We start from the raw sequence: 72,089 nt of genomic DNA, 5'->3' as shown, positions 1-72,089 counted from the left end.
TATATATATATCTGTTATTGATGTATTATTATTATTTACTACAAGTTACAATATTGAAATATACTTATAAATTATACTCCGGGCTACCGATCGGGCCATGGTGTGTCGTGGGTGCCGATGTCCAAATGTGGGTTGAGCTGGTCGTCCGCAGGTCCTCTTCAGGTCGTTGTCAGCCCTCGAGTTCCACTATCGACCACCAACCATGACTCTTCATTCTTGACCATCCAACTATCAACTGCCGACTCTATTCTATCGACTACTCACTGTCGACTCTATCATAACTGACTCCCGCCAGGCGTCCAGGTCGGTTATTTACACGATGTGAGCTAAACATCGCGTCAGCATAATATATATTTCATACATATATACACATTTGTCATTACTAACACTCAGCATATTAGCCGTGCTCAACGTAGGGAGTAATGTACGATGTCGATGACGAATATCGTTACAATATTAACAATTTCATTGTTGGGGTACATCATTTCAAATTAAAAAAAAACATAAGTTGTTGTTGAATAAGACTTTAGACAATTGCAAATACATTAGTCACCTATAGATAGATTAGTTGAACCCAAAACTAGAATTTAAAATCAATAATTACGTTAATATTAACGTTATTCATTGTTGGGGTACATCATTTCAAATTAAAAAAAAAAATATAATTCGTTGATGAATAAGACTTTAGACAATTGCAAATACATTTATCCTATATACATAAACTACATGATCAGAAAACTAGAATTTAGAACTCAACATTAACGCTTATATGAACATTTTTTAGTCTCGTGTTACATAATTTCAAATTTATAAAAAACATATTAAGTTGATGAATAAGACTTAAGTCAATTGCAAATACATTACTCACCTATATATAGATTAGTTGTACGCAAAAATAGAATTTAGAAGTCAATAAATACTTTGATATTAACATTTCCTTTGTTGGTGTACATCATTTCAAATTAAAAAAAAACTTAATATGTTGATGAATAAGACTTTAGACAATTGCAAATACATTAGTCACCTATAGATAGATTAGTTGTACGCAAAACTTGAATTTAGAAGTCAATAAATACGTTGATATTAACATTTCCATTGTTGGTGTATATCATTTCAAATTAAAAAAAAACATAATATGTTGATGAATAAGACTTTAGACAATTGCAAATACATAAGTCACCTATAGATAGATTAGTTGAACCCAAAACTAGAATTTAAAATCAATAATTACGTTAATATTAAAGTTATTCATTGTTGGGGTACATCATTTCAAATTAAAAAAAAAAATTTAATTTGTTGATGAATAAGACTTTAGACAATTGCAAATACATTTATCCACAATACATAAACTAGATGATCAGAAAACTAGAATTTAGAAGTCAATAAATACTTTGATATTAACATTTCCTTTGTTGGTGTACATCATTTCAAATTAAAAAAAAACTTAATATGTTGATGAATAAGACTTTAGACAATTGCAAATACATTAGTCACCTATAGATAGATTAGTTGTACGCAAAACATGAATTTAGAAGTCAATAAATACGTTGATATTAACATTTCCATTGTTGGTGTATATCATTTCAAATTAAAAAAAAACATAATATGTTGATGAATAAGACTTTAGACAATTGCAAATACATAAGTCACCTATAGATAGATTAGTTGAACCCAAAACTAGAATTTAAAATCAATAATTACGTTAATATTAAAGTTATTCATTGTTGGGGTACATCATTTCAAATTAAAAAAAAAAATTTAATTTGTTGATGAATAAGACTTTAGACAATTGCAAATACATTTATCCACAATACATAAACTAGATGATCAGAAAACTAGAATTTAGAAGTCAATAAATACTTTGATATTAACATTTCCTTTGTTGGTGTACATCATTTCAAATTAAAAAAAAACTTAATATGTTGATGAATAAGACTTTAGACAATTGCAAATACATTAGTCACCTATAGATAGATTAGTTGTACGCAAAACTTGAATTTAGAAGTCAATAAATACGTTGATATTAACATTTCCATTGTTGGTGTATATCATTTCAAATTAAAAAAAAACATAATATGTTGATGAATAAGACTTTAGACAATTGCAAATACATAAGTCACCTATAGATAGATTAGTTGAACCCAAAACTAGAATTTAAAATCAATAATTACGTTAATATTAAAGTTATTCATTGTTGGGGTACATCATTTCAAATTAAAAAAAAAAATTTAATTTGTTGATGAATAAGACTTTAGACAATTGCAAATACATTTATCCACAATACATAAACTAGATGATCAGAAAACTAGAATTTAGAAGTCAATAAATACTTTGATATTAACATTTCCATTGTTGGTGTACATCATTTCAAATTAAAAAAAAACATAATATTTTGATGAATAAGACTTTAGACAATTGCAAATACATTTATCCACTATAAATTAACTAGATGTTCAGAAAACTAGAATTTAGAAGTCAATAAATACGTTGATATTAACATTTTCATTGTTGGGGTACATCATTTCAAATTAAAATAAAAACATAAGTTGTTGTTGAATAAGACTTCAGACAATTGCAAATACATTAGTCACCTTTAGTTAGATTAGTTGAACCCAAAACTAGAATTGAGAACTCAAAAATTACGTTTTTATTAACATTATTCATTGTTGGGTTACATCATTTCAAATTAAAAAAAAACATAATTTGTCGACGAATAAGACTTCAGACAATTGCATATACATTCATCCACTATTCATAAACTAGATGATCAGAAAACTAGAATTTAGAAGTCAATAAATACTTTGATAATAACATTTCCATTATTGGTGTACATCATTTCAAATTAAAAAAAAACATAATATTTTGATGAATTTAGACTTTAGACAATTGCAAATACATAAGTCACTTATAGATAGATTAGTTGAACCCAAAACTAGAATTTAAAATCAATAATTACGTTAATATTAACGTTATTCATTGTTGGGGTACATCATTTCAAATTAAAAAAATAAATATAATTTGTTGATGAATAAGACTTTAGACAATTGCAAATACATTTATTCGATATACATAAACTAGATGATCTGCGAACTAGAATTTAAAACTCAATAATTACGCTTATATTAACATTTTTCATTATTGGGGAAAAACATATCAAATTAAAAAAAAAAATAAATTGTTGTTGAATAAGACTTCAGACAATTGCAAATACATAAGTCACCTATAGATAGATTAGTTGAACCCAAAACTAGAATTTAAAATCAATAATTACGTTAATATTAAAGTTATTCATTGTTGGGGTACATCATTTCAAATTAAAAAAAAAAATATAATTCGTTGATGAATAAGACTTTAGACAATTGCAAAAACATTTATCCTATATACATAAACTACATGATCAGAAAACCAGAATTTAGAAGTCAATAAATACTTTGATATTAACATTTCCATTGTTGGTGTACATCATTTCAAATTAAAAAAAAACATAATATTTTGATGAATAAGACTTTAGACAATTGCAAATACATTTATCCACTATAAATTAACTAGATGTTCAGAAAACTAGAATTTAGAAGTCAATAAATACGTTGATATTAACATTTTCATTGTTGGGGTACATCATTTCAAATTAAAATAAAAACATAAGTTGTTGTTGAATAAGACTTCAGACAATTGCAAATACATTTATCCACTAAACATAAACTAGATGATCTGTGAACTAGAATTTAAAACTCAATAAATTACGCATATATTAACATATTCATTGTTGGGGTACATCATTTCAAATTAAAAAAAAACATTATTTGTTGACGAATAAGACTTCAGACAATTGCAAATACATTAGTCACCTATAGATAGATTAGTTGAACTCAAAACTAGAATTTAAAATCAATAATTACGTTATATTAACGTTATTCATTGTTGGGGTACATCATTTCAAATTAAAAAAAAAAATATAATTCATTGATGAATAAGACTTTAGACAATTGCAAATACATTTATCCTATATACATAAACTACATGATCAGAAAACTAGAATTTAGAACTCAATATTAACGCTTATATGAACATTTTTTAGTCTCGTGTTACATAATTTCAAATTTATAAAAAACATATTAAGTTGATGAATAAGACTTAAGTCAATTGCAAATACATTACTCACCTATAGATAGATTAGTTGTACGCAAAACTAGAATTTAGAAGTCAATAAATACTTTGATATTAACATTTCCTTTGTTGGTGTACATCATTTCAAATTAAAAAAAAACTTAATATGTTGATGAATAAGACTTTAGACAATTGCAAATACATCTATAGATAGATTAGTTGTACGCAAAACTTGAATTTAGAAGTCAATAAATACGTTGATATTAACATTTCCATTGTTGGTGTATATCATTTCAAATTAAGAAAAAACATAATATGTTGATGAATAAGACTTTAGACAATTGCAAATACATAAGTCACCTATAGATAGATTAGTTGAACCCAAAACTAAAATTTAAAATCAATAATTACGTTAATATTAAAGTTATTCATTGTTGGGGTACATCATTTCAAATTAAAAAAAAAAATTTAATTTGTTGATGAATAAGACTTTAGACAATTGCAAATACATTTATCCACAATACATAAACTAGATGATCAGAAAACTAGAATTTAGAAGTCAATAAATACTTTGATATTAACATTTCCATTGTTGGTGTATATCATTTCAAATTAAAAAAAAACATTATTTATTGACAAATAAGACTTCAGACAATTGCAAATACATTAGTCACCTATAGATAGATTAGTTGAACTCAAAACTAGAATTTAAAAATCAATGATTACGTTAATATTAACGTTAATCATAGTTGGGGTACATCATTTCAAATTAAAAAAAAACATAATTTGTTGATGAATAAGACTTTAGACAATTGCAAATACATTTATTCTATATACATAAACTAGATGATCAGAAAACTAGAATTTAGAACTCAACATTAACGCTTATATGAACATTTTTTAGTCTCGTGTTACATAATTTCAAATTTATAAAAAACATATTAAGTTGATGAATAAGACTTAAGTCAATTGCAAATACATTACTCACCTATAGATAGATTAGTTGTACACAAAACTAGAATTTAGAAGTCAATAAATACGTTGATATTAACAATTTCATTGTTGGGGTACATCATTTCAAATTAAAAAAAAACATAAGTTGTTGTTGAATAAGACTTCAGATAATTGCATATACATTCATCCACTATACATAAACTAGATGATCAGAAAACTAGAATTTAGAAGTCAATAAATACTTTGATATTAACATTTCCATTGTTGGTGTACATCATTTCAAATTGAAAAAAAACATAATATTTTGATGAATAAGACTTTAGACAATTGCAAATACATTAGTCACCTATAGATAGATTAGTTGAACCCAAAACTAGAATTTAAAATCAATAATTACGTTAATATTACGTTATTCATTGTTGGGGTACATCATTTCAAATTAAAAAAAAAAAATATAATTTGTTGATGAATAAGACTTTAGACAATTGCAAATACATTTATACACAATACATAAACTAGATGATCAGAAAACTAGAATTTAGAAGTCAATAAATACGTTGATATTAACATTTTCATTGTTGGGGTACATCAGTTCAAATTAAAATAAAAACATAAGTTGTTGTTGAATAAGACTTCAGACAATTGCAAATACATTAGTCACCTTTAGTTAGATTAGTTGAACCCAAAACTAGAATTGAGAACTCAAAAATTACGTTTATATTAACATTATTCATTGTTGGGTTACATCATTTCAAATTAAAAAAAAACATAATTTGTCGACGAATAAGACTTCAGACAATTGCATATACATTCATCCACTATACATAAACTAGATGATCAGAAAACTAGAATTTAGAAGTCAATAAATACTTTGATAATAACATTCCCATTATTGGTGTACATCATTTCAAATTAAAAAAAAACATAATATTTTGATGAATTTAGACTTTAGACAATTGCAAATACATAAGTCACTTATAGATAGATTAGTTGAACCCAAAACTAGAATTTAAAATCAATAATTACGTTAATATTAACGTTATTCATTGTTGGGGTACATCATTTCAAATTAAAAAAATAAATATAATTTGTTGATGAATAAGACTTTAGACAATTGCAAATACATTTATTCGATATACATAAACTAGATGATCTGCGAACTAGAATTTAAAACTCAATAATTACGCTTTAATTAACATTTTTCATTATTGGGGAAAAACATATCAAATTAAAAAAAAAAATAAATTGTTGTTGAATAAGACTTCAGACAATTGCAAATACATTTATCCACTATACATAAACTACATGATCAGAAAACTAGAATTTAGAACTCAATATTAACGCTTATATGAACATTTTTTAGTCTCGTGTTACATAATTTCAAATTTATAAAAAACATATTAAGTTGATGAATAAGACTTAAGTCAATTGCAAATACATTACTCACCTATAGATAGATTAGTTGTACGCAAAACTAGAATTTAGAAGTCAATAAATACTTTGATATTAACATTTCCTTTGTTGGTGTACATCATTTCAAATTAAAAAAAAACTTAATATGTTGATGAATAAGACTTTAGACAATTGCAAATACATCTATAGATAGATTAGTTGTACGCAAAACTTGAATTTAGAAGTCAATAAATACGTTGATATTAACATTTCCATTGTTGGTGTATATCATTTCAAATTAAGAAAAAACATAATATGTTGATGAATAAGACTTTAGACAATTGCAAATACATAAGTCACCTATAGATAGATTAGTTGTACGCAAAACTAGAATTTAGAAGTCAATAAATACTTTGATATTAACATTTCCTTTGTTGGTGTACATCATTTCAAATTAAAAAAAAACTTAATATGTTGATGAATAAGACTTTAGACAATTGCAAATACATCTATAGATAGATTAGTTGTACGCAAAACTTGAATTTAGAAGTCAATAAATACGTTGATATTAACATTTCCATTGTTGGTGTATATCATTTCAAATTAAGAAAAAACATAATATGTTGATGAATAAGACTTTAGACAATTGCAAATACATAAGTCACCTATAGATAGATTAGTTGAACCCAAAACTAAAATTTAAAATCAATAATTACGTTAATATTAAAGTTATTCATTGTTGGGGTACATCATTTCAAATTAAAAAAAAAAATTTAATTTGTTGATGAATAAGACTTTAGACAATTGCAAATACATTTATCCACAATACATAAACTAGATGATCAGAAAACTAGAATTTAGAAGTCAATAAATACTTTGATATTAACATTTCCATTGTTGGTGTATATCATTTCAAATTAAAAAAAAACATTATTTATTGACGAATAAGACTTCAGACAATTGCAAATACATTAGTCACCTATAGATAGATTAGTTGAACTCAAAACTAGAATTTAAAAATCAATGATTACGTTAATATTAACGTTAATCATAGTTGGGGTACATCATTTCAAATTAAAAAAAAACATAATTTGTTGATGAATAAGACTTCAGATAATTGCATATACATTCATCCACTATACATAAACTAGATGATCAGAAAACTAGAATTTAGAAGTCAATAAATACTTTGATATTAACATTTCCATTGTTGGTGTACATCATTTCAAATTGAAAAAAAAACATAATATTTTGATGAATAAGACTTTAGACAATTGCAAATACATTAGTCACCTATAGATAGATTAGTTGAACCCAAAACTAGAATTTAAAATCAATAATTACGTTAATATTAACGTTATTCATTGTTGGGGTATATCATTTCAAATTAAAAAAAAAAATATAATTCGTTGATGAATAAGACTTTAGACAATTGCAAAAACATTTATCCTATAATCTATATACATAAACTACATGATCAGAAAACTAGAATTTAGAACTCAACATTAACGCTTATATGAACAATTTTTAGTCTCGTGTTACATAATTTCAAATTTATAAAAAACATATTAAGTTGATGAATAAGACTTAAGTCAATTGCAAATACATTACTCACCTAAAGATAGATTAGTTGTACGCAAAACTAGAATTTAGAAGTCAATAAATACTTTGATATTAACATTTCCATTGTTGGTGTACATCATTTCAAATTAAAAAAAAACATAATATTTTGTTGAATAAGACTTTAGACAATTGCAAATACATTAGTCACCTATAGATAGATTAGTTGAACCCAAAACTAGAATTTAAAATCAATAATTACATTAATATTAACGTTATTCATTGTTAGGGTACATCATTTCAAATTAAGAAAAAACATAAATTGTTGTTGAATAAGACTTTAGACAATTGCAAATACATTTATTCGATAAACATAAACTAGATGATCTGCGAACTAGAATTTAAAACTCAATAATTACGCTTATATTAACATTTTTCATTATTGGGGAAAAACATATCAAATTAAAAAAAAAAATAAATTGTTGTTGAATAAGACTTCAGACAATTGCAAATACATTTATCCACTATACATAAACTACATGATCAGAAAACTAGAATTTAGAACTCAACATTAACGCTTATATGAACATTTTTTAGTCTCGTGTTACATAATTTCAAATTTATAAAAAACATATTAAGTTGATGAATAAGACTTAAGTCAATTGCAAATACATTACACACCTATAGATAGATTAGTTGTACGCAAAACTAGAATTTAGAAGTCAATAAATACTTTGATATTAACATTTCCATTGTTGGTGTACATCATTTCAAATTAAAAAAAAACATAATATTTTGATGAATAAGACTTTAGACAATTGCAAATACATTAGTCACCTATAGATAGATTAGTTGAACCCAAAACTAGAATTTAAAATCAATAATTACGTTAATATTAACGTTATTCATTGTTAGGGTACATCATTTCAAATTAAAAAAAAACATTATTTATTGACGAATAAGACTTCAGACAATTGCAAATACATTAGTCACCTATAGATAGATTAGTTGAACTCAAAACTAGAATTTAAAAATCAATGATTACGTTAATATTAACGTTAATCATAGTTGGGGTACATCATTTCAAATTAAAAAAAAACATAATTTGTTGATGAATAAGACTTTAGACAATTGCAAATACATTTATTCTATATACATAAACTAGATGATCAGAAAACTAGAATTTAGAAGTCAATAAATACGTTGATATTAACAATTTCATTGTTGGGGTACATCATTTCAAATTAAAAAAAAACATAAGTTGTTGTTGAATAAGACTTCAGACAATTGCAAATACATTAGTCACCTTTAGTTACATTAGTTGAACCCAAAACTAGAATTTAGAACTCAATAATTACGTTAATATTAAAATTAATCATTGTTGGGGTCTATCATTTCAAATTAAAAAAAAAAAACATAATATGTTGATGAATAAGACTTCAGATAATTGCATATACATTCATCCACTATACATAAACTAGATGATCAGAAAACTAGAATTTAGAAGTCAATAAATACTTTGATATTAACATTTCCATTGTTGGTGTACATCATTTCAAATTGAAAAAAAACATAATATTTTGATGAATAAGACTTTAGACAATTGCAAATACATTAGTCACCTATAGATAGATTAGTTGAACCCAAAACTAGAATTTAAAATCAATAATTACGTTAATATTAACGTTATTCATTGTTGGGGTACATCATTTCAAATTAAAAAAAAAAATATAATTCGTTGATGAATAAGACTTTAGACAATTGCAAAAACATTTATCCTATATACATAAACTACATGATCAGAAAACTAGAATTTAGAACTCAACATTAACGCTTATATGAACAATTTTTAGTCTCGTGTTACATAATTTCAAATTTATAAAAAACATATTAAGTTGATGAATAAGACTTAAGTCAATTGCAAATACATTACTCACCTATAGATAGATTAGTTGTACGCAAAACTAGAATTTAGAAGTCAATAAATACTTTGATATTAACATTTCCATTGTTGGTGTACATCATTTCAAATTAAAAAAAAACATAATATTTTGTTGAATAAGACTTTAGACAATTGCAAATACATTAGTCACCTATAGATGGATTAGTTGAACCCAAAACTAGAATTTAAAATCAATAATTACATTAATATTAAGGTTATTCATTGTTAGGGTACATCATTTCAAATTAAGAAAAAACATAAATTGTTGTTGAATAAGACTTTAGACAATTGCAAATACATTTATTCGATAAACATAAACTAGATGATCTGCGAACTAGAATTTAAAACTCAATAATTACGCTTATATTAACATTTTTCATTATTGGGGAAAAACATATCAAATTAAAAAAAAAAATAAATTGTTGTTGAATGAGACTTCAGACAATTGCAAATACATTTATCCACTATACATAAACTACATGATCAGAAAACTAGAATTTAGAACTCAACATTAACGCTTATATGAACATTTTTTAGTCTCGTGTTACATAATTTCAAATTTATAAAAAACATATTAAGTTGATGAATAAGACTTAAGTCAATTGCAAATACATTACACACCTATAGATAGATTAGTTGTACGCAAAACTAGAATTTAGAAGTCAATAAATACTTTGATATTAACATTTCCATTGTTGGTGAACATCATTTCAAATTAAAAAAAAACATAATATTTTGATGAATAAGACTTTAGACAATTGCAAATACATTAGTCACCTATAGATAGATTAGTTGAACCCAAAACTAGAATTTAAAATCAATAATTACGTTAATATTAACGTTATTCATTGTTAGGGTACATCATTTCAAATTAAAAAAAAACATTATTTATTGACGAATAAGACTTCAGACAATTGCAAATACATTAGTCACCTATAGATAGATTAGTTGAACTCAAAACTAGAATTTAAAAATCAATGATTACGTTAATATTAACGTTAATCATAGTTGGGGTACATCATTTCAAATTAAAAAAAAACATAATTTGTTGATGAATAAGACTTTAGACAATTGCAAATACATTTATTCTATATACATAAACTAGATGATCAGAAAACTAGAATTTAGAAGTCAATAAATACGTTGATATTAACAATTTCATTGTTGGGGTACATCATTTCAAATTAAAAAAAAACATAAGTTGTTGTTGAATAAGACTTCAGACAATTGCAAATACATTAGTCACCTTTAGTTACATTAGTTGAACCCAAAACTAGAATTTAGAACTCAATAATTACGTTAATATTAAAATTAATCATTGTTGGGGTCTATCATTTCAAATTAAAAAAAAAAAACATAATATTTTGATGAATAAGACTTTAGACAATTGCAAATACATTAGTCACCTATAGATAGATTAGTTGAACCCAAAACTAGAATTTAAAATCAATAATTACGTTAATATTAACGTTATTCATTGTTGGGGTACATCATTTCAAATTAAAAAAAAAAATATAATTCGTTGATGAATAAGACTTTAGACAATTGCAAAAACATTTATCCTATATACATAAACTACATGATCAGAAAACTAGAATTTAGAACTCAACATTAACGCTTATATGAACAATTTTTAGTCTCGTGTTACATAATTTCAAATTTATAAAAAACATATTAAGTTGATGAATAAGACTTAAGTCAATTGCAAATACATTACTCACCTATAGATAGATTAGTTGTACGCAAAACTAGAATTTAGAAGTCAATAAATACTTTGATATTAACATTTCCATTGTTGGTGTACATCATTTCAAATTAAAAAAAAACATAATATTTTGTTGAATAAGACTTTAGACAATTGCAAATACATTAGTCACCTATAGATAGATTAGTTGAACCCAAAACTAGAATTTAAAATCAATAATTACATTAATATTAACGTTATTCATTGTTAGGGTACATCATTTCAAATTAAGAAAAAACATAAATTGTTGTTGAATAAGACTTTAGACAATTGCAAATACATTTATTCGATAAACATAAACTAGATGATCTGCGAACTAGAATTTAAAACTCAATAATTACGCTTATATTAACATTTTTCATTATTGGGGAAAAACATATCAAATTAAAAAAAAAAATAAATTGTTGTTGAATAAGACTTCAGACAATTGCAAATACATTTATCCACTATACATAAACTACATGATCAGAAAACTAGAATTTAGAACTCAACATTAACGCTTATATGAACATTTTTTAGTCTCGTGTTACATAATTTCAAATTTATAAAAAACATATTAAGTTGATGAATAAGACTTAAGTCAATTGCAAATACATTACACACCTATAGATAGATTAGTTGTACGCAAAACTAGAATTTAGAAGTCAATAAATACTTTGATATTAACATTTCCATTGTTGGTGTACATCATTTCAAATTAAAAAAAAACATAATATTTTGATGAATAAGACTTTAGACAATTGCAAATACATTAGTCACCTATAGATAGATTAGTTGAACCCAAAACTAGAATTTAAAATCAATAATTACGTTAATATTAACGTTATTCATTGTTAGGGTACATCATTTCAAATTAAAAAAAAACATTATTTATTGACGAATAAGACTTCAGACAATTGCAAATACATTAGTCACCTATAGATAGATTAGTTGAACTCAAAACTAGAATTTAAAAATCAATGATTACGTTAATATTAACGTTAATCATAGTTGGGGTACATCATTTCAAATTAAAAAAAAACATAATTTGTTGATGAATAAGACTTTAGACAATTGCAAATACATTTATTCTATATACATAAACTAGATGATCAGAAAACTAGAATTTAGAAGTCAATAAATACGTTGATATTAACAATTTCATTGTTGGGGTACATCATTTCAAATTAAAAAAAAACATAAGTTGTTGTTGAATAAGACTTCAGACAATTGCAAATACATTAGTCACCTTTAGTTACATTAGTTGAACCCAAAACTAGAATTTAGAACTCAATAATTACGTTAATATTAAAATTAATCATTGTTGGGGTCTATCATTTCAAATTAAAAAAAAAAAACATAATATGTTGATGAATAAGACTTCAGATAATTGCATATACATTCATCCACTATACATAAACTAGATGATCAGAAAACTAGAATTTAGAAGTCAATAAATACTTTGATATTAACATTTCCATTGTTGGTGTACATCATTTCAAATTGAAAAAAAACATAATATTTTGATGAATAAGACTTTAGACAATTGCAAATACATTAGTCACCTATAGATAGATTAGTTGAACCCAAAACTAGAATTTAAAATCAATAATTACGTTAATATTAACGTTATTCATTGTTGGGGTACATCATTTCAAATTAAAAAAAAAAACATAATATGTTGATGAATAAGACTTCAGATAATTGCATATACATTCATCCACTATACATAAACTAGATGATCAGAAAACTAGAATTTAGAAGTCAATAAATACTTTGATATTAACATTTCCATTGTTGGTGTACATCATTTCAAATTGAAAAAAAACATAAAATTTTGATGAATAAGACTTTAGACAATTGCAAATACATTAGTCACCTATAGATAGATTAGTTGAACCCAAAAATAGAATTTAAAATCAATAATTACGTTAATATTAACGTTATTCATTGTTGGGGTACATCATTTCAAATTAAAAAAAAAAACATAATATGTTGATGAATAAGACTTCAGATAATTGCATATACATTCATCCACTATACATAAACTAGATGATCAGAAAACTAGAATTTAGAAGTCAATAAATACTTTGATATTAACATTTCCATTGTTGGTGTACATCATTTCAAATTGAAAAAAAACATAATATTTTGATGAATAAGACTTTAGACAATTGCAAATACATTAGTCACCTATAGATAGATTAGTTGAACCCAAAACTAGAATTTAAAATCAATAATTACGTTAATATTAACGTTATTCATTGTTGGGGTACATCATTTCAAATTAAAAAAAAAAATATAATTCGTTGATGAATAAGACTTTAGACAATTGCAAAAACATTTATCCTATATACATAAACTACATGATCAGAAAACTAGAATTTAGAACTCAACATTAACGCTTATATGAACAATTTTTAGTCTCGTGTTACATAATTTCAAATTTATAAAAAACATATTAAGTTGATGAATAAGACTTAAGTCAATTGCAAATACATTACTCACCTATAGATAGATTAGTTGTACGCAAAACTAGAATTTAGAAGTCAATAAATACTTTGATATTAACATTTCCATTGTTGGTGTACATCATTTCAAATTAAAAAAAAACATAATATTTTGTTGAATAAGACTTTAGACAATTGCAAATACATTAGTCACCTATAGATAGATTAGTTGAACCCAAAACTAGAATTTAAAATCAATAATTACATTAATATTAACGTTATTCATTGTTAGGGTACATCATTTCAAATTAAGAAAAAACATAAATTGTTGTTGAATAAGACTTTAGACAATTGCAAATACATTTATTCGATAAACATAAACTAGATGATCTGCGAACTAGAATTTAAAACTCAATAATTACGCTTATATTAACATTTTTCATTATTGGGGAAAAACATATCAAATTAAAAAAAAAAATAAATTGTTGTTGAATAAGACTTCAGACAATTGCAAATACATTTATCCACTATACATAAACTACATGATCAGAAAACTAGAATTTAGAACTCAACATTAACGCTTATATGAACATTTTTTAGTCTCGTGTTACATAATTTCAAATTTATAAAAAACATATTAAGTTGATGAATAAGACTTAAGTCAATTGCAAATACATTACACACCTATAGATAGATTAGTTGTACGCAAAACTAGAATTTAGAAGTCAATAAATACTTTGATATTAACATTTCCATTGTTGGTGTACATCATTTCAAATTAAAAAAAAACATAATATTTTGATGAATAAGACTTTAGACAATTGCAAATACATTAGTCACCTATAGATAGATTAGTTGAACCCAAAACTAGAATTTAAAATCAATAATTACGTTAATATTAACGTTATTCATTGTTAGGGTACATCATTTCAAATTAAAAAAAAACATTATTTATTGACGAATAAGACTTCAGACAATTGCAAATACATTAGTCACCTATAGATAGATTAGTTGAACTCAAAACTAGAATTTAAAAATCAATGATTACGTTAATATTAACGTTAATCATAGTTGGGGTACATCATTTCAAATTAAAAAAAAACATAATTTGTTGATGAATAAGACTTTAGACAATTGCAAATACATTTATTCTATATACATAAACTAGATGATCAGAAAACTAGAATTTAGAAGTCAATAAATACGTTGATATTAACAATTTCATTGTTGGGGTACATCATTTCAAATTAAAAAAAAACATAAGTTGTTGTTGAATAAGACTTCAGACAATTGCAAATACATTAGTCACCTTTAGTTACATTAGTTGAACCCAAAACTAGAATTTAGAACTCAATAATTACGTTAATATTAAAATTAATCATTGTTGGGGTCTATCATTTCAAATTAAAAAAAAAAAACATAATATGTTGATGAATAAGACTTCAGATAATTGCATATACATTCATCCACTATACATAAACTAGATGATCAGAAAACTAGAATTTAGAAGTCAATAAATACTTTGATATTAACATTTCCATTGTTGGTGTACATCATTTCAAATTGAAAAAAAACATAATATTTTGATGAATAAGACTTTAGACAATTGCAAATACATTAGTCACCTATAGATAGATTAGTTGAACCCAAAACTAGAATTTAAAATCAATAATTACGTTAATATTAACGTTATTCATTGTTGGGGTACATCATTTCAAATTAAAAAAAAAAACATAATATGTTGATGAATAAGACTTCAGATAATTGCATATACATTCATCCACTATACATAAACTAGATGATCAGAAAACTAGAATTTAGAAGTCAATAAATACTTTGATATTAACATTTCCATTGTTGGTGTACATCATTTCAAATTGAAAAAAAACATAAAATTTTGATGAATAAGACTTTAGACAATTGCAAATACATTAGTCACCTATAGATAGATTAGTTGAACCCAAAAATAGAATTTAAAATCAATAATTACGTTAATATTAACGTTATTCATTGTTGGGGTACATCATTTCAAATTAAAAAAAAAAAACATAATATGTTGATGAATAAGACTTCAGATAATTGCATATACATTCATCCACTATACATAAACTAGATGATCAGAAAACTAGAATTTAGAAGTCAATAAATACTTTGATATTAACATTTCCATTGTTGGTGTACATCATTTCAAATTGAAAAAAAACATAATATTTTGATGAATAAGACTTTAGACAATTGCAAATACATTAGTCACCTATAGATAGATTAGTTGAACCCAAAACTAGAATTTAAAATCAATAATTACGTTAATATTAACGTTATTCATTGTTGGGGTACATCATTTCAAATTAAAAAAAAAAATATAATTCGTTGATGAATAAGACTTTAGACAATTGCAAAAACATTTATCCTATATACATAAACTACATGATCAGAAAACTAGAATTTAGAACTCAACATTAACGCTTATATGAACAATTTTTAGTCTCGTGTTACATAATTTCAAATTTATAAAAAACATATTAAGTTGATGAATAAGACTTAAGTCAATTGCAAATACATTACTCACCTATAGATAGATTAGTTGTACGCAAAACTAGAATTTAGAAGTCAATAAATACTTTGATATTAACATTTCCATTGTTGGTGTACATCATTTCAAATTAAAAAAAAACATAATATTTTGTTGAATAAGACTTTAGACAATTGCAAATACATTAGTCACCTATAGATAGATTAGTTGAACCCAAAACTAGAATTTAAAATCAATAATTACATTAATATTAACGTTATTCATTGTTAGGGTACATCATTTCAAATTAAGAAAAAACATAAATTGTTGTTGAATAAGACTTTAGACAATTGCAAATACATTTATTCGATAAACATAAACTAGATGATCTGCGAACTAGAATTTAAAACTCAATAATTACGCTTATATTAACATTTTTCATTATTGGGGAAAAACATATCAAATTAAAAAAAAAAATAAATTGTTGTTGAATAAGACTTCAGACAATTGCAAATACATTTATCCACTATACATAAACTACATGATCAGAAAACTAGAATTTAGAACTCAACATTAACGCTTATATGAACATTTTTTAGTCTCGTGTTACATAATTTCAAATTTATAAAAAACATATTAAGTTGATGAATAAGACTTAAGTCAATTGCAAATACATTACACACCTATAGATAGATTAGTTGTACGCAAAACTAGAATTTAGAAGTCAATAAATACTTTGATATTAACATTTCCATTGTTGGTGTACATCATTTCAAATTAAAAAAAAACATAATATTTTGATGAATAAGACTTTAGACAATTGCAAATACATTAGTCACCTATAGATAGATTAGTTGAACCCAAAACTAGAATTTAAAATCAATAATTACGTTAATATTAACGTTATTCATTGTTAGGGTACATCATTTCAAATTAAAAAAAAACATTATTTATTGACGAATAAGACTTCAGACAATTGCAAATACATTAGTCACCTATAGATAGATTAGTTGAACTCAAAACTAGAATTTAAAAATCAATGATTACGTTAATATTAACGTTAATCATAGTTGGGGTACATCATTTCAAATTAAAAAAAAACATAATTTGTTGATGAATAAGACTTTAGACAATTGCAAATACATTTATTCTATATACATAAACTAGATGATCAGAAAACTAGAATTTAGAAGTCAATAAATACGTTGATATTAACAATTTCATTGTTGGGGTACATCATTTCAAATTAAAAAAAAACATAAGTTGTTGTTGAATAAGACTTCAGACAATTGCAAATACATTAGTCACCTTTAGTTACATTAGTTGAACCCAAAACTAGAATTTAGAACTCAATAATTACGTTAATATTAAAATTAATCATTGTTGGGGTCTATCATTTCAAATTAAAAAAAAAAAACATAATATGTTGATGAATAAGACTTCAGATAATTGCATATACATTCATCCACTATACATAAACTAGATGATCAGAAAACTAGAATTTAGAAGTCAATAAATACTTTGATATTAACATTTCCATTGTTGGTGTACATCATTTCAAATTGAAAAAAAACATAATATTTTGATGAATAAGACTTTAGACAATTGCAAATACATTAGTCACCTATAGATAGATTAGTTGAACCCAAAACTAGAATTTAAAATCAATAATTACGTTAATATTAACGTTATTCATTGTTGGGGTACATCATTTCAAATTAAAAAAAAAAACATAATATGTTGATGAATAAGACTTCAGATAATTGCATATACATTCATCCACTATACATAAACTAGATGATCAGAAAACTAGAATTTAGAAGTCAATAAATACTTTGATATTAACATTTCCATTGTTGGTGTACATCATTTCAAATTGAAAAAAAACATAAAATTTTGATGAATAAGACTTTAGACAATTGCAAGTACATTAGTCACCTATAGATAGATTAGTTGAACCCAAAAATAGAATTTAAAATCAATAATTACGTTAATATTAACGTTATTCATTGTTGGGGTACATCATTTCAAATTAAAAAAAAAAACATAATATGTTGATGAATAAGACTTCAGATAATTGCATATACATTCATCCACTATACATAAACTAGATGATCAGAAAACTAGAATTTAGAAGTCAATAAATACTTTGATATTAACATTTCCATTGTTGGTGTACATCATTTCAAATTGAAAAAAAACATAATATTTTGATGAATAAGACTTTAGACAATTGCAAATACATTAGTCACCTATAGATAGATTAGTTGAACCCAAAACTAGAATTTAAAATCAATAATTACGTTAATATTAACGTTATTCATTGTTGGGGTACATCATTTCAAATTAAAAAAAAAAATATAATTCGTTGATGACTAAGACTTTAGACAATTGCAAAAACATTTTTCCTATATACATAAACTACATGATCAGAAAACTAGAATTTAGAACTCAACATTAACGCTTATATGAACATTTTTTAGTCTCGTGTTACATAATTTCAAATTTATAAAAAACATATTAAGTTGATGAATAAGACTTAAGTCAATTGCAAATACATTACTCACCTATAGATAGATTAGTTGTACACAAAACTAGAATTTAGAAGTCAATAAATACTTTGATATTAACATTTCCATTGTTGGTGTACATCATTTCAAATTAAAAAAAAACATAATATTTTGATGAATAAGACTTTAGACAATTGCAAATACATTAGTCACCTATGGATAGATTAGTTGAACCCAAAACTAGAATTTAAAATCAATAATTACGTTAATATTAACGTTATTCATTGTTGGGGTACATCATTTCAAATTAAAAAAAAAAATATAATTTGTTGATGAATAAGACTTTAGACAATTGCAAATACATTTATCCTATATACATAAACTAGATGATCAGAAAACTAGAGTTTAGAAGTCAATAAATACGTTGATATTAACAATTTCATTGTTGGGGTACATCATTTCAAATTAAAAAAAAACATAATTTGTTGACGAATAAGACTTCAGACAATTGCATATACATTTATCCACTATAAATTAACTAGATGTTCAGAAAACTAGAATTTAGAAGTCAATAAATACGTTGATATTAACATTTTCATTGTTGGGGTACATCATTTCAAATTAAAAAAAAAACATAAGTTGTTGTTGAATAAGACTTCAGACAATTGCAAATACATTAGTCACCTATAGATAGGTTAGTTGTACGCAAAACTAGAATTGAGAACTCAAAAATATCGTTAATATTAACATTATTCATTGTTGGGTTACATCATTTCAAATTAAAAAAAAACATAATTTGTCGACGAATAAGACTTCAGACAATTGCAAATACATTTATCCACTATACATAAACTACATGATCAGAAAACTAGAATTTAGAACTCAACATTAACGGTTATATGAACAATTTTTAGTCTCGTGTTACATAATTTCAAATTTATAAAAAACATATTAAGTTGATGAATAAGACTTAAGTCAATTGCAAATACATTACTCACCTATAGATAGATTAGTTGTACGCAAAACTAGAATTTAGAAGTCAATAAATACTTTGATATTAACATTTCCATTGTTGGTGTACATCATTTCAAATTAAAAAAAAACATAATATTTTGTTGAATAAGACTTCAGACAATTGCAAATACATTTATCCACTATACATAAACTACATGATCAGAAAACTAGAATTTAGAACTCAATATTAACGCTTATATGAACATTTTTTAGTCTCGTGTTACATAATTTCAAATTTATAAAAAACATATTAAGTTGATGAATAAGACTTAAGTCAATTGCAAATACATTACTCACCTATAGATAGATTAGTTATACGCAAAACTAGAATTTAGAAGTCAATAAATACGTTGATATTAACATTTCCATTGTTGGTGTATATCATTTCAAATTAAAAAAAAACATAATATGTTGATGAATAAGACTTTAGACAATTGCAAATACATAAGTCACCTATAGATAGATTAGTTGAACCCAAAACTAGAATTTAAAATCAATAATTACGTTAATATTAACGTTATTCATTGTTGGGGTACATCATTTCAAATTAAAAAAAAAATATAATTTGTTGATGAATAAGACTTTAGACAATTGCAAATACATTTATTCGATAAACATAAACTAGATGATCTGCGAACTAGAATTTAAAACTCAATAATTACGCTTATATTAACATTTTTCATTATTGGGGAAAAACATATCAAATTAAAAAAAAAAATAAATTGTTGTTGAATAAGACTTCAGACAATTGCAAATACATTTATCCACTATACATAAACTACATGATCAGAAAACTAGAATTTAGAACTCAACATTAACGCTTATATGAACATTTTTTAGTCTCGTGTTACATAATTTCAAATTTATAAAAAACATATTAAGTTGATGAATAAGACTTCAGATAATTGCATATACATTCATCCACTATACATAAACTAGATGATCAGAAAACTAGAATTTAGAAGTCAATAAATACTTTGATATTAACATTTCCATTGTTGGTGTACATCATTTCAAATTGAAAAAAAACATAATATTTTGATGAATAAGACTTTAGACAATTGCAAATACATTAGTCACCCATAGATAGATTAGTTGAACCCAAAACTAGAATTTAAAATCAATAATTACGTTAATATTAACGTTATTCATTGTTGGGGTACATCATTTCAAATTAAAAAAAAAAATATAATTCGTTGATGAATAAGACTTTAGACAATTGCAAAAACATTTATCCTATAATCTATATACATAAACTACATGATCAGAAAACTAGAATTTAGAACTCAACATTAACGCTTATATGAACAATTTTTAGTCTCGTGTTACATAATTTCAAATTTATAAAAAACATATTAAGTTGATGAATAAGACTTAAGTCAATTGCAAATACATTACTCACCTATAGATAGATTAGTTGTACGCAAAACTAGAATTTAGAAGTCAATAAATACTTTGATATTAACATTTCCATTGTTGGTGTACATCATTTCAAATTAAAAAAAAACATAATATTTTGTTGAATAAGACTTTAGACAATTGCAAATACATTAGTCACCTATAGATAGATTAGTTGAACCCAAAACTAGAATTTAAAATCAATAATTACATTAATATTAACGTTATTCATTGTTAGGGTACATCATTTCAAATTAAGAAAAAACATAAATTGTTGTTGAATAAGACTTTAGACAATTGCAAATACATTTATTCGATAAACATAAACTAGATGATCTGCGAACTAGAATTTAAAACTCAATAATTACGCTTATATTAACATTTTTCATTATTGGGGAAAAACATGTCAAATTAAAAAAAAAAATAAATTGTTGTTGAATAAGACTTCAGACAATTGCAAATACATTTATCCACTATACATAAACTACATGATCAGAAAACTAGAATTTAGAACTCAACATTAACGCTTATATGAACATTTTTTAGTCTCGTGTTACATAATTTCAAATTTATAAAAAACATATTAAGTTGATGAATAAGACTTAAGTCAATTGCAAATACATTACACACCTATAGATAGATTAGTTGTACGCAAAACTAGAATTTAGAAGTCAATAAATACTTTGATATTAACATTTCCATTGTTGGTGTACATCATTTCAAATTAAAAAAAAACATAATATTTTGATGAATAAGACTTTAGACAATTGCAAATACATTAGTCACCTATAGATAGATTAGTTGAACCCAAAACTAGAATTTAAAATCAATAATTACGTTAATATTAACGTTATTCATTGTTAGGGTACATCATTTCATATTAAAAAAAAACATTATTTATTGACGAATAAGACTTCAGACAATTGCAAATACATTAGTCACCTATAGATAGATTAGTTGAACTCAAAACTAGAATTTAAAAATCAATGATTACGTTAATATTAACGTTAATCATAGTTGGGGTACATCATTTCAAATTAAAAAAAAACATAATTTGTTGATGAATAAGACTTTAGACAATTGCAAATACATTTATTCTATATACATAAACTAGATGATCAGAAAACTAGAATTTAGAAGTCAATAAATACGTTGATATTAACAATTTCATTGTTGGGGTACATCATTTCAAATTAAAAAAAAACATAAGTTGTTGTTGAATAAGACTTCAGACAATTGCAAATACATTAGTCACCTTTAGTTACATTAGTTGAACCCAAAACTAGAATTTAGAACTCAATAATTACGTTAATATTAAAATTAATCATTGTTGGGGTCTATCATTTCAAATTAAAAAAAAAAAACATAATATGTTGATGAATAAGACTTCAGATAATTGCATATACATTCATCCACTATACATAAACTAGATGATCAGAAAACTAGAATTTAGAAGTCAATAAATACTTTGATATTAACATTTCCATTGTTGGTGTACATCATTTCAAATTGAAAAAAAACATAATATTTTGATGAATAAGACTTTAGACAATTGCAAATACATTAGTCACCTATAGATAGATTAGTTGAACCCAAAACTAGAATTTAAAATCAATAATTACGTTAATATTAACGTTATTCATTGTTGGGGTACATCATTTCAAATCAAAAAAAAAAATATAATTCGTTGATGAATAAGACTTTAGACAATTGCAAAAACATTTATCCTATATACATAAACTACATGATCAGAAAACTAGAATTTAGAACTCAACATTAACGCTTATATGAACAATTTTTAGTCTCGTGTTACATAATTTCAAATTTATAAAAAACATATTAAGTTGATGAATAAGACTTAAGTCAATTGCAAATACATTACTCACCTATAGATAGATTAGTTGTACGCAAAACTAGAATTTAGAAGTCAATAAATACTTTGATATTAACATTTCCATTGTTGGTGTACATCATTTCAAATTAAAAAAAAACATAATATTTTGTTGAATAAGACTTTAGACAATTGCAAATACATTAGTCACCTATAGATAGATTAGTTGAACCCAAAACTAGAATTTAAAATCAATAATTACATTAATATTAACGTTATTCATTGTTAGGGTACATCATTTCAAATTAAGAAAAAACATAAATTGTTGTTGAATAAGACTTTAGACAATTGCAAATACATTTATTCGATAAACATAAACTAGATGATCTGCGAACTAGAATTTAAAACTCAATAATTACGCTTATATTAACATTTTTCATTATTGGGGAAAAACATATCAAATTAAAAAAAAAAATAAATTGTTGTTGAATAAGACTTCAGACAATTGCAAATACATTTATCCACTATACATAAACTACATGATCAGAAAACTAGAATTTAGAACTCAACATTAACGCTTATATGAACATTTTTTAGTCTCGTGTTACATAATTTCAAATTTATAAAAAACATATTAAGTTGATGAATAAGACTTAAGTCAATTGCAAATACATTACACACCTATAGATAGATTAGTTGTACGCAAAACTAGAATTTAGAAGTCAATAAATACTTTGATATTAACATTTCCATTGTTGGTGTACATCATTTCAAATTAAAAAAAAACATAATATTTTGATGAATAAGACTTTAGACAATTGCAAATACATTAGTCACCTATAGATAGATTAGTTGAACCCAAAACTAGAATTTAAAATCAATAATTACGTTAATATTAACGTTATTCATTGTTAGGGTACATCATTTCAAATTAAAAAAAAACATTATTTATTGACGAATAAGACTTCAGACAATTGCAAATACATTAGTCACCTATAGATAGATTAGTTGAACTCAAAACTAGAATTTAAAAATCAATGATTACGTTAATATTAACGTTAATCATAGTTGGGGTACATCATTTCAAATTAAAAAAAAACATAATTTGTTGATGAATAAGACTTTAGACAATTGCAAATACATTTATTCTATATACATAAACTAGATGATCAGAAAACTAGAATTTAGAAGTCAATAAATACGTTGATATTAACAATTTCATTGTTGGGGTACATCATTTCAAATTAAAAAAAAACATAAGTTGTTGTTGAATAAGACTTCAGACAATTGCAAATACATTAGTCACCTTTAGTTACATTAGTTGAACCCAAAACTAGAATTTAGAACTCAATAATTACGTTAATATTAAAATTAATCATTGTTGGGGTCTATCATTTCAAATTAAAAAAAAAAAACATAATATGTTGATGAATAAGACTTCAGATAATTGCATATACATTCATCCACTATACATAAACTAGATGATCAGAAAACTAGAATTTAGAAGTCAATAAATACTTTGATATTAACATTTCCATTGTTGGTGTACATCATTTCAAATTGAAAAAAAACATAATATTTTGATGAATAAGACTTTAGACAATTGCAAATACATTAGTCACCTATAGATAGATTAGTTGAACCCAAAACTAGAATTTAAAATCAATAATTACGTTAATATTAACGTTATTCATTGTTGGGGTACATCATTTCAAATTAAAAAAAAAAACATAATATGTTGATGAATAAGACTTCAGATAATTGCATATACATTCATCCACTATACATAAACTAGATGATCAGAAAACTAGAATTTAGAAGTCAATAAATACTTTGATATTAACATTTCCATTGTTGGTGTACATCATTTCAAATTGAAAAAAAACATAATATTTTGATGAATAAGACTTTAGACAATTGCAAATACATTAGTCACCTATAGATAGATTAGTTGAACCCAAAACTAGAATTTAAAATCAATAATTACGTTAATATTAACGTTATTCATTGTTGGGGTACATCATTTCAAATTAAAAAAAAAAATATAATTCGTTGATGAATAAGACTTTAGACAATTGCAAAAACATTTTTCCTATATACATAAACTACATGATCAGAAAACTAGAATTTAGAACTCAACATTAACGCTTATATGAACATTTTTTAGTCTCGTGTTACAAAATTTCAAATTTATAAAAAACATATTAAGTTGATGAATAAGACTTAAGTCAATTGCAAATACATTACTCACCTATAGATAGATTAGTTGTACACAAAACTAGAATTTAGAAGTCAATAAATACTTTGATATTAACATTTCCATTGTTGGTGTACATCATTTCAAATTAAAAAAAAACATAATATTTTGATGAATAAGACTTTAGACAATTGCAAATACATTAGTCACCTATGGATAGATTAGTTGAACCCAAAACTAGAATTTAAAATCAATAATTACGTTAATATTAACGTTATTCATTGTTGGGGTACATCATTTCAAATTAAAAAAAAAAATATAATTTGTTGATGAATAAGACTTTAGACAATTGCAAATACATTTATCCTATATACATAAACTAGATGATCAGAAAACTAGAGTTTAGAAGTCAATAAATACGTTGATATTAACAATTTCATTGTTGGGGTACATCATTTCAAATTAAAAAAAAACATAATTTGTTGACGAATAAGACTTCAGACAATTGCATATACATTTATCCACTATAAATTAACTAGATGTTCAGAAAACTAGAATTTAGAAGTCAATAAATACGTTGATATTAACATTTTCATTGTTGGGGTACATCATTTCAAATTAAAAAAAAAACATAAGTTGTTGTTGAATAAGACTTCAGACAATTGCAAATACATTAGTCACCTATAGATAGGTTAGTTGTACGCAAAACTAGAATTGAGAACTCAAAAATATCGTTAATATTAACATTATTCATTGTTGGGTTACATCATTTCAAATTAAAAAAAAACATAATTTGTCGACGAATAAGACTTCAGACAATTGCAAATACATTTATCCACTATACATAAACTACATGATCAGAAAACTAGAATTTAGAACTCAACATTAACGCTTATATGAACATTTTTTAGTCTCGTGTTACATAATTTCAAATTTATAAAAAACATATTAAGTTGATGAATAAGACTTAAGTCAATTGCAAATACATTACTCACCTATAGATAGATTAGTTATACGCAAAACTAGAATTTAGAAGTCAATAAATACGTTGATATTAACATTTCCATTGTTGGTGTATATCATTTCAAATTAAAAAAAAACATAATATGTTGATGAATAAGACTTTAGACAATTGCAAATACATAAGTCACCTATAGATAGATTAGTTGAACCCAAAACTAGAATTTAAAATCAATAATTACGTTAATATTAACGTTATTCATTGTTGGGGTACATCATTTCAAATTAAAAAAAAAATATAATTTGTTGATGAATAAGACTTTAGACAATTGCAAATACATTTATTCGATAAACATAAACTAGATGATCTGCGAACTAGAATTTAAAACTCAATAATTACGCTTATATTAACTTTTTTCATTATTGGGGAAAAACATATCAAATTAAAAAAAAAAATAAATTGTTGTTGAATAAGACTTCAGACAATTGCAAATACATTTATCCACTATACATAAACTACATGATCAGAAAACTAGAATTTAGAACTCAACATTAACGCTTATATGAACATTTTTTAGTCTCGTGTTACATAATTTCAAATTTATAAAAAACATATTAAGTTGATGAATAAGACTTCAGATAATTGCATATACATTCATCCACTATACATAAACTAGATGATCAGAAAACTAGAATTTAGAAGTCAATAAATACTTTGATATTAACATTTCCATTGTTGGTGTACATCATTTCAAATTGAAAAAAAACATAATATTTTGATGAATAAGACTTTAGACAATTGCAAATACATTAGTCACCCATAGATAGATTAGTTGAACCCAAAACTAGAATTTAAAATCAATAATTACGTTAATATTAACGTTATTCATTGTTGGGGTACATCATTTCAAATTAAAAAAAAAAATATAATTTGTTGATGAATAAGACTTTAGACAATTGCAAATACATTTATCGTATATACATAAACTAGATGATCAGAAAACTAGAGTTTAGAAGTCAATAAATACGTTGATATTAACAATTTCATTGTTGGGGTACATCATTTCAAATTAAAAAAAAACATAATTTGTTGACGAATAAGACTTCAGACAACTGCATATACATTTATCCACTATAAATTAACTAGATGTTCAGAAAACTAGAATTTAGAAGTCAATAAATACGTTGATATTAACATTTTCATTGTTGGGGTACATCATTTCAAATTAAAAAAAAAACATAAGTTGTTGTTGAATAAGACTTCAGACAATTTCAAATACATTAGTCACCTATAGATAGATTAGTTGTACGCAAAACTAGAATTTAGAACTCAAAAATATCGTTAATATTAACATTATTCATTGTTGGGTTACATCATTTCAAATTAAAAAAAAACATAATTTGTCGACGAATAAGACTTCAGACAATTGCATATACATTCATCCACTATACATAAACTAGATGATCAGAAAACTAGAATTTAGAAGTCAATAAATACTTTGATATTAACATTTCCATTGTTGGTGTACATCATTTCAAATTAAAAAAAAACATAATATTTTGATGAATAAGACTTTAGACAGTTGCAAATACATAAGGCACCTATAGATAGATTAGTTGAACCCAAAACTAAAATTTAAAATCAATAATTACGTTAATATTAACGTTATTCATTGTTGGGGTACATCATTTCAAATTAAAAAAATAAACATTAATTTGTTGATGAATAAGACTTTAGACAATTGCAAATACATTTATTCGATATACATAAACTAGATGATCTGCGAACTAGAATTTAAAATTCAATAATTACGCTTATATTAACATTTTTCATAACTGGGGAAAAACATATCAAATTAAAAAAAAAAATAAATTGTTGTTGAATAAGACTTCAGACAATTGCAAATACATATATCCACTATACATAAACTACATGATCAGAAAACTAGAATTTAGAACTCAACATTAACGCTTATATGAACAATTATTAGTCTCGTGTTACATAATTTCAAATTTATAAAAAACATATTAAGTTGATGAATAAAACTTAAGTCAATTGCAAATACATTACTCACCTATAGATAGATTAGTTGTACGCAAAACTAGAATTTAGAAGTCAATAAATACTTTGATATTAACATTTCCATTGTTGGTGTACATCATTTCAAATTAAAAAAAAACATAATATTTTGTTGAATAAGACTTTAGACAATTGCAAATACATTAGTCACCTATAGATAGATTAGTTGAACCCAAAACTAGAATTTAAAATCAATAATTACATTAATATTAACGTTATTAATTGTTAGGGTACATCATTTCAAATTAAGAAAAAACATAAATTGTTGGTGAATAAGACTTCAGACAATTGCAAATACATTTATCCACTATACATAAACTACATGATCAGAAAACTAGAATTTAGAACTCAATATTAACGCTTATATGAACATTTTTTAGTCTCGTGTTACATAATTTCAAATTTATAAAAAACATATTAAGTTGATGAATAAGACTTAAGTCAATTGCAAATACATTACTTACCTATAGATAGATTAGTTATACGCAAAACTAGAATTTAGAAGTCAATAAATACGTTGATATTAACATTTCCATTGTTGGTGTATATCATTTCAAATTAAAAAAAAACATAATATGTTGATGAATAAGACTTTAGACAATTGCAAATACATAAGTCACCTATAGATAGATTAGTTGAACCCAAAACTAGAATTTAAAATCAATAATTACGTTAATATTAACGTTATTCATTGTTGGGGTACATCATTTCAAATTAAAAAAAAAATATAATTTGTTGATGAATAAGACTTTAGACAATTGCAAATACATTTATTCGATAAACATAAACTAGATGATCTGCGAACTAGAATTTAAAACTCAATAATTACGCTTATATTAACATTTTTCATTATTGGGGAAAAACATATCAAATTAAAAAAAAAAATAAATTGTTGTTGAATAAGACTTCAGACAATTGCAAATACATTTATCCACTATACATAAACTACATGATCAGAAAACTAGAATTTAGAACTCAACATTAACGCTTATATGAACATTTTTTAGTCTCGTGTTACATAATTTCAAATTTATAAAAAACATATTAAGTTGATGAATAAGACTTAAGTCAATTGCAAATACATTACACACCTATAGATAGATTAGTTGTACGCAAAACTAGAATTTAGAAGTCAATAAATACTTTGATATTAACATTTCCATTGTTGGTGTACATCATTTCAAATAAAAAAAAAACATAATATTTTGATGAATAAGACTTTAGACAATTGCAAATACATTAGTCACCTATAGATAGATTAGTTGAACCCAAAACTAGAATTTAAAATCAATAATTACGTTAATATTAACGTTATTCATTGTTGGGGTACATCATTTCAAATTAAAAAAAAAACATAATATGTTGACGAATAAGACTTCAGACAATTGCATATACATTTATCCACTATAAATTAACTAGATGTTCAGAAAACTAGAATTTAGAAGTCAATAAATACGTTGATATTAACATTTTCATTGTTGGGGTACATCATTTCAAATTAAAAAAAAAACATAAGTTGTTGTTGAATAAGACTTCAGACAATTGCAAATACATTAGACACCTTTAGTTACATTAGTTGAACCCAAAACTAGAATTTAGAACTCAATAATTACGTTAATATTAAAAATAATCATTGTTGGGGTCTATAATTTCAAATTAAAAAAAAAACATAATATGTTGATGAATAAGACTTTAGACAATTGCAAATACGTTTATCCACTATGCATAAACTAGATGATCAGAAAACTAGAATTTATAAGTCAATAAATACGTTGATATTAACATTTTCATTGTTGGGGTACATCATTTCAAATTAAAAAAAAACATAATATGTTGATGAATAAGACTTCAGACAATTGCAAATACATTTATCCACTATAAATTAACTAGATGTTCAGAAAACTAGAATTTAGAAGTCAATAAATACGTTGATATTAACATTTTCATTGTTGGGGTACATCATTTCAAATTAAAAAAAAACATAATATGTTGATGAATAAGACTTAAGACAATTGCAAATACATTAGTTACCTATAGATAGATTAGTTGAACCCAAAACTAGAATTTAAATTTAGAAGTCAATAAATACGTTGATATTAACATTTCCATTGTTGGTGTATATCATTTCAAATTAAAAAAAAACATAATATGTTGATGAATAAGACTTTAGACAATTGCAAATACATAAGTCACCTATAGATAGATTAGTTGAACCCAAAACTAGAATTTAAAATCAATAATTACGTTAATATTAACGTTATTCATTGTTGGGGTACATCATTTCAAATTAAAAAAAAAATATAATTTGTTGATGAATAAGACTTTAGACAATTGCAAATACATTTATTCGATAAACATAAACTAGATGATCTGCGAACTAGAATTTAAAACTCAATAATTACGCTTATATTAACATTTTTCATTATTGGGGAAAAACATATCAAATTAAAAAAAAAAATAAATTGTTGTTGAATAAGACTTCAGACAATTGCAAATACATTTATCCACTATACATAAACTACATGATCAGAAAACTAGAATTTAGAACTCAACATTAACGCTTATATGAACATTTTTTAGTCTCGTGTTACATAATTTCAAATTTATAAAAAACATATTAAGTTGATGAATAAGACTTAAGTCAATTGCAAATACATTACACACCTATAGATAGATTAGTTGTACCCAAAACTAGAATTTAAAATCAATAATTACGTTAATATTAACGTTATTCATTGTTGGGGTACATCATTTCAAATTAAAAAAAAAATATAATTTGTTGATGAATAAGACTTTAGACAATTGCAAATACATTTATTCGATATACATAAACTAGATGATCTGCGAACTTGAATTTAAAACTCAATAAATTACGCTTATATTAACATATTCATTGTTGGGGTACATCATTTCAAATTAAAAAAAAACATTATTTATTGACGAATAAGACTTCAGACAATTGCAAATACATTAGTCACCTATAGATAGATTAGTTGAACTCAAAACTAGAATTTAAAAATCAATGATTACGTTAATATTAACGTTAATCATAGTTGGGGTACATCATTTCAAATTAAAAAAAAACATAATTTGTTGATGAATAAGACTTTAGACAATTGCAAATACATTTATTCTATATACATAAACTAGATGATCAGAAAACTAGAATTTAGAAGTCAATAAATACGTTGATATTAACAATTTCATTGTTGGGGTACATCATTTCAAATTAAAAAAAAACGTAAGTTGTTGTTGAATAAGACTTCAGACAATTGCAAATACATTAGTCACCTTTAGTTACATTAGTTGAACCCAAAACTAGAATTTAGAACTCAATAATTACGTTAATATTAAAATTAATCATTGTTGGGGTCTATCATTTCAAATTAAAAAAAAAAACATAATATGTTGTTGAATAAGACTTCAGATAATTGCATATACATTTATTCTATATACATAAACTAGATGATCAGAAAACTAGAATTTAGAAGTCAATAAATACGTTGATATTAACAATTTCATTGTTGGGGTACATCATTTCAAATTAAAAAAAAACATAAGTTGTTGTTGAATAAGACTTCAGACAATTGCAAATACATTAGTCACCTTTAGTTACATTAGTTGAACCCAAAACTAGAATTTAGAACTCAATAATTACATTAATATTAACGTTATTCATTGTTAGGGTACATCATTTCAAATTAAGAAAAAACATAAATTGTTGTTGAATAAGACTTCAGACAATTGCAAATACATTTATCCACTATACATAAACTACATGATCAGAAAACTAGAATTTAGAACTCAATATTAACGCTTATATGAACATTTTTTAGTCTCATGTTACATAATTTCAAATTTATAAAAAACATATTAAGTTGATGAATAAGACTTAAGTCAATTGCAAATACATTACTCACCTATAGATAGATTAGTTATACGCAAAACTAGAATTTAGAAGTCAATAAATACGTTGCTATTAACATTTCCATTGTTGGTGTATATCATTTCAAATTAAAAAAAAACATAATATGTTGATGAATAAGACTTTAGACAATTGCAAATACATAAGTCACCTATAGATAGATTAGTTGAACCCAAAACTAGAATTTAAAATCAATGATTACGTTAATATTAACGTTAATCATAGTTGGGGTACATCATTTCAAATTAAAAAAAAACATAATTTGTTGATGAATAAGACTTTAGACAATTGCAAATACATTTATTCTATATACATAAACTAGATGATCAGAAAACTAGAATTTAGAAGTCAATAAATACGTTGATATTAACAATTTCATTGTTGGGGTACATCATTTCAAATTAAAAAAAAACATAAGTTGTTGTTGAATAAGACTTCAGACAATTGCAAATACATTAGTCACCTTTAGTTACATTAGTTGAACCCAAAACTAGAATTTAGAACTCAATAATTACGTTAATATTAAAATTAATCATTGTTGGGGTCTATCATTTCAAATTAAAAAAAAAAAAACATAATATGTTGATGAAGAAGACTTCAGATAATTGCATATACATTCATCCACTATACATAAACTAGATGATCAGAAAACTAGAATTTAGAAGTCAATAAATACTTTGATATTAACATTTCCATTGTTGGTGTACATCATTTCAAATTGAAAAAAAACATAATATTTTGATGAATAAGACTTTAGACAATTGCAAATACATTAGTCACCCATAGATAGATTAGTTGAACCCAAAACTAGAATTTAAAATCAATAATTACGTTAATATTAACGTTATTCATTGTTGGGGTACATCATTTCAAATTAAAAAAAAAAATATAATTTGTTGATGAATAAGACTTTAGACAATTGCAAATACATTTATCCTATATACATAAACTAGATGATCAGAAAACTAGAGTTTAGAAGTCAATAAATACGTTGATATTAACAATTTCATTGTTGGGGTACATCATTTCAAATTAAAAAAAAACATAATTTGTTGACGAATAAGACTTCAGACAACTGCATATACATTTATCCACTATAAATTAACTAGATGTTCAGAAAACTAGAATTTAGAAGTCAACATTAACGCTTATATGAACATTTTTTAGTCTCGTGTTACATAATTTCAAATTTATAAAAAACATATTAAGTTGATGAATAAGACTTAAGTCAATTGCAAATACATTACTCACCTATAGATAGATTAGTTATACGCAAAACTAGAATTTAGAAGTCAATAAATACTTTGATATTAACATTTCCATTGTTGGTGTACATCATTTCAAATTAAAAAAAAACATAATATTTTGTTGAATAAGACTTTAGACAATTGCAAATACATTAGTCACCTATAGATAGATTAGTTGAACCCAAAACTAGAATTTAAAATCAATAATTACATTAATATTAACGTTATTCATTGTTAGGGTACATCATTTCAAATTAAGAAAAAACATAAATTGTTGTTGAATAAGACTTCAGACAATTGCAAATACATTTATCCACTATACATAAACTACATGATCAGAAAACTAGAATTTAGAACTCAATATTAACGCTTATATGAACATTTTTTAGTCTCGTGTTACATAATTTCAAATTTATAAAAAACATATTAAGTTGATGAATAAGACTTAAGTCAATTGCAAATACATTACTCACCTATAGATAGATTAGTTATACGCAAAACTAGAATTTAGAAGTCAATAAATACGTTGCTATTAACATTTCCATTGTTGGTGTATATCATTTCAAATTAAAAAAAAACATAATATGTTGATCAATAAGACTTTAGACAATTGCAAATACATAAGTCACCTATAGATAGATTAGTTGAACCCAAAACTAGAATTTAAAATCAATAATTACGTTAATATTAACGTTATTCATTGTTGGGGTACATCATTTCAAATTAAAAAAAAAATATAATTTGTTGATGAATAAGACTTTAGACAATTGCAAATACATTTATTCGATAAACATAAACTAGATGATCTGCGAACTAGAATTTGAAACTCAATAATTACGCTTATATTAACATTTTTCATTATTGGGGAAAAACATATCAAATTAAAAAAAAAAATAAATTGTTGTTGAATAAGACTTCAGACAATTGCAAATACATTTATCCACTATACATAAACTACATGATCAGAAAACTAGAATTTAGAACTCAACATTAACGCTTATATGAACATTTTTTAGTCTCGTGTTAAATAATTTCAAATTTATAAAAAACATATTAAGTTGATGAATAAGACTTAAGTCAATTGCAAATACATTACACACCTATAGATAGATTAGTTGTACGCAAAACTAGAATTTAGAAGTCAATAAATACTTTGATATTAACATTTCCATTCTTGGTGTACATCATTTCAAATTAAAAAAAAACATAATATTTTGATGAATAAGACTTTAGACAATTGCAAATACATTAGTCACCTATAGATAGATTAGTTGAACCCAAAACTAGAATTTAAAATCAATAATTACGTTAATATTAAAAATAATCATTGTTGGGGTCTATAATTTCAAATTAAAAAAAAAACATAATATGTTGATGAATAAGACTTTAGACAATTGCAAATACGTTTATCCACTATGCATAAACTAGATGATCAGAAAACTAGAATTTATAAGTCAATAAATACGTTGATATTAACATTTTCATTGTTGGGGTACATCATTTCAAATTAAAAAAAAACATAATATGTTGATGAATAAGACTTCAGACAATTGCAAATACATTTATCCACTATAAATTAACTAGATGTTCAGAAAACTAGAATTTAGAAGTCAATAAATACGTTGATATTAACATTTTCATTGTTGGGGTACATCATTTCAAATTAAAAAAAAACATAATATGTTTATGAATAAGACTTAAGACAATTGCAAATACATTAGTCACCTATAGATAGATTAGTTGAACCCAAAACTAGAATTTAAAATCAATAATTACATTAATATTAACGTTATTCATTGTTAGGGTACATCATTTCAAATTAAGAAAAAACATAAATTGTTGTTGAATAAGACTTCAGACAATTGCAAATACATTTATCCACTATACATAAACTACATGATCAGAAAACTAGAATTTAGAACTCAATATTAACGCTTATATGAACATTTTTTAGTCTCGTGTTACATAATTTCAAATTTATAAAAAACATATTAAGTTGATGAATAAGACTTAAGTCAATTGCAAATACATTACTCACCTATAGATAGATTAGTTGTACGCAAAACTAGAATTTAGAAGTCAATAAATACGTTGGTATTAACATTTCCATTGTTGGTGTATATCATTTCAAATTAAAAAAAAACATAATATGTTGATGAATAAGACTTTAGACAATTGCAAATACATTAGTCACCTATAGATAGATTAGTTGTACGCAAAACTAGAATTTAAATTTAGAAGTCAATAAATACGTTGATATTAACATTTCCATTGTTGGTGTATATCATTTCAAATTAAAAAAAAAAATTGAATTTGTTGATGAATAAGACTTTAGACAATTGCAAATACATTTATACACAATACATAAACTAGATGATCAGAAAACCAGAATTTAGAAGTCAATAAATACTTTGATATTAACATTTCCATTGTTGGTGTACATCATTTCAAATTAAAAAAAAAAATATAATTTGTTGATGAATAAGACTTTAGACAATTGCAAATACATTTATCCTATATACATAAACTAGATGATCAGAAAACTAGTGTTTAGAAGTCAATAAATACGTTGATATTAACATTTCCATTGTTGGTGTATTTCATTTCAAATTAAAAAAAAACATAATATGTTGATGAATAAGACTTTAGACAATTGCAAATACATAAGTCACCTATAGATAGATTAGTTGAACCCAAAACTAGAATTTAAAATCAATAATTACGTTAATATTAAAGTTATTCATTGTTGGGGTACATCATTTCAAATTAAAAAAAAAAATTGAATTTGTTGATGAATAAGACTTTAGACAATTGCAAATACATTTATACACAATACATAAACTAGATGATCAGAAAACCAGAATTTAGAAGTCAATAAATACTTTGATATTAACATTTCCATTGTTGGTGTACATCATTTCAAATTAAAAAAAAACATAATATTTTGATGAATAAGACTTTAGACAATTGCAAATACATTTATCCACTATAAATTAACTAGATGTTCAGAAAACTAGAATTTAGAAGTCAATAAATACGTTGATATTAACATTTTCATTGTTGGGGTACATCATTTCAAATTAAAATAAAAACATAAGTTGTTGTTGAATAAGACTTCAGACAATTGCAAATACATTTATCCACTAAACATAAACTAGATGATCTGTGAACTAGAATTTAAAACTCAATAAATTACGCATATATTAACATATTCATTGTTGGGGTACATCATTTCAAATTAAAAAAAAACATTATTTGTTGACGAATAAGACTTCAGACAATTGCAAATACATTAGTCACCTATAGATAGATTAGTTGAACTCAAAACTAGAATTTAAAATCAATAATTACGTTATATTAACGTTATTCATTGTTGGGGTACATCATTTCAAATTAAAAAAAAAAATATAATTCGTTGATGAATAAGACTTTAGACAATTGCAAATACATTTATCCTATATACATAAACTACATGATCAGAAAACTAGAATTTAGAACTCAACATTTACGCTTATATGAACATTTTTTAGTCTCGTGTTACATAATTTCAAATTTATAAAAAACATATTAAGTTGATGAATAAGACTTAGGTCAATTGCAAATACATTACTCACCTATAGATAGATTAGTTGTACGCAAAACTAGAATTTAGAAGTCAATAAATACTTTGATATTAACATTTCCATTGTTGGGGTACATCATTTCAAATTAAAAAAAAACATAATATGTTGATGAATAAGACTTCAGACAATTGCAAATACATTTATCCACTATAAATTAACTAGATGTTCAGAAAACTAGAATTTAGAAGTCAATAAATACGTTGATATTAACATATTCATTGTTAGGGTACATCATTTCAAATTAAGAAAAAACATAAATTGTTGTTGAATAAGACTTCAGACAATTGCAAATACATTTATCCACTATACATAAACTACATGATCAGAAAACTAGAATTTAGAACTCAATATTAACGCTTATATGAACATTTTTTAGTCTCGTGTTACATAATTTCAAATTTATAAAAAACATATTAAGTTGATGAATAAGACTTAAGTCAATTGCAAATACATTACTCACCTATAGATAGATTAGTTGTACGCAAAACTAGAATTTAGAAGTCAATAAATACGTTGATATTAACATTTCCATTGTTGGTGTATATCATTTCAAATTAAAAAAAAACATAATATGTTGATGAATAAGACTTTAGACAATTGCAAATACATTAGTCACCTATAGATAGATTAGTTGTACGCAAAATTAGAATTTAAATTTAGAAGTCAATAAATACGTTGATATTAACATTTCCATTGTTGGTGTATTTCATTTCAAATTAAAAAAAAACATAATATGTTGATGAATAAGACTTTAGACAATTGCAAATACATAAGTCACCTATAGATAGATTAGTTGAACCCAAAACTAGAATTTAAAATCAATAATTACGTTAATATTAAAGTTATTCATTGTTGGGGTACATCATTTCAAATTAAAAAAAAAAATTGAATTTGTTGATGAATAAGACTTTAGACAATTGCAAATACATTTATACACAATACATAAACTAGATGATCAGAAAACCAGAATTTAGAAGTCAATAAATACTTTGATATTAACATTTCCATTGTTGGTGTACATCATTTCAAATTAAAAAAAAACATAATATTTTGATGAATAAGACTTTAGACAATTGCAAATACATTTATCCACTATAAATTAACTAGATGTTCAGAAAACTAGAATTTAGAAGTCAATAAATACGTTGATATTAACATTTTCATTGTTGGGGTACATCATTTCAAATTAAAATAAAAACATAAGTTGTTGTTGAATAAGACTTCAGACAATTGCAAATACATTTATCCACTAAACATAAACTAGATGATCTGTGAACTAGAATTTAAAACTCAATAAATTACGCATATATTAACATATTCATTGTTGGGGTACATCATTTCAAATTAAAAAAAAACATTATTTGTTGACGAATAAGACTTCAGACAATTGCAAATACATTAGTCACCTATAGATAGATTAGTTGAACTCAAAACTAGAATTTAAAATCAATAATTACGTTATATTAACGTTATTCATTGTTGGGGTACATCATTTCAAATTAAAAAAAAAAAATATAATTCGTTGATGAATAAGACTTTAGACAATTGCAAATACATTTATCCTATATACATAAACTACATGATCAGAAAACTAGAATTTAGAACTCAACATTTACGCTTATATGAACATTTTTTAGTCTCGTGTTACATAATTTCAAATTTATATAAACATATTAAGTTGATGAATAAGACTTAGGTCAATTGCAAATACATTACTCACCTATAGATAGATTAGTTGTACGCAAAACTAGAATTTAGAAGTCAATAAATACTTTGATATTAACATTTCCATTGTTGGGGTACATCATTTCAAATTAAAAAAAAACATAATATGTTGATGAATAAGACTTCAGACAATTGCAAATACATTTATCCACTATAAATTAACTAGATGTTCAGAAAACTAGAATTTAGAAGTCAATAAATACGTTGATATTAACATATTCATTGTTAGGGTACATCATTTCAAATTAAGAAAAAACATAAATTGTTGTTGAATAAGACTTCAGACAATTGCAAATACATTTATCCACTATACATAAACTACATGATCAGAAAACTAGAATTTAGAACTCAATATTAACGCTTATATGAACATTTTTTAGTCTCGTGTTACATAATTTCAAATTTATAAAAAACATATTAAGTTGATGAATAAGACTTAAGTCAATTGCAAATACATTACTCACCTATAGATAGATTAGTTGTACGCAAAACTAGAATTTAGAAGTCAATAAATACGTTGATATTAACATTTCCATTGTTGGTGTATATCATTTCAAATTAAAAAAAAACATAATATGTTGATGAATAAGACTTTAGACAATTGCAAATACATTAGTCACCTATAGATAGATTAGTTGTACGCAAAATTAGAATTTAAATTTAGAAGTCAATAAATACGTTGATATTAACATTTCCATTGTTGGTGTATTTCATTTCAAATTAAAAAAAAACATAATATGTTGATGAATAAGACTTTAGACAATTGCAAATACATAAGTCACCTATAGATAGATTAGTTGAACCCAAAACTAGAATTTAAAATCAATAATTACGTTAATATTAAAGTTATTCATTGTTGGGGTACATCATTTCAAATTAAAAAAAAAAATTGAATTTGTTGATGAATAAGACTTTAGACAATTGCAAATACATTTATACACAATACATAAACTAGATGATCAGAAAACCAGAATTTAGAAGTCAATAAATACTTTGATATTAACATTTCCATTGTTGGTGTACATCATTTCAAATTAAAAAAAAACATAATATTTTGATGAATAAGACTTTAGACAATTGCAAATACATTTATACACAATAAATAAACTAGATGATCAGAAAACTAGAATTTAGAAGTCAATAAATACTTTGATATTAACATTTCCATTGTTGGTGTACATCATTTCAAATTAAAAAAAAACATAATATTTTGATGAATAAGACTTTAGACAATTGCAAATACATTTATCCACTATAAATTAACTAGATGTTCAGAAAACTAGAATTTAGAAGTCAATAAATACGTTGATATTAACATTTTCATTGTTGGGGTACATCATTTCAAATTAAAATAAAAACATATGTTGTTGTTGAATAAGAATTCAGACAATTGCAAATACATTTATCCACTAAACATAAACTAGATGATCTGTGAACTAGAATTTAAAACTCAATAAATTACGCTTATATTAACATATTCATTGTTGGGGAACATCATTTCAAATTAAAAAAAAACATTATTTGTTGACGAATAAGACTTCAGACAATTGCAAATACATTAGTCACCTATAGATAGATTAGTTGAACTCAAAACTAGAATTTAAAATCAATAATTACGTTAATATTAACGTTATTCATTGTTGGGGTACATCATTTCAAATTAAAAAAAAAAATATAATTCGTTGATGAATAAGACTTTAGACAATTGCAAATACATTTATCCTATATACAATATACATAAACTACATGATCAGAAAACTAGAATTTAGAACTCAACATTAACGCTTATATGAACATTTTTTAGTCTCGTGTTACATAATTTCAAATTTATAAAAAACATATTAAGTTGATGAATAAGACTTAAGTCAATTGCAAATACATTACTCACCTATAGATAGATTAGTTGTACGCAAAACTAGAATTTAGAAGTCAATAAATACTTTGATATTAACATTTCCATTGTTGGTGTACATCATTTCAAATTAAAAAAAAACATAATATTTTGATGAATAAGACTTTAGACAATTGCAAATACATTTTTCCACTATAAATTAACTAGATGTTCAGAAAACTAGAATTTAGAAGTCAATAAATACGTTGATATTAACATTTTCATTGTTGGGGTACATCATTTCAAATTAAAATAAAAACATAAGTTGTTGTTGAATAAGACTTCAGACAATTGCAAATACATTTATCCACTAAACATAAACTAGATGATCTGTGAACTAGAATTTAAAACTCAATAAATTACGCATATATTAACATATTCATTGTTGGGGTACATCATTTCAAATTAAAAAAAAAACATTATTTGTTGACGAATAAGACTTCAGACAATTGCAAATACATTAGTCACCTATAGATAGATTAGTTGAACTCAAAACTAGAATTTAAAATCAATAATTACGTTATATTAACGTTATTCATTGTTGGGGTACATCATTTCAAATTAAAAAAAAAAATATAATTCGTTGATGAATAAGACTTTAGACAATTGCAAATACATTTATCCTATATACATAAACTACATGATCAGAAAACTAGAATTTAGAACTCAATATTAACGCTTATATGAACATTTTTTAGTCTCGTGTTACATAATTTCAAATTTATAAAAAACATATTAAGTTGATGAATAAGACTTAAGTCAATTGCAAATACATTACTCACCTATAGATAGATTAGTTGTACGCAAAACTAGAATTTAGAAGTCAATAAATACTTTGATATTAACATTTCCATTGTTGGTGTACATCATTTCAAATTAAAAAAAAACATAATATGTTGATGAATAAGACTTTAGACAATTGCAAATACATTTATCCACTATAAATTAACTAGATCTTCAGAAAACTAGAATTTAGAAGTCAATAAATACGTTGATATTAACATTTTCATTGTTGGGGTACATCATTTCAAATTAAAATAAAAACATAAGTTGTTGTTGAATAAGACTTCAGACAATTGCAAATACATTTATCCACTAAACATAAACTAGATGATCTGTGAACTAGAATTTAAAACTCAATAAATTATGCATATATTAACATATTCATTGTTGGGGTACATCATTTCAAATTAAAAAAAAACATTATTTGTTGACGAATAAGACTTCAGACAATTGCAAATACATTAGTCACCTATAGATAGATTAGTTGAACTCAAAACTAGAATTTAAAATCAATAATTACGTTATATTAACGTTATTCATTGTTGGGGTACATCATTTCAAATTAAAAAAAAAAATATAATTCGTTGATGAATAAGACTTTAGACAATTGCAAATACATTTATCCTATATACATAAACTACATGATCAGAAAACTAGAATTTAGAACTCAACATTTACGCTTATATGAACATTTTTTAGTCTCGTGTTACATAATTTCAAATTTATAAAAAACATATTAAGTTGATGAATAAGACTTAAGTCAATTGCAAATACATTACTCACCTATAGATAGATTAGTTGTACGCAAAACTAGAATTTAGAAGTCAATAAATACTTTGATATTAACATTTCCATTGTTGGTGTACATCATTTCAAATTAAAAAAAAACATAATATTTTGATGAATAAGACTTTAGACAATTGCAAATACATTAGTCACCTATAGATAGATTAGTTGAACCCAAAACTAGAATTTAAAATCAATAATTACGTTAATATTACGTTATTCATTGTTGGGGTACATCATTTCAAATTAAAAAAAAAATATAATTTGTTGATGAATAAGACTTTAGACAATTGCAAATACATTTATCCTATATACATAAACTAGATGATCAGAAAACTAGAGTTTAGAAGTCAATAAATACGTTGATATTAACAATTTCATTGTTGGTGTATATCATTTCAAATTAAAAAAAAACATAATATGTTGATGAATAAGACTTTAGACAATTGCAAATACATAAGTCACCTATAGATAGATTAGTTGAACCCAAAACTAGAATTTAAAATCAATAATTACGTTAATATTAAAGTTATTCATTGTTGGGGTACATCATTTCAAATTAAAAAAAAAAATTTAATTTGTTGATGAATAAGACTTTAGACAATTGCAAATACATTTATCCACTATAAATTAACTAGATGTTCAGAAAACTAGAATTTAGAAGTCAATAAATACGTTGATATTAACATTTTCATTGTTGGGGTACATCATTTCAAATTAAAATAAAAACATAAGTTGTTGTAGAATAAGACTTCAGACAATTGCAAATACATTTATCCACTAAACATAAACTAGATGATCTGTGAACTAGAATTTAAAACTCAATAAATTACGCATATATTAACATATTCATTGTTGGGGTACATCATTTCAAATTAAAAAAAAACATTATTTGTTGACGAATAAGACTTCAGACAATTGCAAATACATTAGTCACCTATAGATAGATTACTTGAACTCAAAACTAGAATTTAAATTCAATAATTACGTTATATTAACGTTATTCATTGTTGGGGTACATCATTTCAAATTAAAAAAAAAAATATAATTCGTTGATGAATAAGACTTTAGACATTGCAAATACATTTATCCTATATACATAAACTACATGATCAGAAAACTAGAATTTAGAACTCAACATTAACGCTTATATGAACATTTTTTAGTCTCGTGTTACATAATTTCAAATTTATAAAAAACATATTAAGTTGATGAATAAGACTTAAGTCAATTGCAAATACATTACTCACCTATAGATAGATTAGTTGTACGCAAAACTAGAATTTAGAAGTCAATAAATACTTTGATATTAACATTTCCATTGTTGGTGTACATCATTTCAAATTAAAAAAAAACATAATATGTTGATGAATAAGACTTTAGACAATTGCAAATAGGTTTATCCACTATGCATAAACTAGATGATCAGAAAACTAGAATTTATAAGTCAATAAATACGTTGATATTAACATTTTCATTGTTGGGGTACATCATTTCAAATTAAAATAAAAACATAAGTTGTTGTTGAATAAGACTTCAGACAATTGCAAATACATTTATACACTAAACATAAACTAGATGATCTGTGAACTAGAATTTAAAACTCAATAAATTACGCATATATTAACATATTCATTGTTGGGGTACATCATTTCAAATTAAAAAAAAACATTATTTGTTGACGAATAAGACTTCAGACAATTGCAAATACATTAGTCACCTATAGATAGATTAGTTGAACTCAAAACTAGAATTTTAAATCAATAATTACGTTATATTAACGTTATTCATTGTTGGGGTACATCATTTCAAATTAAAAAAAAAAATATAATTCGTTGATGAATAAGACTTTAGACAATTGCAAATACATTTATCCTATATACATAAACTACATGATCAGAAAACTAGAATTTAGAACTCAACATTAACGCTTATATGAACATTTTTTAGTCTCGTGTTACATAATTTCAAATTTATAAAAAACATATTAAGTTGATGAATAAGACTTAAGTCAATTGCAAATACATTACTCACCTATAGATAGATTAGTTGTACGCAAAACTAGAATTTAGAAGTCAATAAATACTTTGATATTAACATTTCCATTGTTGGTGTACATCATTTCAAATTAAAAAAAAACATAATATGTTGATGAATAAGACTTTAGACAATTGCAAATAGGTTTATCCACTATGCATAAACTAGATGATCAGAAAACTAGAATTTATAAGTCAATAAATACGTTGATATTAACATTTTCATTGTTGGGGTACATCATTTCAAATTAAAATAAAAACATAAGTTGTTGTTGAATAAGACTTCAGACAATTGCAAATACATTTATACACTAAACATAAACTAGATGATCTGTGAACTAGAATTTAAAACTCAATAAATACGTTGATATTAACAATTTCATTGTTGGGGTACATCATTTCAAATTAAAAAAAAACATAATTTGTTGACGAATAAGACTTCAGACAATTGCATATACATTTATCCACTATAAATTAACTAGATGTTCAGAAAACTAGAATTTAGAAGTCAATAAATACGTTGATATTAACATTTCCATTGTTGGTGTATTTCATTTCAAATTAAAAAAAAACATAATATGTTGATGAATAAGACTTTAGACAATTGCAAATACATAAGTCACCTATAGATAGATTAGTTGAACCCAAAACTAGAATTTAAAATCAATAATTACGTTAATATTAAAGTTATTCATTGTTGGGGTACATCATTTCAAATTAAAAAAAAAAATTGAATTTGTTGATGAATAAGACTTTAGACAATTGCAAATACATTTATCCACTATAAATTAACTAGATGTTCAGAAAACTAGAATTTAGAAGTCAATAAATACGTTGATATTAACATTTTCATTGTTGGGGTACATCATTTCAAATTAAAATAAAAACATAAGTTGTTGTTGAATAAGACTTCAGACAATTGCAAATACATTTATCCACTAAACATAAACTAGATGATCTGTGAACTAGAATTTAAAACTCAATAAATTACGCATATATTAACATATTCATTGTTGGGGTACATCATTTCAAATTAAAAAAAAACATTATTTGTTGACGAATAAGACTTCAGACAATTGCAAATACATTAGTCACCTATAGATAGATTAGTTGAACTCAAAACTAGAATTTAAAATCAATAATTACGTTATATTAACGTTATTCATTGTTGGGGTACATCATTTCAAATTAAAAAAAAAAATATAATTCGTTGATGAATAAGACTTTAGACAATTGCAAATACATTTATCCTATATACATAAACTACATGATCAGAAAACTAGAATTTAGAACTCAACATTAACGCTTATATGAACATTTTTTAGTCTCGTGTTACATAATTTCAAATTTATAAAAAACATATTAAGTTGATGAATAAGACTTAAGTCAATTGCAAATACATTACTCACCTATAGATAGATTAGTTGTACGCAAAACTAGAATTTAGAAGTCAATAAATACTTTGATATTAACATTTCCATTGTTGGTGTACATCATTTCAAATTAAAAAAAAACATAATATTTTGATGAATAAGACTTTAGACAATTGCAAATACATTAGTCACCTATAGATAGATTAGTTGAACCCAAAACTAGAATTTAAAATCAATAATTACGTTAATATTACGTTATTCATTGTTGGGGTACATCATTTCAAATTAAAAAAAAAATATAATTTGTTGATGAATAAGACTTTAGACAATTGCAAATACATTTATCCTATATACATAAACTAGATGATCAGAAAACTAGAGTTTAGAAGTCAATAAATACGTTGATATTAACAATTTCATTGTTGGGGTACATCATTTCAAATTAAAAAAAAACATAATTTGTTGACGAATAAGACTTCAGACAATTGCATATACATTTATCCACTATAAATTAACTAGATGTTCAGAAAACTAGAATTTAGAAGTCAATAAATACGTTGATATTAACATTTCCATTGTTGGTGTACATCATTTCAAATTAAAAAAAAACATAATATGTTGATGAATAAGACTTTAGACAATTGCAAATAGGTTTATCCACTATGCATAAACTAGATGATCAGAAAACTAGAATTTATAAGTCAATAAATACGTTGATATTAACATTTTCATTGTTGGGGTACATCATTTCAAATTAAAATAAAAACATAAGTTGTTGTTGAATAAGACTTCAGACAATTGCAAATACATTTATCCACTAAACATAAACTAGATGATCTGTGAACTAGAATTTAAAACTCAATAAATTACGCATATATTAACATATTCATTGTTGGGGTACATCATTTCAAATTAAAAAAAAACATTATTTGTTGACGAATAAGACTTCAGACAATTGCAAATACATTAGTCACCTATAGATAGATTAGTTGAACTCAAAACTAGAATTTTAAATCAATAATTACGTTATATTAACGTTATTCATTGTTGGGGTACATCATTTCAAATTAAAAAAAAAAATATAATTCGTTGATGAATAAGACTTTAGACAATTGCAAATACATTTATCCTATATACATAAACTACATGATCAGAAAACTAGAATTTAGAACTCAACATTAACGCTTATATGAACATTTTTTAGTCTCGTGTTACATAATTTCAAATTTATAAAAAACATATTAAGTTGATGAATAAGACTTAAGTCAATTGCAAATACATTACTCACCTATAGATAGATTAGTTGTACGCAAAACTAGAATTTAGAAGTCAATAAATACTTTGATATTAACATTTCCATTGTTGGTGTACATCATTTCAAATTAAAAAAAAACATAATATTTTGATGAATAAGACTTTAGACAATTGCAAATACATTAGTCACCTATAGATAGATTAGTTGAACCCAAAACTAGAATTTAAAATCAATAATTACGTTAATATTACGTTATTCATTGTTGGGGTACATCATTTCAAATTAAAAAAAAAATATAATTTGTTGATGAATAAGACTTTAGACAATTGCATATACATTTATCCACTATAAATTAACTAGATGTTCAGAAAACTAGAGTTTAGAAGTCAATAAATACGTTGATATTAACAATTTCATTGTTGGGGTACATCATTTCAAATTAAAAAAAAACATAATTTGTTGACGAATATGAATTCAGACAATTGCATATACATATATCCACTATAAATTAACTAGATGTTCAGAAAACTAGAATTTAGAAGTCAATAAATACGTTGATATTAACATTTCTATTGTTGGTGTATTTCATTTCAAATTAAAAAAAAACATAATATGTTGATGAATAAGACTTTAGACAATTGCAAATACATAAGTCACCTATAGATAGATTAGTTGAACCCAAAACTAGAATTTAAAATCAATAATTACGTTAATATTAAAGTTATTCATTGTTGGGGTACATCATTTCAAATTAAAAAAAAAAATTGAATTTGTTGATGAATAAGACTTTAGACAATTGCAAATACATTTATACACAATACATAAACTAGATGATCAGAAAACCAGAATTTAGAAGTCAATAAATACTTTGATATTAACATTTCCATTGTTGGTGTACATCATTTCAAATTAAAAAAAAACATAATATTTTGATGAATAAGACTTTAGACAATTGCAAATACATTTATCCACTATAAATTTACTAGATGTTCAGAAAACTAGAATTTAGAAGTCAATAAATACATTGATATTAACATTTTCATTGTTGGGGTACATCATTTCAAATTAAAATAAAAACATAAGTTGTTGTTGAATAAGACTTCAGACAATTGCAAATACATTTATCCACTAAACATAAACTAGATGATCTGTGAACTAGAATTTAAAACTCAATAAATTACGCATATATTAACATATTCATTGTTGGGGTACATCATTTCAAATTAAAAAAAAACATTATTTGTTGACGAATAAGACTTCAGACAATTGCAAATACATTAGTCACCTATAGATAGATTAGTTGAACTCAAAACTAGAATTTAAAATCAATAATTACGTTATATTAACGTTATTCATTGTTGGGGTACATCATTTCAAATTAAAAAAAAAATATAATTCGTTGATGAATAAGACTTTAGACAATTGCAAATACATTTATCCTATATACATAAACTACATGATCAGAAAACTAGAATTTAGAACTCAACATTTACGCTTATATGAACATTTTTTAGTCTCGTGTTACATAATTTCAAATTTATAAAAAACATATTAAGTTGATGAATAAGACTTAAGTCAATTGCAAATACATTACTCACCTATAGATAGATTAGTTGTACGCAAAACTAGAATTTAGAAGTCAATAAATACTTTGATATTAACATTTCCATTGTTGGGGTACATCATTTCAAATTAAAAAAAAACATAATATGTTGATGAATAAGACTTCAGACAATTGCAAATACATTTATCCACTATAAATTAACTAGATGTTCAGAAAACTAGAATTTAGAAGTCAATAAATACGTTGATATTAACATTTTCATTGTTAGGGTACATCATTTCAAATTAAGAAAAAACATAAATTGTTGTTGAATAAGACTTCAGACAATTGCAAATACATTTATCCACTATACATAAACTACATGATCAGAAAACTAGAATTTAGAACTCAATATTAACGCTTATATGAACATTTTTTAGTCTCGTGTTACATAATTTCAAATTTATAAAAAACATATTAAGTTGATGAATAAGACTTAAGTCAATTGCAAATACATTACTCACCTATAGATAGATTAGTTGTACGCAAAACTAGAATTTAGAAGTCAATAAATACGTTGATATTAACATTTCCATTGTTGGTGTATATCATTTCAAATTAAAAAAAAACATAATATGTTGATGAATAAGACTTTAGACAATTGCAAATACATTAGTCACCTATAGATAGATTAGTTGTACGCAAAATTAGAATTTAAATTTAGAAGTCAATAAATACGTTGAAATTAACATTTCCATTGTTGGTGTATTTCATTTCAAATTAAAAAAAAACATAATATGTTGATGAATAAGACTTTAGACAATTGCAAATACATAAGTCACCTATAGATAGATTAGTTGAACCCAAAACTAGAATTTAAAATCAATAATTACGTTAATATTAAAGTTATTCATTGTTGGGGTACATCATTTCAAATTAAAAAAAAAAATTTAATTTGTTGATGAATAAGACTTTACACAATTGCAAATACATTTATACACAATAAATAAACTAGATGATCAGAAAACTAGAATTTAGAAGTCAATAAATACTTTGATATTAACATTTCCATTGTTGGTGTACATCATTTCAAATTAAAAAAAAACATAATATTTTGATGAATAAGACTTTAGACAATTGCAAATACATTTATCCACTAAACATAAACTAGATGATCTGTGAACTAGAATTTAAAACTCAATAAATTACGCTTATATTAACATATTCATTGTTGGGGAACATCATTTCAAATTAAAAAAAAACATTATTTGTTGACGAATAAGACTTCAGACAATTGCAAATACATTAGTCACCTATAGATAGATTAGTTGAACTCAAAACTAGAATTTAAAATCAATAATTACGTTAATATTAACGTTATTCATTGTTGGGGTACATCATTTCAAATTAAAAAAAAAAATATAATTCGTTGATGAATAAGACTTTAGACAATTGCAAATACATTTATCCTATATACATAAACTACATGATCAGAAAACTAGAATTTAGAACTCAACATTAACGCTTATATGAACATTTTTTAGTCTCGTGTTACATAATTTCAAATTTATAAAAAACATATTAAGTTGATGAATAAGACTTAAGTCAATTGCAAATACATTACTCACCTATAGATAGATTAGTTGTACGCAAAACTAGAATTTAGAAGTCAATAAATACTTTGATATTAACATTTCCATTGTTGGTGTACATCATTTCAAATTAAAAAAAAACATAATATTTTGATGAATAAGACTTTAGACAATTGCAAATACATTAGTCACCTATAGATAGATTAGTTGAACCCAAAACTAGAATTTAAAATCAATAATTACGTTAATTTTACGTTATTCATTGTTGGGGTACATCATTTCAAATTAAAAAAAAAAATATAATTTGTTGATGAATAAGACTTTAGACAATTGCAAATACATTTATACACAATACATAAACTAGATGATCAGAAAACTAGAATTTAGAAGTCAATAAATACTTTGATATTAACATTTCCATTGTTGGTGTACATCATTTCAAATTAAAAAAAAAACATAATATTTTGATGAATAAGACTTTAGACAATTGCAAATACATTTATCCACTATAAATTAACTAGATGTTCAGAAAACTAGAATTTAGAAGTCAATAAATACGTTGATATTAACATTTTCATTGTTGGGGTACATCATTTCAAATTAAAATAAAAACATAAGTTGTTGTTGAATAAGATTTCAGACAATTGCAAATACATTTATCCACTAAACATAAACTAGATGATCTGTGAACTAGAATTTAAAACTCAATAAATTACGCTTATATTAACATATTCATTGTTGGGGTACATCATTTCAAATTAAAAAAAAACATTATTTGTTGACGAATAAGACTTCAGACAATTGCAAATACATTAGTCACCTATAGATAGATTAGTTGAACTCAAAACTAGAATTTAAAATCAATAATTACGTTAATATTAACGTTATTCATTGTTGGGGTACATCATTTCAAATTAAAAAAAAAAATATAATTCGTTGATGAATAAGACTTTAGACAATTGCAAATACATTTATCCTATATACATAAACTACATGATCAGAAAACTAGAATTTAGAACTCAACATTAACGCTTATATGAACATTTTTTAGTCTCGTGTTACATAATTTCAAATTTATAAAAAACATATTAAGTTGATGAATAAGACTTAAGTCAATTGCAAATACATTACTCACCTATAGATAGATTAGTTGTACGCAAAACTAGAATTTAGAAGTCAATAAATACTTTGATATTAACATTTCCATTGTTGGTGTACATCATTTCAAATTAAAAAAAAACATAATATTTTGATGAATAAGACTTTAGACAATTGCAAATACATTTATCCACTAAACATAAACTAGATGATCTGTGAACTAGAATTTAAAACTCAATAAATTACGCTTATATTAACATATTCATTGTTGGGGAACATCATTTCAAATTAAAAAAAAACATTATTTGTTGACGAATAAGACTTCAGACAATTGCAAATACATTAGTCACCTATAGATAGATTAGTTGAACTCAAAACTAGAATTTAAAATCAATAATTACGTTAATATTAACGTTATTCATTGTTGGGGTACATCATTTCAAATTAAAAAAAAAAATATAATTCGTTGATGAATAAGACTTTAGACAATTGCAAATACATTTATCCTATATACATAAACTACATGATCAGAAAACTAGAATTTAGAACTCAACATTAACGCTTATATGAACATTTTTTAGTCTCGTGTTACATAATTTCAAATTTATAAAAAACATATTAAGTTGATGAATAAGACTTAAGTCAATTGCAAATACATTACTCACCTATAGATAGATTAGTTGTACGCAAAACTAGAATTTAGAAGTCAATAAATACTTTGATATTAACATTTCCATTGTTGGTGTACATCATTTCAAATTAAAAAAAAACATAATATTTTGATGAATAAGACTTTAGACAATTGCAAATACATTAGTCACCTATAGATAGATTAGTTGAACCCAAAACTAGAATTTAAAATCAATAATTACGTTAATATTACGTTATTCATTGTTGGGGTACATCATTTCAAATTAAAAAAAAAATATAATTTGTTGATGAATAAGACTTTAGACAATTGCATATACATTTATCCACTATAAATTAACTAGATGTTCAGAAAACTAGAGTTTAGAAGTCAATAAATACGTTGATATTAACAATTTCATTGTTGGGGTACATCATTTCAAATTAAAAAAAAACATAATTTGTTGACGAATATGAATTCAGACAATTGCATATACATATATCCACTATAAATTAACTAGATGTTCAGAAAACTAGAATTTAGAAGTCAATAAATACGTTGATATTAACATTTCTATTGTTGGTGTATTTCATTTCAAATTAAAAAAAAACATAATATGTTGATGAATAAGACTTTAGACAATTGCAAATACATAAGTCACCTATAGATAGATTAGTTGAACCCAAAACTAGAATTTAAAATCAATAATTACGTTAATATTAAAGTTATTCATTGTTGGGGTACATCATTTCAAATTAAAAAAAAAAATTGAATTTGTTGATGAATAAGACTTTAGACAATTGCAAATACATTTATACACAATACATAAACTAGATGATCAGAAAACCAGAATTTAGAAGTCAATAAATACTTTGATATTAACATTTCCATTGTTGGTGTACATCATTTCAAATTAAAAAAAAACATAATATTTTGATGAATAAGACTTTAGACAATTGCAAATACATTTATCCACTATAAATTTACTAGATGTTCAGAAAACTAGAATTTAGAAGTCAATAAATACATTGATATTAACATTTTCATTGTTGGGGTACATCATTTCAAATTAAAATAAAAACATAAGTTGTTGTTGAATAAGACTTCAGACAATTGCAAATACATTTATCCACTAAACATAAACTAGATGATCTGTGAACTAGAATTTAAAACTCAATAAATTACGCATATATTAACATATTCATTGTTGGGGTACATCATTTCAAATTAAAAAAAAACATTATTTGTTGACGAATAAGACTTCAGACAATTGCAAATACATTAGTCACCTATAGATAGATTAGTTGAACTCAAAACTAGAATTTAAAATCAATAATTACGTTATATTAACGTTATTCATTGTTGGGGTACATCATTTCAAATTAAAAAAAAAAATATAATTCGTTGATGAATAAGACTTTAGACAATTGCAAATACATTTATCCTATATACATAAACTACATGATCAGAAAACTAGAATTTAGAACTCAACATTAACGCTTATATGAACATTTTTTAGTCTCGTGTTACATAATTTCAAATTTATAAAAAACATATTAAGTTGATGAATAAGACTTAAGTCAATTGCAAATACATTACTCACCTATAGATAGATTAGTTGTACGCAAAACTAGAATTTAGAAGTCAATAAATACTTTGATATTAACATTTCCATTGTTGGTGTACATCATTTCAAATTAAAAAAAAACATAATATTTTGATGAATAAGACTTTAGACAATTGCAAATACATTAGTCACCTATAGATAGATTAGTTGAACCCAAAACTAGAATTTAAAATCAATAATTACGTTAATATTACGTTATTCATTGTTGGGGTACATCATTTCAAATTAAAAAAAAAATATAATTTGTTGATGAATAAGACTTTAGACAATTGCATATACATTTATCCACTATAAATTAACTAGATGTTCAGAAAACTAGAGTTTAGAAGTCAATAAATACGTTGATATTAACAATTTCATTGTTGGGGTACATCATTTCAAATTAAAAAAAAACATAATTTGTTGACGAATATGAATTCAGACAATTGCATATACATATATCCACTATAAATTAACTAGATGTTCAGAAAACTAGAATTTAGAAGTCAATAAATACGTTGATATTAACATTTCTATTGTTGGTGTATTTCATTTCAAATTAAAAAAAAACATAATATGTTGATGAATAAGACTTTAGACAATTGCAAATACATAAGTCACCTATAGATAGATTAGTTGAACCCAAAACTAGAATTTAAAATCAATAATTACGTTAATATTAAAGTTATTCATTGTTGGGGTACATCATTTCAAATTAAAAAAAAAAATTGAATTTGTTGATGAATAAGACTTTAGACAATTGCAAATACATTTATACACAATACATAAACTAGATGATCAGAAAACCAGAATTTAGAAGTCAATAAATACTTTGATATTAACATTTCCATTGTTGGTGTACATCATTTCAAATTAAAAAAAAACATAATATTTTGATGAATAAGACTTTAGACAATTGCAAATACATTTATCCACTATAAATTTACTAGATGTTCAGAAAACTAGAATTTAGAAGTCAATAAATACATTGATATTAACATTTTCATTGTTGGGGTACATCATTTCAAATTAAAATAAAAACATAAGTTGTTGTTGAATAAGACTTCAGACAATTGCAAATACATTTATCCACTAAACATAAACTAGATGATCTGTGAACTAGAATTTAAAACTCAATAAATTACGCATATATTAACATATTCATTGTTGGGGTACATCATTTCAAATTAAAAAAAAACATTATTTGTTGACGAATAAGACTTCAGACAATTGCAAATACATTAGTCACCTATAGATAGATTAGTTGAACTCAAAACTAGAATTTAAAATCAATAATTACGTTATATTAACGTTATTCATTGTTGGGGTACATCATTTCAAATTAAAAAAAAAATATAATTCGTTGATGAATAAGACTTTAGACAATTGCAAATACATTTATCCTATATACATAAACTACATGATCAGAAAACTAGAATTTAGAACTCAACATTTACGCTTATATGAACATTTTTTAGTCTCGTGTTACATAATTTCAAATTTATAAAAAACATATTAAGTTGATGAATAAGACTTAAGTCAATTGCAAATACATTACTCACCTATAGATAGATTAGTTGTACGCAAAACTAGAATTTAGAAGTCAATAAATACTTTGATATTAACATTTCCATTGTTGGGGTACATCATTTCAAATTAAAAAAAAACATAATATGTTGATGAATAAGACTTCAGACAATTGCAAATACATTTATCCACTATAAATTAACTAGATGTTCAGAAAACTAGAATTTAGAAGTCAATAAATACGTTGATATTAACATTTTCATTGTTAGGGTACATCATTTCAAATTAAGAAAAAACATAAATTGTTGTTGAATAAGACTTCAGACAATTGCAAATACATTTATCCACTATACATAAACTACATGATCAGAAAACTAGAATTTAGAACTCAATATTAACGCTTATATGAACATTTTTTAGTCTCGTGTTACATAATTTCAAATTTATAAAAAACATATTAAGTTGATGAATAAGACTTAAGTCAATTGCAAATACATTACTCACCTATAGATAGATTAGTTGTACGCAAAACTAGAATTTAGAAGTCAATAAATACGTTGATATTAACATTTCCATTGTTGGTGTATATCATTTCAAATTAAAAAAAAACATAATATGTTGATGAATAAGACTTTAGACAATTGCAAATACATTAGTCACCTATAGATAGATTAGTTGTACGCAAAATTAGAATTTAAATTTAGAAGTCAATAAATACGTTGAAATTAACATTTCCATTGTTGGTGTATTTCATTTCAAATTAAAAAAAAACATAATATGTTGATGAATAAGACTTTAGACAATTGCAAATACATAAGTCACCTATAGATAGATTAGTTGAACCCAAAACTAGAATTTAAAATCAATAATTACGTTAATATTAAAGTTATTCATTGTTGGGGTACATCATTTCAAATTAAAAAAAAAAATTTAATTTGTTGATGAATAAGACTTTACACAATTGCAAATACATTTATACACAATAAATAAACTAGATGATCAGAAAACTAGAATTTAGAAGTCAATAAATACTTTGATATTAACATTTCCATTGTTGGTGTACATCATTTCAAATTAAAAAAAAACATAATATTTTGATGAATAAGACTTTAGACAATTGCAAATACATTTATCCACTAAACATAAACTAGATGATCTGTGAACTAGAATTTAAAACTCAATAAATTACGCTTATATTAACATATTCATTGTTGGGGAACATCATTTCAAATTAAAAAAAAACATTATTTGTTGACGAATAAGACTTCAGACAATTGCAAATACATTAGTCACCTATAGATAGATTAGTTGAACTCAAAACTAGAATTTAAAATCAATAATTACGTTAATATTAACGTTATTCATTGTTGGGGTACATCATTTCAAATTAAAAAAAAAAATATAATTCGTTGATGAATAAGACTTTAGACAATTGCAAATACATTTATCCTATATACATAAACTACATGATCAGAAAACTAGAATTTAGAACTCAACATTAACGCTTATATGAACATTTTTTAGTCTCGTGTTACATAATTTCAAATTTATAAAAAACATATTAAGTTGATGAATAAGACTTAAGTCAATTGCAAATACATTACTCACCTATAGATAGATTAGTTGTACGCAAAACTAGAATTTAGAAGTCAATAAATACTTTGATATTAACATTTCCATTGTTGGTGTACATCATTTCAAATTAAAAAAAAACATAATATTTTGATGAATAAGACTTTAGACAATTGCAAATACATTAGTCACCTATAGATAGATTAGTTGAACCCAAAACTAGAATTTAAAATCAATAATTACGTTAATTTTACGTTATTCATTGTTGGGGTACATCATTTCAAATTAAAAAAAAAAATATAATTTGTTGATGAATAAGACTTTAGACAATTGCAAATACATTTATACACAATACATAAACTAGATGATCAGAAAACTAGAATTTAGAAGTCAATAAATACTTTGATATTAACATTTCCATTGTTGGTGTACATCATTTCAAATTAAAAAAAAACATAATATTTTGATGAATAAGACTTTAGACAATTGCAAATACATTTATCCACTATAAATTAACTAGATGTTCAGAAAACTAGAATTTAGAAGTCAATAAATACGTTGATATTAACATTTTCATTGTTGGGGTACATCATTTCAAATTAAAATAAAAACATAAGTTGTTGTTGAATAAGATTTCAGACAATTGCAAATACATTTATCCACTAAACATAAACTAGATGATCTGTGAACTAGAATTTAAAACTCAATAAATTACGCTTATATTAACATATTCATTGTTGGGGTACATCATTTCAAATTAAAAAAAAACATTATTTGTTGACGAATAAGACTTCAGACAATTGCAAATACATTAGTCACCTATAGATAGATTAGTTGAACTCAAAACTAGAATTTAAAATCAATAATTACGTTAATATTAACGTTATTCATTGTTGGGGTACATCATTTCAAATTAAAAAAAAAAATATAATTCGTTGATGAATAAGACTTTAGACAATTGCAAATACATTTATCCTATATACATAAACTACATGATCAGAAAACTAGAATTTAGAACTCAACATTAACGCTTATATGAACATTTTTTAGTCTCGTGTTACATAATTTCAAATTTATAAAAAACATATTAAGTTGATGAATAAGACTTAAGTCAATTGCAAATACATTACTCACCTATAGATAGATTAGTTGTACGCAAAACTAGAATTTAGAAGTCAATAAATACTTTGATATTAACATTTCCATTGTTGGTGTACATCATTTCAAATTAAAAAAAAACATAATATTTTGATGAATAAGACTTTAGACAATTGCAAATACATTTATCCACTAAACATAAACTAGATGATCTGTGAACTAGAATTTAAAACTCAATAAATTACGCTTATATTAACATATTCATTGTTGGGGAACATCATTTCAAATTAAAAAAAAACATTATTTGTTGACGAATAAGACTTCAGACAATTGCAAATACATTAGTCACCTATAGATAGATTAGTTGAACTCAAAACTAGAATTTAAAATCAATAATTACGTTAATATTAACGTTATTCATTGTTGGGGTACATCATTTCAAATTAAAAAAAAAAATATAATTCGTTGATGAATAAGACTTTAGACAATTGCAAATACATTTATCCTATATACATAAACTACATGATCAGAAAACTAGAATTTAGAACTCAACATTAACGCTTATATGAACATTTTTTAGTCTCGTGTTACATAATTTCAAATTTATAAAAAACATATTAAGTTGATGAATAAGACTTAAGTCAATTGCAAATACATTACTCACCTATAGATAGATTAGTTGTACGCAAAACTAGAATTTAGAAGTCAATAAATACTTTGATATTAACATTTCCATTGTTGGTGTACATCATTTCAAATTAAAAAAAAACATAATATTTTGATGAATAAGACTTTAGACAATTGCAAATACATTAGTCACCTATAGATAGATTAGTTGAACCCAAAACTAGAATTTAAAATCAATAATTACGTTAATTTTACGATATTCATTGTTGGGGTACATCATTTCAAATTAAAAAAAAAAATATAATTTGTTGATGAATAAGACTTTAGACAATTGCAAATACATTTATACACAATACATAAACTAGATGATCAGAAAACTAGAATTTAGAAGTCAATAAATACTTTGATATTAACATTTCCATTGTTGGTGTACATCATTTCAAATTAAAAAAAAACATAATATTTTGATGAATAAGACTTTAGACAATTGCAAATACATTTATCCACTATAAATTAACTAGATGTTCAGAAAACTAGAATTTAGAAGTCAATAAATACGTTGATATTAACATTTTCATTGTTGGGGTACATCATTTCAAATTAAAATAAAAACATAAGTTGTTGTTGAATAAGATTTCAGACAATTGCAAATACATTTATCCACTAAACATAAACTAGATGATCTGTGAACTAGAATTTAAAACTCAATAAATTACGCTTATATTAACATATTCATTGTTGGGGTACATCATTTCAAATTAAAAAAAAACATTATTTGTTGACGAATAAGACTTCAGACAATTACAAATACATTGGTCACCTATAGATAGATTAGTTGAACTCAAAACTAGAATTTAAAATCAATAATTACGTTAATATTAACGTTATTCATTGTTGGGGTACATCATTTCAAATTAAAAAAAAAAATATAATTCGTTGATGAATAAGACTTTAGACAATTGCAAATACATTTATCCTATATACATAAACTACATGATCAGAAAACTAGAATTAAGAACTAAACATTAACGCTTATATGAACATTTTTTAGTCTCGTGTTACATAATTTCAAATTTATAAAAAACATATTAAGTTGTTGAATAAAACTTCAGACAATTGCAAATACATTTATCCACTAAACATAAACTAGATGATCTGTGAACTAGAATTTAAAACTCAATTAATTACGCATATATTAACATATTCATTGTTGGGGTACATCATTTCAAATTAAAAAAAAACATTATTTGTTGACGAATAAGACTTCAGACAATTGCAAATACATTAGTCACCTATAGATAGATTAGTTGAACTCAAAACTAGAATTTAAAATCAATAATTACGTTATATTAACGTTATTCATTGTTGGGGTACATCATTTCAAATTAAAAAAAAAAATATAATTCGTTGATGAATAAGACTTTAGACAATTGCAAATACATTTATCCTATATACATAAACTACATGATCAGAAAACTAGAATTTAGAACTCAACATTAACGCTTATATGAACATTTTTTAGTCTCGTGTTACATAATTTCAAATTAAAAAAAAACATAATATTTTGATGAATAAGACTTTAGACAATTGCAAATACATTAGTCACCTATAGATAGATTAGTTGAACCCAAAACTAGAATTTAAAATCAATAATTACGTTAATATTACGTTATTCATTGTTGGGGTACATCATTTCAAATTAAAAAAAAAAATATAATTTGTTGATGAATAAGACTTTAGACAATTGCAAATACATTTATCCTATATACATAAACTAGATGATCAGAAAACTAGAGTTTAGAAGTCAATAAATACGTTGATATTAACAATTTCATTGTTGGGGTACATCATTTCAAATTAAAAAAAAACATAATTTGTTGACGAATAAGACTTCAGACAATTGCATATACATTTATCCACTATAAATTAACTAGATGTTCAGAAAACTAGAATTTAGAAGTCAATAAATACGTTGATATTAACATTTCCATTGTTGGTGTATTTCATTTCAAATTAAAAAAAAACATAATATGTTGATGAATAAGACTTTAGACAATTGCAAATACATAAGTCACCTATAGATAGATTAGTTGAACCCAAACCTAGAATTTAAAATCAATAATTACGTTAATATTAAAGTTATTCATTGTTGGGGTACATCATTTCAAATTAAAAAAAAAAATTGAATTTGTTGATGAATAAGACTTTAGACAATTGCAAATACATTTATACACAATACATAAACTAGATGATCAGAAAACCAGAATTTAGAAGTCAATAAATACTTTGATATTAACATTTCCATTGTTGGTGTACATCATTTCAAATTAAAAAAAAACATAATATTTTGATGAATAAGACTTTAGACAATTGCAAATACATTTATCCACTAAACATAAACTAGATGATCTGTGAACTAGAATTTAAAACTCAATAAATTACGCTTATATTAACATATTCATTGTTGGGGAACATCATTTCAAATTAAAAAAAAACATTATTTGTTGACGAATAAGACTTCAGACAATTGCAAATACATTAGTCACCTATAGATAGATTAGTTGCACTCAAAACTAGAATTTAAAATCAATAATTACGTTAATATTAACGTTATTCATTGTTGGGGTACATCATTTCAAATTAAAAAAAAAAAATATAATTCGTTGATGAATAAGACTTTAGACAATTGCAAATACATTTATCCTATATACATAAACTACATGATCAGAAAACTAGAATTTAGAACTCAACATTAACGCTTATATGAACATTTTTTAGTCTCGTGTTACATAATTTCAAATTTATAAAAAACATATTAAGTTGATGAATAAGACTTAAGTCAATTGCAAATACATTACTCACCTATAGATAGATTAGTTGTTCGCAAAACTAGAATTTAGAAGTCAATAAATACTTTGATATTAACATTTCCATTGTTGGTGTACATCATTTCAAATTAAAAAAAAACATAATATTTTGATGAATAAGACTTTAGACAATTGCAAATACATTAGTCACCTATAGATAGATTAGTTGAACCCAAAACTAGAATTTAAAATCAATAATTACGTTAATTTTACGTTATTCATTGTTGGGGTACATCATTTCAAATTAAAAAAAAAAATATAATTTGTTGATGAATAAGACTTTAGACAATTGCAAATACATTTATACACAATACATAAACTAGATGATCAGAAAACTAGAATTTAGAAGTCAATAAATACTTTGATATTAACATTTCCATTGTTGGTGTACATCATTTCAAATTAAAAAAAAACATAATATTTTGATGAATAAGACTTTAGACAATTGCAAATACATTTATCCACTATAAATTAACTAGATGTTCAGAAAACTAGAATTTAGAAGTCAATAAATACGTTGATATTAACATTTTCATTGTTGGGGTACATCATTTCAAATTAAAATAAAAACATAAGTTGTTGTTGAATAAGATTTCAGACAATTGCAAATACATTTATCCACTAAACATAAACTAGATGATCTGTGAACTAGAATTTAAAACTCAATAAATTACGCTTATATTAACATATTCATTGTTGGGGTACATCATTTCAAATTAAAAAAAAACATTATTTGTTGACGAATAAGACTTCAGACAATTGCAAATACATTAGTCACCTATAGATAGATTAGTTGAACTCAAAACTAGAATTTAAAATCAATAATTACGTTAATATTAACGTTATTCATTGTTGGGGTACATCATTTCAAATTAAAAAAAAAAATATAATTCGTTGATGAATAAGACTTTAGACAATTGCAAATACATTTATCCTATATACATAAACTACATGATCAGAAAACTAGAATTAAGAACTAAACATTAACGCTTATATGAACATTTTTTAGTCTCGTGTTACATAATTTCAAATTTATAAAAAACATATTAAGTTGATGAATAAGACTTAAGTCAATTGCAAATACATTACTCACCTATAGATAGATTAGTTGTACGCAAAACTAGAATTTAGAAGTCAATAAATACTTTGATATTAACATTTCCATTGTTGGTGTACATCATTTCAAATTAAAAAAAAACATAATATTTTGATGAATAAGACTTTAGACAATTGCAAATACATTAGTCACCTATAGATAGATTAGTTGAACCCAAAACTAGAATTTAAAATCAATAATTACGTTAATATTACGTTATTCATTGTTGGGGTACATCATTTCAAATTAAAAAAAAAAATATAATTTGTTGATGAATAAGACTTTAGACAATTGCAAATACATAAACTAGATGATCAGAAAACTAGAGTTTAGATGTCAATAAATACGTTGATATTAACAATTTCATTGTTGGGGTACATCATTTCAAATTAAAAAAAAACATAATTTGTTGACGAATAAGACTTCAGACAATTGCATATACATTTATCCACTATAAATTAACTAGATGTTCAGAAAACTAGAATTTATAAGTCAATAAATACGTTGATATTAACATTTTCATTGTTGGGGTACATCATTTCAAATTAAAAAAAAAACATAAGTTGTCGTTGAATAAGACTTCAGACAATTGCAAATACATTAGTCACCTTTAGTTACATTAGTTGAACCCAAAACTAGAATTTAGAACTCAATAATTACGTTAATATTAAAATTAATCATTGTTGGGGTCTATCATTTCAAATTAAAAAAAAAAACATAATATGTTGATGAATAAGACTTTAGACAATTGCAAATAGGTTTATCCACTATGCATAAACTAGATGATCAGAAAACTAGAATTTATAAGTCAATAAATACGTTGATATTAACATTTTCATTGTTGGGGTACTTCATTTCAAATTAAAATAAAAACATAAGTTGTTGTTGAATAAGACTTCAGACAATTGCAAATACATTTATCCACTAAACATAAACTAGATGATCTGTGAACTAGAATTTAAAACTCAATAAATTACGCATATATTAACATATTCATTGTTGGGGTAACATCATTTCAAATTAAAAAAAAACATTATTTGTTGACGAATAAGACTTCAGACAATTGCAAATACATTAGTCACCTATAGATAGATTAGTTGAACTCAAAACTAGAATTTAAAATCAATAATTACGTTATATTTACGTTATTCATTGTTGGGGTACATCATTTCAAATTAAAAAAAAAAATATAATTCGTTGATGAATAAGACTTTAGACAATTGCAAATACATTTATCCTATATACATAAACTACATGATCAGAAAACTAGAATTTAGAACTCAACATTAACGCTTATATGAACATTTTTTAGTCTCGTGTTACATAATTTCAAATTAAAAAAAAACATAATATTTTGATGAATAAGACTTTAGACAATTGCAAATACATTAGTCACCTATAGATAGATTAGTTGAACCCAAAACTAGAATTTAAAATCAATAATTACGTTAATATTACGTTATTCATTGTTGGGGTACATCATTTCAAATTAAAAAAAAAATATAATTTGTTGATGAATAAGACTTTAGACAATTGCAAATACATTTATCCTATATACATAAACTAGATGATCAGAAAACTAGAGTTTAGAAGTCAATAAATACGTTGATATTAACAATTTCATTGTTGGGGTACATCATTTCAAATTAAAAAAAAACATAATTTGTTGACGAATAAGACTTCAGACAATTGCATATACATTTATCCACTATAAATTAACTAGATGTTCAGAAAACTAGAATTTAGAAGTCAATAAATACGTTGATATTAACATTTCCATTGTTGGTGTATTTCATTTCAAATTAAAAAAAAAACATAATATGTTGATGAATAAGACTTTAGACAATTGCAAATACATAAGTCACCTATAGATAGATTAGTTGAACCCAAAACTAGAATTTAAAATCAATAATTACGTTAATATTAAAGTTATTCATTGTTGGGGTACATCATTTCAAATTAAAAAAAAAAATTGAATTTGTTGACGAATAAGACTTCAGATAATTGCATATACATTTATCCACTATAAATTAACTAGATGTTCAGAAAACTAGAATTTATAAGTCAATAAATACGTTGATATTAACATTTTCATTGTTGGGGTACATCATTTCAAATTAAAAAAAAAACATAATATTTTGATGAATAAGACTTTAGACAATTGCAAATACATTTATCCACTAAACATAAACTAGATGATCTGTGAACTAGAATTTAAAACTCAATAAATTACGCTTATATTAACATATTCATTGTTGGGGAACATCATTTCAAATTAAAAAAAAACATTATTTGTTGACGAATAAGACTTCAGACAATTGCAAATACATTAGTCACCTATAGATAGATTAGTTGAACTCAAAACTAGAATTTAAAATCAATAATTACGTTAATATTAACGTTATTCATTGTTGGGGTACATCATTTCAAATTAAAAAAAAAAATATAATTCGTTGATGAATAAGACTTTAGACAATTGCAAATACATTTATCCTATATACATAAACTACATGATCGGAAAACTAGAATTTAGAACTCAACATTAACGCTTATATGAACATTTTTTAGTCTCGTGTTACATAATTTCAAATTTATAAAAAACATATTAAGTTGATGAATAAGACTTAAGTCAATTGCAAATACATTACTCACCTATAGATAGATTAGTTGTACGCAAAACTAGAATTTAGAAGTCAATAAATACTTTGATATTAACATTTCCATTGTTGGTGTACATCATTTCAAATTAAAAAAAAACATAATATTTTGATGAATAAGACTTTAGACAATTGCAAATACATTAGTCACCTATAGATAGATTAGTTGAACCCAAAACTAGAATTTAAAATCAATAATTACGTTAATATTACGTTATTCATTGTTGGGGTACATCATTTCAAATTAAAAAAAAAAATATAATTTGTTGATGAATAAGACTTTAGACAATTGCAAATACATTTATACACAATACATAAACTAGATGATCAGAAAACTAGAATTTAGAAGTCAATAAATACTTTGATATTAACATTTCCATTGTTGGTGTACATCATTTCAAATTAAAAAAAAACATAATATTTTGATGAATAAGACTTTAGACAATTGCAAATACATTTATCCACTATAAATTAACTAGATGTTCAGAAAACTAGAATTTAGAAGTCAATAAATACGTTGATATTAACATTTTCATTGTTGGGGTACATCATTTCAAATTAAAATAAAAACATAAGTTGTTGTTGAATAAGATTTCAGACAATTGCAAATACATTTATCCACTAAACATAAACTAGATGATCTGTGAACTAGAATTTAAAACTCAATAAATTACGCTTATATTAACATATTCATTGTTGGGGTACATCATTTCAAATTAAAAAAAAACATTATTTGTTGACGAATAAGACTTCAGACAATTGCAAATACATTAGTCACCTATAGATAGATTAGTTGAACTCAAAACTAGAATTTAAAATCAATAATTACGTTAATATTAACGTTATTCATTGTTGGGGTACATCATTTCAAATTAAAAAAAAAAATATAATTCGTTGATGAATAAGACTTTAGACAATTGCAAATACATTTATCCTATATACATAAACTACATGATCGGAAAACTAGAATTAAGAACTAAACATTAACGCTTATATGAACATTTTTTAGTCTCGTGTTACATAATTTCAAATTTATAAAAAACATATTAAGTTGATGAATAAGACTTAAGTCAATTGCAAATACATTACTCACCTATAGATAGATTAGTTGTACGCAAAACTAGAATTTAGAAGTCAATAAATACTTTGATATTAACATTTCCATTGTTGGTGTACATCATTTCAAATTAAAAAAAAACATAATATTTTGATGAATAAGACTTTAGACAATTGCAAATACATTAGTCACCTATAGATAGATTAGTTGAACCCAAAACTAGAATTTAAAATCAATAATTACGTTAATATTACGTTATTCATTGTTGGGGTACATCATTTCAAATTAAAAAAAAAAATATAATTTGTTGATGAATAAGACTTTAGACAATTGCAAATACATAAACTAGATGATCAGAAAACTAGAGTTTAGATGTCAATAAATACGTTGATATTAACAATTTCATTGTTGGGGTACATCATTTCAAATTAAAAAAAAACATAATTTGTTGACGAATAAGACTTCAGACAATTGCATATACATTTATCCACTATAAATTAACTAGATGTTCAGAAAACTAGAATTTATAAGTCAATAAATACGTTGATATTAACATTTTCATTGTTGGGGTACATCATTTCAAATTAAAAAAAAAACATAAGTTGTTGTTGAATAAGACTTCAGACAATTGCAAATACATTAGTCACCTTTAGTTACATTAGTTGAACCCAAAACTAGAATTTAGAACTCAATAATTACGTTAATATTAAAATTAATCATTGTTGGGGTCTATCATTTCAAATTAAAAAAAAAAACATAATATGTTGATGAATAAGACTTTAGACAATTGCAAATAGGTTTATCCACTATGCATAAACTAGATGATCAGAAAACTAGAATTCATAAGTCAATAAATACGTTGATATTAACATTTTCATTGTTGGGGTACATCATTTCAAATTAAAATAAAAACATAAGTTGTTGTTGAATAAGACTTCAGACAATTGCAAATACATTTATCCACTAAACATAAACTAGATGATCTGTGAACTAGAATTTAAAACTCAATAAATTACGCATATATTAACATATTCATTGTTGGGGTACATCATTTCAAATTAAAAAAAAACATTATTTGTTGACGAATAAGACTTCAGACAATTGCAAATACATTAGTCACCTATAGATAGATTAGTTGAACTCAAAACTAGAATTTAAAATCAATAATTACGTTATATTAACGTTATTCATCGTTGGGGTACATCATTTCAAATTAAAAAAAAAAATATAATTCGTTGATGAATAAGACTTTAGACAATTGCAAATACATTTATCCTATATACATAAACTACATGATCAGAAAACTAGAATTTAGAACTCAACATTAACGCTTATATGAACATTTTTTAGTCTCGTGTTACATAATTTCAAATTTATAAAAAACATATTAAGTTGATGAATAAGACTTAAGTCAATTGCAAATACATTACTCACCTATAGATAGATTAGTTGTACGCAAAACTAGAATTTAGAAGTCAATAAATACTTTGATATTAACATTTCCATTGTTGGTGTACATCATTTCAAATTAAAAAAAAACATAATATTTTGATGAATAAGACTTTAGACAATTGCAAATACATTAGTCACCTATAGATAGATTAGTTGAACCCAAAACTAGAATTTAAAATCAATAATTACGTTAATATTACGTTATTCATTGTTGGGGTACATCATTTCAAATTAAAAAAAAAAATATAATTTGTTGATGAATAAGACTTTAGACAATTGCAAATACATAAACTAGATGATCAGAAAACTAGAGTTTAGATGTCAATAAATACGTTGATATTAACAATTTCATTGTTGGGGTACATCATTTCAAATTAAAAAAAAACATAATTTGTTGACGAATAAGACTTCAGACAATTGCATATACATTTATCCACTATAAATTAACTAGATGTTCAGAAAACTAGAATTTAGAAGTCAATAAATACGTTGATATTAACATTTTCATTGTTGGGGTACATCATTTCAAATTAAAATAAAAACATAAGTTGTTGTTGAATAAGAATTCAGACAATTGCAAATACATTTATCCACTAAACATAAACTAGATGATCTGTGAACTAGAATTTAAAACTCAATAAATAACGCTTATATTAACATATTCATTGTTGGGGAACATCATTTCAAATTAAAAAAAAACATTATTTGTTGACGAATAAGACTTCAGACAATTGCAAATACATTAGTCACCTATAGATAGATTAGTTGAACTCAAAACTAGAATTTAAAATCAATAATTACGTTAATATTAACGTTATTCATTGTTGGGGTACATCATTTCAAATTAAAAAAAAAAATATAATTCGTTGATGAATAAGACTTTAGACAATTGCAAATACATTTATCCTATATACATAAACTACATGATCAGAAAACTAGAATTTAGAACTCAACATTAACGCTTATATGAACATTTTTTAGTCTCGTGTTACATAATTTCAAATTTATAAAAAACATATTAAGTTGATGAATAAGACTTAAGTCAATTGCAAATACATTACTCACCTATAGATAGATTAGTTGTACGCAAAACTAGAATTTAGAAGTCAATAAATACTTTGATATTAACATTTCCATTGTTGGTGTACATCATTTCAAATTAAAAAAAAACATAATATTTTGATGAATAAGACTTTAGACAATTGCAAATACATTAGTCACCTATAGATAGATTAGTTGAACTCAAAACTAGAGTTTAAAATCAATAATTACGTTATATTAACGTTATTCATTGTTGGGGTACATCATTTCAAATTAAAAAAAAAAATATAATTCGTTGATGAATAAGACTTTAGACAATTGCAAATACATTTATCCTATATACATAAACTACATGATCAGAAAACTAGAATTTAGAACTCAACATTTACGCTTATATGAACATTTTTTAGTCTCGTGTTACATAATTTCAAATTTATAAAAAACATATTAAGTTGATGAATAAGATTTCAGACAGTTGCAGATACATTTTTGAACTATAGATAAACTAGTTGATCAGAAAACTAGAATTTAGAACTCAATTATTAAGCTTATATTAACAATTTCATTGTTGGGGTACATCATTTCAAATTAAAAAAAAACATAATTTGTTGACGAATAAGACTTCAGACAATTGCATATACATTTATCCACTATAAATTAACTAGATGTTCAGAAAACTAGAATTTAGAAGTCAATAAATACGTTGATATTAACATTTCCATTGTTGGTGTATTTCATTTCAAATTAAAAAAAAACATAATATGTTGATGAATAAGACTTTAGACAATTGCAAATACATAAGTCACCTATAGATAGATTAGTTGAACCCAAAACTAGAATTTAAAATCAATAATTACGTTAATATTAAAGTTATTCATTGTTGGGGTACATCATTTCAAATTAAAAAAAAAAATTGAATTTGTTGATGAATAAGACTTTAGACAATTGCAAATACATTTATACACAATACATAAACTAGATGATCAGAAAACCAGAATTTAGAAGTCAATAAATACTTTGATATTAACATTTCCATTGTTGGTGTACATCATTTCAAATTAAAAAAAAACATAATATTTTGATGAATAAGACTTTAGACAATTGCATATACATTTATCCACTATAAATTAACTAGATGTTCAGAAAACTAGAATTTAGAAGTCAATAAATACGTTGATATTAACATTTTCATTGTTGGGGTACATCATTTCAAATTAAAATAAAAACATAAGTTGTTGTTGAATAAGAATTCAGACAATTGCAAATACATTTATCCACTAAACATAAACTAGATGATCTGTGAACTAGAATTTAAAACTCAATAAATTACGCTTATATTAACATATTCATTGTTGGGGAACATCATTTCAAATTAAAAAAAAACATTATTTGTTGACGAATAAGACTTCAGACAATTGCAAATACATTAGTCACCTATAGATAGATTAGTTGAACTCAAAACTAGAATTTAAAATCAATAATTACGTTAATATTAACGTTATTCATTGTTGGGGTACATCATTTCAAATTAAAAAAAAAAATATAATTCGTTGATGAATAAGACTTTAGACAATTGCAAATACATTTATCCTATATACATAAACTACATGATCAGAAAACTAGAATTTAGAACTCAACATTAACGCTTATATGAACATTTTTTAGTCTCGTGTTACATAATTTCAAATTTATAAAAAACATATTAAGTTGATGAATAAGACTTAAGTCAATTGCAAATACATTACTCACCTATAGATAGATTAGTTGTACGCAAAACTAGAATTTAGAAGTCAATAAATACTTTGATATTAACATTTCCATTGTTGGTGTACATCATTTCAAATTAAAAAAAAACATAATATTTTGATGAATAAGACTTTAGACAATTGCAAATACATTAGTCACCTATAGATAGATTAGATGAACCCAAAACTAGAATTTAAAATCAATAATTACGTTAATATTACGTTATTCATTGTTGGGGTACATCATTTCAAATTAAAAAAAAAATATAATTTGTTGATGAATAAGACTTTAGACAATTGCAAATACATTTATCCTATATACATAAACTAGATGATCAGAAAACTAGAGTTTAGAAGTCAATAAATACGTTGATATTAACAATTTCATTGTTGGGGTACATCATTTCAAATTAAAAAAAAACATAATTTGTTGACGAATAAGACTTCAGACAATTGCATATACATTTATCCACTATAAATTAACTAGATGTTCAGAAAACTAGAATTTAGAAGTCAATAAATACGTTGATATTAACATTTCCATTGTTGGTGTATTTCATTTCAAATTAAAAAAAAACATAATATGTTGATGAATAAGACTTTAGACAATTGCAAATACATAAGTCACCTATAGATAGATTAGTTGAACCCAAAACTAGAATTTAAAATCAATAATTACGTTAATATTACGTTATTCATTGTTGGGGTACATCATTTCAAATTAAAAAAAAAATATAATTTGTTGATGAATAAGACTTTAGACAATTGCAAATACATTTATCCTATATACATAAACTAGATGATCAGAAAACTAGAGTTTAGAAGTCAATAAATACGTTGATATTAACAATTTCATTGTTGGGGTACATCATTTCAAATTAAAAAAAAACATAATTTGTTGACGAATAAGACTTCAGACAATTGCATATACATTTATCCACTATAAATTAACTAGATGTTCAGAAAACTAGAATTTAGAAGTCAATAAATACGTTGATATTAACATTTCCATTGTTGGTGTATTTCATTTCAAATTAAAAAAAAACATAATATGTTGATGAATAAGACTTTAGACAATTGCAAATACATAAGTCACCTATAGATAGATTAGTTGAACCCAAAACTAGAATTTAAAATCAATAATTACGTTAATATTAAAGTTATTCATTGTTGGGGTACATCATTTCAAATTAAAAAAAAAAATTGAATTTGTTGATGAATAAGACTTTAGACAATTGCAAATACATTTATACACAATACATAAACTAGATGATCAGAAAACCAGAATTTAGAAGTCAATAAATACTTTGATATTAACATTTCCATTGTTGGTGTACAGCATTTCAAATTAAAAAAAAACATAATATTTTGATGAATAAGACTTTAGACAATTGCAAATACATTTATCCACTATAAATTAACTAGATGTTCAGAAATCTAGAATTTAGAAGTCAATAAATACGTTGATATTAACATTTTCATTGTTGGGGTACATCATTTCAAATTAAAATAAAAACATAAGTTGTTGTTGAATAAGACTTCAGACAATTGCAAATACATTTATCCACTAAACATAAACTAGATGATCTGTGAACTAGAATTTAAAACT

The sequence above is a fragment of the Metopolophium dirhodum genome, chromosome 1 (genome assembly GCF_019925205.1).
Source record: "Metopolophium dirhodum isolate CAU chromosome 1, ASM1992520v1, whole genome shotgun sequence".
Classification (NCBI taxonomy): domain Eukaryota; kingdom Metazoa; phylum Arthropoda; class Insecta; order Hemiptera; family Aphididae; genus Metopolophium; species Metopolophium dirhodum.
Note: the sequence above shows the minus strand (reverse complement) of the source record.